Source organism: Somniosus microcephalus, chromosome 12 (genome assembly GCF_052327205.1).
Source record: "Somniosus microcephalus isolate GS21.2 chromosome 12, FLI_Smic_1.0, whole genome shotgun sequence".
In the NCBI taxonomy this organism is placed as follows: Eukaryota; Metazoa; Chordata; class Chondrichthyes; order Squaliformes; family Somniosidae; genus Somniosus; species Somniosus microcephalus.
The window spans coordinates 224109784-224181872 of NC_140998.1; the positions used below are offsets into that span (position 1 = coordinate 224109784).

Genomic DNA, 72089 nt, shown 5'->3' on the forward strand with positions numbered 1-72089 from the left:
GCGTTCCTCACACACTGACTCTCACTGGGGTACGGGTTCCACACAAACTGAATCTCACTGAGGTACGCGTTCCTCACACACTGACTCTCACTGGGGTATGGGTTCCACACACACTGACTCTCACTAGGGTACGGGTTCCACACACACTGACTCTCACTGGGGTATATATCCTACACACAGTGACTCTCACTGGGGCACGGGTTCCACACCCACTGACTCTCACTGGAGTATAGATCCTACACACACTGACTCTCACTGGGGTACGGGTTCCACACCCACTGACTCTCACTGGAGTATCGATCCTACACACACTGACTCTCACTGGGGTACGGGTTCCACACCCACTGACTCTCACTGGAGTATAGATCCTACACACACTGACTCTCACTGGGGTACGGGTTCCACACCCACTGACTCTCACTGGAGTATCGATCCTACACACACTGACTCTCACTGGGGTACGGGTTCCACACCCACTGACTCTCACTGGAGTATCGATCCTACACACACTGACTCTCACTTGGGTACGGGTCCGACACACACTGACTCTCACAGTTTCTGAGTATTTTCCTGTCATGATTGAGTGGGTCAGTATTGATGATGAATTGAAATTCTTGCGTTAAACCTGCAGTGAAATTGTTGATTTCAAAATCTTTGAAAGGGATGTCCTCACCACCTCCCACAGATCCTTTTATTTCAGTTGCTGAGCTTTTGACAGCGTGAGCTGAGTCGACACTTTTGCGGCTGTGGCATTGTAATCGAGACAGACACGCCCAGGTTATCCCAGAGTCAGTCAGTGTGGAGTAACCTTAGTGACAAGGCTGAACTCGTAGCTTCCATGACCTCACAAAGATGACATAAACTTCAGCCTACCGCTCTGGGGAACTCGCCTGGGGCAGAGAAGGAACCCCCGGACTCTCTCACCAAATACCTCCGACAATTTCCACCTGCCCTTTTCTCCATTCTTGCCTGCTCTTGCCTGGTTCCATTTTTATCTATCTAATCATAACCTGCAACAGCTTCTCTTCCCACTCCTGCATCTTTACCTTTAGTGTCCCCCAAGAATCTATCCTTGGCCCCCTGCTCTTTCTCATCTACATGTTGCCCCATGGCGACATCATCCGAAAACACAGCGTCGGCCTCCTTCTTCTTCTTCTTCTTAGGCAGTCCCTTCGGACCGAGGATGACTTGCTTCCACATTAAGAATGAGTTCTCAGGTGACTGCTGAGTCCAATGCGGGACCTACAGTCTCTGTCACAGGTGGGGCAGACGGTGGTTGAATGGGCGGGTGGGTGGGGTGCTTGGGTTGACATGCACTCGTTGCGCTGCCCGCGCTTGGCTTCCACTTGCTCCCGGCGAAGAGACTCGAGGTGTTCGGCGCCTTCCCAGATGCTTCTCCTTCATTTTGTGCGGTCTTGGGCCAGGGATTCCCAGGTGTCGGTGGGGATGTTGCACTTTTTCAAGGCGGCTTTGAGGGTGTCCTTGAAGCGTTTCCTCTGCCCACCTGGGGCTCTCTTGCCATGCCGGAGCACCGAGTAGAGCGCCTGTTTTGGGAGTCTCGTATCGGGCATGCGGACGATGTGACCCGTCCATCGGAGCTGATCGAGTGTGGTCAAAGCTTCGATGCTGGGGATGTTGGCCTGAGCAAGAACACTGACGTTGGTGCGCCTATCCTGCCAATGGATTTGCAGGATCTTGCAGAGGCAGCGTTGGTGGTACCTCTCCAGTGCTTTGAGGACCTGCTGTACACGGTCCATGTCTCTGAAGCATACAGCAGGGTGGGTATCACTGCTGCTCTGTAGACCATGAGCTTAGTGCCGGTTTTGAGACCCTGGCCTTCAAACACTCTCTTCCTCAGGCGACCGAAGGCTGCACTGGCACACTGAAGGCAGTGTTGGACTTTGTCATCGACGTCTGCCCTTGTTGACAGTAGACTCCCGAGGTATGGAAAGTGGCCCATGTTGTCCAAGGCCTTGTCATGGATTTTGATAATCGGGGGGGCAGTACTGTGTGGTGGGGGCAGGTTGGTAGAAGACCTTTGTCTTACAGATGTTTGGTGTAAGGCCCATGCTCTTGTATGCTTCGGTGAAGGTGTTGACGATGGTTTGGAGTTCGACCTCCTGTTTCTCATCTACATGTTGCCCCTTGGCGTCATTATCCAAAAACACAGCGTCAGTTTCCACATGTACACTGATGACACCCAGCACTCCCCCAATACCACCTCCCTCAACCCCTCCACGGTGTCTGAATTTCAGACTGCTTGCCCGTCATACAGTTCTGGATGAGCAATTAAATATTGGGAAGACCGAAGCCATTGTTTTTGGTCCCCGCCACAACTCTGTTCCCTAGCCACTGGCTCCATCCCTCTCCCTAACATCTGCCTGAGGCTGAACCACACTGTTTGCAACCTTGGTGTCATATTTGACCCTGAAATGAGCTTCTGACCACATATCCACAGCATAACTAAGACCGCCCACTTCCACCTCCATAACATAGCCCGTCTCCGCCCCTGCCTCAGCTCATCCACTGCTGAAACCCTCATCCCTGCCTTTGTTATCTCTAGACTTGACAATTCCAACGCACCCCTGGCTGGCCTCCCACATTCTACCCTACGTAAACTTAAGGTCATCCAAAACTCGGCTGCCCGTGTCCTAACTCGCACCAAGTCCCATTCGCCCATCACCCCTGTGCTCGCTGACCTACATTGGCTCCCAGTTAAGCAGTGCCTCGATTTCAAAATTCTCATCCTTGTTTTCAAATCCCTCCACAGCCCTCGCCCGCTCCTATCTTGGTAATCTCCTCTGGCCCCACAAACCCCCGAGATATCTGCACTCCTCTAATTCTGCCCTCTTGAGCATCACTGATTATAATCGCTCCACCATTTGTGGCCGTGCCTTCTGTTGCCTGGGCCCTAAGCTCTGGAATTCCCTGCCTAAACCTCCCCGCCTCTCTTTCCTCTTTTGAGACGCTCCTTAAAACCTACCTCTATGACCAAGCTTTTGGTCATCTGCCCTATTTTATCCTTATGTGGAGCGGTGTCAGAATCAGGGGAATTTATAATGGGGAACAAAGAAATGGCAGACCAATTAAATACATACTTTGGTTCTGCCTTCACAAAGGAGGGCACAAATAACCTCCCAGAGATGTCGGGGAACATAGGGTCTAATGAGAGGGAGGAACTGAATGAAATCAGTATTTGTAGGGAAATTGTGTTAGGGAAATTGACGGGATTGAAGGCCGATAAATCCCCAGGGCCTGATAATCTACATCCTAGGGTACTTAAGGAAGTGGCCCGAGAAATAGTAGGAAAATGCTGGAATCTATTATAAAGGATGCAATAACTGGGCACTTAGAAACTAATAGTAATATTGGGCAGAGTCAACATGGAGTTATGAAAGGGAAATCCTGTTTGACAAATCTATTGGAGTTCTTTGAGAATGTAACTAGTGGAGTAGACAAGGGGGAACCGGTAGATGTGGTGTATTTGGATTTTCAGAAGGCCTTCAATAAGGTCCCACATAAGAGGTTGGTAAACAAAATTAGGGCACATGGAATTGGGGGTAATATACTAGCATGGATTGAGAATTGGTTAACAGACAGAAAACAAAGAGTAGGGATAAACGGGTCTTTTTCAGGATGGCAGGCTGTGACTAGTGGGGTACCGCAAGGATCGGTGCTTGGGCCCCAGCTATTCACAATCTATATCAATGATTTGGATGAGGGGACTAAATGTGACATTTCCAAATTTGCAGATGATACAAAGCTAGATGGCAGTGTCAGTTGTGAAGAGGATGTGAAGAGGCTTCAAGGGGATCTCGACAGGCTCAGTGAGTGGGCGAGAACATGGCAGATGGAATATAATGTGGATAAATGTGAAGTTATCCATTTTGGTAGAAAAAACAGAAAGGCAGAGTATTTCCTAAATGGTGAAAGATTGGGGAATGCAGATGCTCAAAGGGGCCTGGGTGTCCTTGTACATGAGTCACTGAAAGTGAATGTGCAGGTGCAGCAAGCCATTAGGAAGGCAAATGGTATGCTGGCCTTCATTACCAGAGGATTTGAGTACAGGAGTAAAGAAGTCTTACTCCAATTATATAGGGCCTAGGTGAGACCACACCTGGAGTACTGTGTACAATTTTGGTCTCCTTACGTAAGGAAGGATATACTTGCCATAGAGGGAGTGCAACGAAGGTTCACGAGATTGATCCCTGGGATGGCGGGACAGTCGTATGAGAAGAGATTGAGTAAACTAGGCTGGTATTCTCTTGAATTCAGAAGAATGAGAGGGGATCTCATTGAAGCATACACAATTATTAAAGGGCTTGATAGGGTGGATGCTGGGAGAATGTTTCCCTTAGCTGGGGAGTCTAGAACCTGGAGCCACAGCCTCAGGATAAAGGGTCGGCCATTCAGGACTGAGATGAGAAGAAATTTCTTTACACAGAGGGTGGTGAATCTTTGGAATTCTCTACCCCAGAGGACTGTGGAGGCTCAGTCATTGGGTATATTCAAAAGAGAAGACTTGCTACAGTTGTACAGGGCCTTGGTGAGACCACACCTTGAGTATTGTGTGCAGTTTTGGTCGCCTTACCTGAGGAAGGACGTTCTTGCCATGGAAGGAGTGCAGCGAAGATTCACCAGGCTGATACCTGGGATGGCAGGAATGACGTATGAGGAGAGATTGTGTCGATTGGGCTTATACTCAGTGGAGTTTAGAAGATTGAGAGGGGATCTCATCGAAACCTATAAAATTCTGTCAGGCCTGGACAGACTAGATGCAGGAAGGATGTTTCTGATGGCTGGGGAGTCCAGAACCAGGATAAGGATAAGGGGTAAGCCATTTAGGACTGAAATGAGGAGGAATTTCTTCACCCAGAGAGTGGTGAACCTCTGGAATTCTCTGCCACAGAGGGCGGTGGAGGCCAATTTATTAAATATATTCAAGAATGAGTTGGATATATTTCTTAAGGCTAAAGGGATCAAGGGATATGGGGAGAAGGCAGGAACAGGGTACTGAGTTTGGATGATCAGCCATGATCTCATTGAATGGCGGAGCAGGCTCGAAGGACCAAATGGCCGACTCCTGCTCCTATTTCTTATGTGATTATGTTCTTAGGTTTAATGGGACAATGTAGAGGGAGCTTTACTTTCTATCTAACCCATGCTGTACCTAACCCATACTGTACCTGTTCTGGGAGTGTTTGATGGGGCAGTATAGCGGGAGCTTTACTCTGTATCTAACTCCGTGCTGTACCTGCCCCGGGAGTGTTTGATGGGACAGTGTAGAGGGAGCTTTACTCTGTATCTAACCCATGATGTACCTGCCCCGGGAGTGTTTGATGGGGCAGTGTAGCGGGAGCTTTACACTGTATCTAACTCCGTGCTGTACCTGCCCCGGGAGTGTTTGATGGGACAGTGCAGAGGGAGCTTTACTCTGTATCTAACCCATGATGTACCTGCCCCGGGAGTGTTTGATGGGACAGTGTAGAGGGAGCTTTACTCTGTATCTAACCCGCGCTGTACCTGCCCTGGGAGTGTTTGATGGGACAGTGTAGAGGGAGCTTTACTCTGTATCTAACCCATGCTGTACCTATCCTGGGAGTTCTTGATGGGATAGTGTCGAGGGAGCTTTACTCTGTATCTAACACACGCTGTACCTGCCCTGGGAGTGTTTGATGGGACGGTGTAGAGGGAGCTTTACTCTGTATCTAACCCCGTGCTGTCCCTGCCCTGGGAGTGTGTGATGGGATAGTGTAGAGGGAGCTTTACTCTGTATCTAACCCGTGCTGTACCTACCCTGGGAGTGTTTGATGGGGCAGTGTAGAGGGAGCATTACTCTGTATCTAACCCCATGGTGTACCTGCCCTGGGAGTGTTTGATGGGACAGTGTAGAGGGAGCTTTACTCTGTATCTAACCCGTGCTGTACCTGCCCTGGGAGTGTTTGATGGGACAGTGTAGAGGGAGCTTTACTCTGTATCTAACCCCGTGCTGTACCTGCCCTGGGAGTGTTTGATGGGACAGTGTAGAGGGAGCTTTACTCTGTATCTAACTCGCGCTGTTCCTGCTCTGGGAGTGTTTGATAGGACGGTGTAGAGGGAGCTTTACTCTGTATCTAACCCCGTGCTGTACCTGCCCTGGGAGTGTTTGATGGGACAGTGTAGAGGGAGCTTTACTCTGTATCTAACCCATGCTGTACCTGCCCTGGGATTGTTTGATGGGACAGTGTAGAGGGAGCATTACTCTGTATCTAACCCCGTGCTGTACCTGCCCTGTGAGTGTTTGATGGGACAGTGTAGAGGGAGCTTTACTCTGTATCTAACCTGTGCTGTACCTGCCCTGGGAGTGTTTGATGGGACAGTGTAGAGGGAGCTTTACTCTGTATCTAACCCGTGCTGTCCCTGCCCTGGGAGTGTTTGATGGGACAGTGTAGAGGGATCTTTACTCTGTATCTAACCCGTGCTGTACCTACCGTGGGAATGTTTGATGGGACAGTGTAGAGGGAGCTTTGCTCTGTATCTAACCCGTGCTGTACCTGCCCTGGGATTGTTTGATTGGGACAGTGTAGAGGGAGTTTTACTCTGTATCTAACCCATCTTGGAAGCTTGTGTGTGCGGCCTGTACACTCAAAGTGGACTGGGTTAATGGGGACAGGTTAAAGGGGAGTGGGTAAAGGGGACTGTGTTGCCTGTACTCTGAGTGCCTTAAATCACTATTCGGCTAATCTGGGTCAGATTACTCACCTTGCCAATTGTGTCGAGGGAATCCTCCTGGAATGTGCGGAGCCTGTGTGTGCCTGCAGGAGTTGTAGTTGATTCTGTTGTGTGGTTAAACTGCTGGGATTTCTGCTCCTGCTTGTTTGGGTTCAGAGAGCTGCAGGTTTGGGTGAGTAGGTAATCTCTGGGAAAGCCTTTCACAATATCCATCGGCCTCTAGGTTTCGAGCGGGCGATCAGCAGCTCCCAGCCAGAATCTCCCTGAACACTTCGCAATTGCCGGCTGGTTATTGATCGGACCGGTTATCGGTCGCTACCGGTCACATATTCAGACAGTTTGCCCCCAGCCATTAGTAAGGCTGATGTTTGAAGAGTGAGGATGCCCCATATACCAGACAATTGATGCTCATTATTTATGAGGGGTTCGGGGGGTTTATATATAGAATAATAACAGATACCCGGGAGTGAGTTACAGGCTGGAATCGAATCGAGGGGTTCAGGGGGTTTATATATAGAATAATGACAGATACCCAGGAGTGAGTTATAGGCTGGAATCGAATCGAGGGGTTCGGGGGGGTTTTTATATAGAATAACAGGTACCCGGGAGTGAGTTACAGGCTGGAATCTAATCGAGGGGTTCGGGGGGTTTATATATAGAATAACAGATACCCGGGAGTGAGTTACAGGCTGGAACCTAATCGAGGGGTTCGGGGGGGTTTATATATAGAATAACAGATACCCGGGAGTGAGTTACAGGCTGGAATCTAATCGAGGGGTTCGGGGGGTTTATATATAGAATAACAGATACCCGGGAGTGAGTTACAGGCTGGAATCTAATCGAGGGGTTCGGGGGGTTTATATATAGAATAACAGATACCCGGGAGTGAGTTACAGGCTGGAATCTAATCGAGGGGTTCGGGGGGTTTATATATAGAGTAACAGATACCCAGGAGTGAGTTACAGGCTGGAATCTAATCGAGGGGTTTGGGGGGTTTATATATAGAATAACAGATACCCGGGAGTGAGTTATAGGCTGGAATCTAATCGAGGGGTTCGGGGGGGGTTTATATATAGAATAACAGGTACCCGGGAGTGAGTTACAGGCTGGAATCTAATCGAGGGGTTTGGGGGGTTTATATATAGAATAACAGATACCCGGGAGTGAGTTACAGGCTGGAATCTAATCGAGGGGTTCGGGGGGTTTATATATAGAATAACAGATACCCGGGAGTGAGTTACAGGCTGGAATCTAATCGAGGTGTTCGGGGGGCTTATTTCTAGAATAACAGATACCTGGGAGTGAGTTACAGGTTGGAATCTAATCGAGGTGGTCGGGGGGTTTATATATAGAATAACAGATACCCGGGAGTGAGTTACAGGCTGGAAGCTAATCGAGGGGTTCGGGGGGGTTTATATATAGAATAACAGATACCCGGGAGTGAGTTACAGGCTGGAATCTAATCGAGGTGTTTGAGAGGTTTATATATAGAATAACAGATACCCGGGAGTGAGTTACAGGCTGGAATCTAATCGAGGGGTTCGGGGGGTTTATATATAGAATAACAGATACCCAGGAGTGAGTTACAGGCTGGAATCTAATCGAGGGGTTCGGGGGGTTTATATATAGAATAACAGATACCCGGGAGTGAGTTACAGGCTGGAATCTAATCGAGGGGTTTAGGGGGTTTATATATAGAATAACAGATACCCGGGAGTGAGTTACAGGCTGGAATCTAATCGAGGGGTTCGGGGGGTTTATATATAGAATAACAGATACCCGGGAGTGAGTTACAGGCTGGAATCTAATCGAGGGGTTCGGGGGGTTTATATATAGAATAACAGATACCCGGGAGTGAGTTACAGGCTGGAATCTAATCGATGTGTTCGGGGGGTTTATATATAGAATAACAGATACCCGGGAGTGAGTTACAGGCTGGAATCTAATCGAGGGGTTCGGGGGGTTTATATATAGAATAACAGATACCTGGGAGTGAGTTACAGGCTGGAATCTAATCGAGGTGTTCGGGGGGTTTATATATAGAATAACAGATACCCGGGAGTGAGTTACAGGCTGGAATCTAATCGAGGGGTTCGGGGGGTTTATATATAGAATAACAGATACCCGGGAGTGAGTTACAGGCTGGAATCTAATCGAGGGGTTCGGGGGGTTTATATATAGAATAACAGATACCCGGGAGTGAGTTACAGGCTGAAATCTAATCGAGGGGTTCGGGGGGTTTATATATAGAATAATTGATTCCCGGGAGTTAGTTACAGGCTGGAATCTAATCGAGGGGTTCGGGGGGGTTTATATATAGAATAACAGATACCCGGGAGTGAGTTACAGGCTGGAAGCTAATCGAGGGGTTCGGGGGGCTTATTTCTAGAATAACAGATACCTGGGAGTGAGTTACAGGTTGGAATCTAATCGATGTGTTCGGGGGGTTTATATATAGAATAACAGATACCCGGGAGTGAGTTCCAGGCTGGATCCGGTATTCAATAAGTTCATTGCTGATCTTATACCTCATCTCCACTTTCCTGCACTATCCCTACATTCCTTGATTCCCTTAACCAAAAATCTATCGATCTCAGCCTTGAATATACTCAACGACTGAGCCTCCACCGTCCTCTGGGGCAGAGAATTCCAAAGATTCACCGCCCTCTGAGTGAAGAAATTCCTCCTCATCTCAGTCCTCAATGGCCGAGCCCTTATCCTGAGACTGTGACCCCTGGTTCTAGACTCCCCAGCCAGGGGGAAACATCCTCTCTGCATCTACCCTGTCAAGCCCTGTCAGAATTTTGTATGTTTCAATGAGATCACCTCTCATTCTTCTAAACTCTATAGAATATAGGCCCAGTCTACTCAATCTCTCCTCATAGGACAGTCCCCCATCCCAGGAACCAGCCTGGTGAACCTTCGTTGCACTCCCTCTATGGCAAGTATATCCTTTCTTAGGTAAGGAGACCAAAACTGTACACAATACTCCAGGTGTGGTCTCACCAGGGGTCTATATAATTGCAATAAGACATCTTTACTCTTATACTCAAATCCTCGTGTAATAAAGGCCAACATACCATTTACTTTCTTGATTGCTTGCTGTACCTGCATGTTAACTTTCAGTGATTTGTGTACAAGGACATGAAAGGGAAATCTTGTTTAACAAATTTATTGGAGTTTCTTGAGGATGTAACCAGCAGGATAGATAAAAGGGAACCAGTGGATGTAGTACATTTGGATTTCCAAAAGGCAATCAATAAAGTGCCGTTCAATGAATGGTTGCTATGCAAGATAAGGGCTCATGGGGTTCAGGGTAATATATTAGCATGGATTGAGGATTGGTTAACGAACAGAAAACAGAGAGTAGGGATAAATGGGTCATTTTCGGGTTGGCAGGCTGTAACTAATGGGGTGCCGCAGGGATCAATGCTTGGGCCTCAGCTATTTACAATCTATATTAATGACCTAGATGAAGGGACTGAGTGCAATGTATCCAAGTTTGCTGACGATACAAAGCTAGGTGGGACAGTAAGCTGTGAGGAGGACACAAAGAGTCTGCAGAGGGATATAGATAGACTGAGTGAGTGGGCAGTAAGGTGGCAGATGGAGTATAATGTAGGGAAATGTGAGGTTATTCACTTTGGTAGGAAGAATAGAAAAACAGAATATTTTTTAAATGGTGAGAAATTATTAAACGTTGGTGTTCAGAGAGATTTGAGTGTCCTCGTGCAAGGAACACAAGAGTTAGTATGCAGGTACAGCAAGCAATAAGGAAGGCAAATGGCATGTTGGCCTTTATTGCAAGGGGGTTGGAGTATAAGTGTAAGGAAGTCTTGCTCCAATTGTACAGGGCCTTGGTGAGACCACACCTGGAGTACTGGGCACAGTTCTGGTCTCCTTATCTAAGGAAGGATATACTTGCCTTGGAGGCGGTGCAACGAAGGTTCACTAGATTGATTCCTGGGGTGAGAGGGCTGTCCTATGATGAGAGATTGTGTAGAATGGGCCGATACTCTCTGGAGTTTAGAAGAATGAGAGGTGATCTCATTGAAACGTGTAAGATTCTGAAGGGGATTGACAGGGTAGATGCTGAGAGGCTGTTTCCCCCTGGCTGGGGAGTCTAGAACCGGGGGTCACAGTCTCAGGATAAGGGCTCGGCCATTGAGGACTGAGATGAGGAGGAATTTCTTCACTCAGAGGGCGGTGAATCGTTGGAATTCTCTGCCCCAGAGGGCTGTGGAGGCTCAGTCGTTGAGTATATTCAAGGCTGAGATCGATAGATTTTTCAATTCTGGAGGAATCAAGGGATACGAGGATAGGGCGGAAAAGTGGAGTTGAGGTCGAAGATCAGCCGTGATGTCATTGAATGGCAGAGCAGGATCGAGGGGCCGAATGGCCGACTCCTGCTCCTAAGTCTTATGTTCTTATGAAATCATTATCAGGTACGAAATAAACCTTCATTTGGAAAGGCATGGGTTAAGTAAGGAGAATCAGCATGGATGTGTTAAAGGCAAATGTAATTGAGAGGGTGATTTACAGGCTGGAATCTAATTGAGAGGGTGATTTACAGGCTGGAATCTAATTGTGGTTAGTGCAGCTGCTCAGGGCTTGTGAAAATTCAAGCACAATTTGAGTTGTAGAACTGCTAGCAGTAAAGGGACTGATCTGTGACTGATCTAGGATGACATTCTCCGACAACAGGATGGACCTTGTGGGGAAAGGGGTTTGGGACCCCACTGTTCAGACACTCCCCAGGGACAAGGCAGAGGGGAACTCTGCAGAGAGCACCCAGGCAAGGGTTGAACAGTGAGAGTATTGGGTAGGCGGGCGGATGTGTCAATCAAAAGCAGGGAAGGTAGATAGAATTATTGTTGAGTGCGGCTTCCCTCCCACTAATCGCTGACGGCGCTGTAGTGATCAAAAAAACATTCACTTTGTTATGATTCTCAGTCATCGCCCAGGAAACTCTAAATATTGACCCGACACTACAGCGGGCTATAATATTTGGATGATTTGCCTCCTCACTCGTTTCCATCGCTAGTGGTAACACTTCAACCCTTACCTCAGAGAATGTTTCTGGGAATCAAGTCCAATGTAATCTGAAGAGAACAGTGGGCCGACAAGCCCATCCATTTCTGACCCGCTATCTAAACCAAACATTCGACCCAATCCCCCAACCCCGCCCACCCAACATCTCCCCATATCCCCCAACCCCACCTTCTCCCCATATCCCCCAACCCCACCTACCCACCTTCTCCACATATCCCTCAACACCACCTACCCACCTTCTCTCCATATCCCCCAACCCCGCCCACCCAACATCTCCCCATATCCCCCAACCCCACCTTCTCCACATATCCCCCAACCCCACCTACCCACCTTCTCCACATATCCCCCAACCCCACCTACCCACCTTCTCCACATATCCCCCAACCCCACCTACCCACCTTCTCTCCATATCCCCCAACCCCACCTACCCACCTTCTCCACATATCCCTCAACACCACCTACCCACCTTCTCCCCATATCCCCCAACCCCGCCCACCCAACATCTCCCCATATCCCCCAACCCCACCTTCTCCACATATCCCCCAACCCCACCTACCCACCTTCTCCACATATCCCCCAACCCCGCCCACCCAACATCTCCCCATATCCCCCAACCCCACCTTCTCCACATATCCCCCAACCCCACCTACCCACCTTCTCCCCATATCCCCCAACCCCGCCCACCCAACATCTCCCCATATCCCCCAACCCCACCTTCTCCACATATCCCCCAACCCCACCTACCCACCTTCTCCACATATCCCCCAACCCCACCTACCCACCTTCTCCACATATCCCCCAACCCCACCTACCCACCTTCTCCCCATATCCCCCAACCCCACCTACCCACCTTCTCCCCATATCCCTCAACCCCACCTACCCACCTTCTCCACATATCCCTCAACCCCACCTACCCACCTTCTCCCCATATCCCCCAACCCCATCTACCCACCTTCTCCCCATATCCCTCAACCCCACCTACCCACCTTCTCCCCATATCCCCCAACCTCACCTACCCACCTTCTCCCCATATCCCTCAACCCCACCTACCCACCTTCTCCCCATATCCCCCAACCCCACCTACCCACCTTCTCCCCATATCCCCCAACCCCACCTACCTACCTTCTCCACATATCCCTCAACCTCACCTACCCACCTTCTCCCCATATCCCCCAACCCCACCTACCCACCTTCTCCCCATATCCCCCAACCCCACCCACCGACCATCTCCCCAATCCCTCAACCCCACCCACCGACCTTCTCCCCATATCCCCCAACCCCACCTACCCACCTTCTCCCCATATCCCTCAACCCCACCTACCCACCTTCTCCACATATCCCCCAACCCCACCTACCCACCTTCTCCACATATCCCCCAACCCCACCTACCCACCTTCTCTCCATATCCCTCAACCCCACCTACCCACCTTCTCCCCATATCCCCCAACCCCACCTACCCACCTTCTCCACATATCCCCCAACCCCACCTTCTCCACATATCCCTCAACCCCACCTACCCACCTTCTCCCCATATCCCCCAACCCCACCTACCCACCTTCTCCCCATATCCCCCAACCCCACCTACCTACCTTCTGCACATATCCCTCAACCTCACCTACCCACCTTCTCCCCATATCCCCCAACCCCACCTACCCACCTTCTCCCCACATCCCCCAACCCCACCCACCGACCTTCTCCCCATATCCCCCAACCCCACCTACCCACCTTCTCCCCATATCCCTCAACCCCACCTACCCACCTTCTCCACATATCCCCCAACCCCACCTACCCACCTTCTCCCCATATCCCCCAACCCCACCTACCCACCTTCTCCACATATCCCCCAACCCCACCTACCCACCTTCTCCACATATCCCTCGACCCCACCTACCCACCTTCTCCACATATCCCCCAACCCCACCTACCCACCTTCTCCACATATCCCCCAACCCCACCTACCCACCTTCTCTCCATATCCCCCAACCCCACCTACCCACCTTCTCCCCATATCCCTCAACCCCGCCTACCCACCTTCTCCACATATCCCCCAACCCCACCTACCCACCTTCTCCCCATATCCCCCAACCCCACCCACCGACCTTCTCCCCATATCCCTCAACCCCACCTACCCACCTTCTCCCTATATCCCTCAACCCCACCCACCAACCTTCTCCCCATATCCCTCAACCCCACCCACCGACATTCCCCCCATATCCCTCAACCCCACCTACCCACCTTCTCCACATATCCCTCAACCCCACCTACCCACCTTCTCCACATATCCCTCAACCCTGCCCACCGACCTTCTCCCCATAATCCTCAACCCCACCCACCGACATTCCCCCCATATCCCTCAACCCCACCTACCCACCTTCTCCACATATCCCTCAACCCCACCTACCCACCTTCTCCACATATCCCTCAACCCCACCCACCCACCTTCTCCCCATAATCCTCAACCCCACCCACCCACCTTCTCCCCATAGCCCTCAACCCCACCCACCCACCTTCTCCACATATCCCTCAACCCCACCTACCCACCTTCTCCCCATATCCCCCAACCCCACCTACCTACCTTCTCCACATATCCCTCAACCCCACCCACCCACCTTCTCCCCATAGCCCTCAACCCCACCCACCCACCTTCTCCACATATCCCTCAACCCCACCCACCGACATTCCCCACATATCCCTCAACCCCACCTACCCACCTTCTCCCCATATCCCTCAATCCCACCCACCCACCTTCTCCCCAATCCCTCAACCCCACCCACCGACATTCCCCACATATCCCTCAACCCCACCCACCCACCTTCTCCACATATCCCTCAATCCCACCCACCCACCTTCTCCCCAATCCCTCAACCCCACCTACCCACCTTCTCCCCATATCCCTCAACCCCACCCACCCACCTTCTCCCCATAGCCCTCAGCCGCATCGACCCACCTTCAGACTGCAGGCTTCTGTTCCTCTATACTGTAGTAGCATGTAGGAGTTAGATGTCCTTACTCACTGCTTCGGTTGGAAGTCTTTAGTTGCCGAGTCCTTGATTACTGACAGGGAGTGACGTGCTGCTCCTTCCCCAGCTAGCACTACATCCATGCTCCCTCCGACCTCCCCTGTGGAGAACAGTCTGAGAGTAGGCCCGATATCCATAGCAACGCCTTCCCATTATTGGAGGCAACCAATGGGACAGAGATCAGCGGCGTGGGGATTCCAAGGCATAACGCAGGCAATGTTCTCCTCTTCACCCGCCATTACCTATCGATCCCACTGGGCATTGTGTCCGAAGAACGTTTAACCCCCTCGCACCCCGCACCCTGGTTGTACAGGAACAAGGATGTCTTGCTGCAGTTGTACAGGGCCTTGGCGAGACCGCACCTTGAGTATTGTGTGCGGTTTTGGTCGCCTTACCTGAGGAAGGACGTTCTTGCCATGGAGGGAGTGCAGCGAAGATTCACCAGGCTGATACCTGGGATGGCAGGAATGACGTATGAGGAGAGATTGGGTCGATTGGGCTTATACTCACTGGAGTTTAGAAGAATGAGAGGGGATCTCATCGAAACCTATAAAATTCTGTCAGGCCTGGACAGACTAGATGCAGGAAGGATGTTCATGGTGGCCGGGGAGTCCAGAACCAGGGGTCATAGTCTAAGGATAAGAGGTAGGCCATTTAGGACTGAAATGAGGAGGAATTTCTTCACCCAGAGAGTGGTGAACCTGTGGAATTCTCTGCCACAGTGGGCGGTGGAGACCAGTTCATTAAATATATTCAAAAAGGAGTTGGATATATTTCTTAAGGCCAAAGGGATCAAGGGGTATGGGGAGAAGGCAGGGACAGGGTACTGAATTTGGATGATCAGCCATGATCCCATTGAATGGCGGAGCAGGCTCGAGGGGCCGAATGGCCTACTCCTGCTCCTATCTTCTATGTTTCTATGTTTCTATATTTAACCTCTCACCCTATGAGGCAATGCAGCCAGACCACCAAATTCCCTACATCAGCTGCTTGTCTCATCCCCCAGCGGAGAAGCTCTGGGCACCCACAGGGCTGTGGGAGTCCCAGCAGGGAACTCCTGCAGGGCTGGAGGGAAACCTCTAAATGCAGAGACTGGGGGAAAATCAGCAGAGAACTCCCGCAGGGCTGGGGGTAGACCAGCAGAGAACTATGGGGACCCAAGGCTAAAAGGGTTAAATTATGAGGGCATGTTGCCCAGGCTAAGCTTCTATTCCCTGGAGTTTAGAAGATTAAGGGGCAATCTACTCGGGGTGTTTAAGATGATTAAAGGATTCGATCGGGTCGAGAGAGAGAGGAACTATTTCCTCTGGTGGGGGGAGTCCAGAACAAGGGGGCAGAACCTTAAAATTAGAGCCAGGCCGTTCAGGGGTGATGTCAGGAAGCACTTCTTCACACAAAGGGGGGCAGGAGACATTTCAGGAACAATCCTCCCAATAAAGCTCAATTATTTCAATTTTCTGCAATGTGTCTTAGAATCTCACCGCACAGGAGGAGGCCATTCGGCCCATCGTGCCTGTGCCGGCTCTTTGAACGAGCTCTCCAATTAGTCCCACTCCCCCCTGCTCGTTCCCCACAGCCCTGTGAATTTTTCCCCATCAATTATTTCTCCAATTCCCCTTTTGAAAGTTACTGTTGAATCTGCTTCCACCGCCCTTTCAGGCAGCGCGTTCCAGATCACAACAACTCGCTGCGGAAAAACAATTCTCCTCATCTCCCCCTTTTGCCGATTATCTTCAATCTGTGTCCGATAGCAAAATACTGCGGATGCGGGAAATCCGAAATAACAACAGAAAATGCTGGAAAAACTCAGCAGGCCAGGCAACATCCATGGAGAGAGAAACAGAGTTAACGTTTCAGTTCGAAGAACATAAGAACATAAGAAATAGGAGCAGGAGTAGGCCAATCGGCCCCTCGAGCCTGCTCCGCCATTCAATAAGATCATAGCTGATCTGATCCTAACCGCCAATCCACTATCACAGAACCATCTCCTGAATCTAACAGAATTAGACACACGAAATAGGAGCAGGATCAGGCTACACGGCCCCTGGGCCCGCTCCGCTACCCACAGGGCCATGTCCGATCCGAACCTAGACTCATGTCCAAATTCCTGCCCGCTCCCCGTAACCCTTAATTCCCTTTACTTCTAGGAAACTGTCTATTTCTGTTTTAAATTTATGTAATGATGTAGCTTCTACAGCTTTTTGGGGCAGCATATTCCATGGACCTACCACCCTCTGAGTGAAGTAGTTCCTCCTCATCTCAGTTTTGAAAGAGCAGCCCCTTATTCTAAGACTATGCCCCCTAGTTCTAGTTTCACCCATCATCGGGAACATCCTCCCCGCATCCACCCGATCCAACCCCTTCACAATCTTATATGTTTCAATAAGATCGCCTCTCATTCTTCTGAATTCCAATGAGTAGAGTCCCAACCTACTCAACCTTTCCTCATAAGTCAACCCCCTCATCTCCGGAATCAACCGAGTGAACCTTCTCTGAACCGCCTCGAAAGCAAGTATATCTTTTCTTAAATATGGAAACCAAAACTGTACGCAGTATTCCAGAAGACCTGAAATGTTAACTCTGTTAAGAACATAAGAACATAAGAAGTAGGAGCAGGAGTAGGCCATACGGCCCCTCGGGCCTGCTCCGCCATTCAATAGGATCATGGCTGATCCGAACCTAGACTCACGTCCACTTCCCTGCCCTCTCCCCGTAACTCCTAATTCCCTTATCTGCTAGGAAACTGTCTATCTCCGTTTTAAATTTATTTAATGTCGCAGCTTCCACAGCTCTCTGAGGTAGCAAATTCCATAGATTTACTACCCTCTGAGTGAAGAAGTTTCTCCTCATCTCAGTTTTGAAAGGGCAGCCCCTTATTCTAAGATTATGCCCCCTAGTTCTAGTCTCACCCATCAGTGGAAACATCCTCCCCGCATCCACCCGATCAAGCCCCCTCACAATCTTATATGTTTCGATAAGATCGCCTCTCATTCTTCTGAACTCCAATGAGTAGAGTCCCAACCTCATACGTCAACCCCCTCATCTCCGGAATCAACCGAGTGAACCTTCTCTGAACCGCCTCGAGAGCAAGTATATATTTTCTTAAATATGGAAACCAAAACTGTACGCAGTATTCCAGGTGCGGCCTCACCAGTACCCTGTATACTCTGTTTCTCTCTCCACGGATGCTGCTTGGCCTGTTCAATCTGTGTCCTGTGGTTACCGACCCTCCTGCCACTGGAAACAGTTTCTCTCTATCATGATAGCAAAATACTGCGGATGCTGGAAATCCAAAATAACAACAGAAAATGCTGGAAAAACTCAGCAGGCCAGGCAACATCCGTGGAGAGAAATTAGAGTCGACGTTTCGGGTCAAAACCCTTTATCAAGACTAAAGAAGCACAGGGAATGAAATAGATTAAGAGGCCAGGCTGGGAGAGAACAAAAGAGAATTGAAGAGACATTAAGAGGTATTCGAGATGAGACGAGATGGTGATAGGACTAGTGGAGACAGAAGACGGCTCTAGATTAGGTGTGAAATGCGCTGGCAGAATGGGAGACAGCTGCCATGTGGGAGAGAGAAAGAAAAGAGAGAGAAAGGGGGGGGGAAGGCCAAAACAAAGGTGTGGATAAAAAATATAAGTAAAAATGTAATAGGGGCCGAGGTTATGATCTGAAATTGTTGAACTCAATATTGAGTCCGGAAGGCTGTAAAGTGCGTAATCGGAAGACGAGGTGCTGTTCCTCGAGTTTACGCTGAGCTTCCGTGGAACAATGTAAGAGCCCGAGGACGGTGAGGCCCGAGTGGGAATGGGGCGGTGAATTAAAGTGACAGGTGACCGGAAGCTCGGGGTCAACCTTACGGACTGAACGGATGGTCTGGAGATGCCGGAGTTGGACTGGGGTGGACAAATGTAAGAAGTCACACAACACCAGGTTATAGCCCAACAGCTTTATTTGAAATCACAAGCTTTCGGAGCGCTGCTCCTTCGTCAGGTGAAGTGGAGAAATGCATAAAGACACAGCTTATATAGTCAGAGAATAATGTCAGATGTTTACAGGTAATCTTTCTAACTGCCATTTATCACACCTCGGCAGAGAGATAATCACAGCAATCAAAGGCGTGAATGGTGTCCAAACAGGTCAGTCAGGAAAACATTACATCAAAGAAGAATGAGGTGGGGTCACAAGGGGTCAAATATTGCAGATGCTGGGATCTGTATGAAAAACAATAAAACAGAAAAAAAACATTTTTTTTTGCTGGAAATCGCAGCAGGTCCGGCCGCATCTGTGTAGAGAGAACAAACCAATGTCGACTCGAGTCTGGATGACCCTGCGTCAGGTGGGGTTACATGTAGCGTGACATGAACCCAAGATCTCGGTTGAGGCCGTCCTCATGGGTGCGGAACTTGGCTATCAGTTTCTGCTCGACGATTTTGCATTGTCGTGTGTCTCGAAGGCCGAACGGAGGTGTTCCGCAAAGCGGTTAGCCAATCTGTGTTTGGTCTCTCAAATCTCCTCTTAGAAACATAGAAACATAGAAGATAGGAGCAGGGGTAGGCCATTCGGCCCCTCGAGCCTGCTCCACCATTCAATGAGATCATGGCTGATCATCCAAATTCAGTACCCTGTCCCTGCCTTCTCCCCATATCCCTTGATCCCTTTAGCAACTCCTTCTTGAATATATTTAATGAATTGGCCTCTACTGCCTTCTGTGGCAGAGAATTCCGCAGGTTCACCACTCTCTGGGTGAAGAAATTCCTCCTCATCTCTGTCCTAAATGGCTTACCCCTTACCCTTACCCTTAGACTGTGACCCCTGGTTCTGGATTCCCCGACCATCGGGGACACCCTTCCTGCATCTAGTCTGTCTAGTCCTGTTAGAATTTTATAAGTTTCAATGAGATCCCCTCTCACTCTTGACCTTCTGGGCTCTAAGGAGAACAATCCCAGCTTCTCCAGTCTCCCCACGTAGCTTATATTATTACATTATATATAATAATAAAGAGATGATATCCTGGAGTGGATCCTTCGATTCTGGGTCCCAAACGTGTCTCTTCGTGTCTGTGCTCAGCAGCGAGAGAGAAAGCGTAGGCAGCGAGTGAAACTGTGAACCCAGCCTAGATTAGAAATCCTATCACGTGGGGTAAACAAGGTGCTTTTAAATGTGTCGGGGGCATGGTATGTGTGAAGCAGTGAAAGTCCCTTCAAAACACCAACCGCTGGACTGGCTGCAGGCTGGGAGAGAGCAGACAGCAGCGATGGAGCGCAGAGTGAGCCAGGGAGCCCAGCCTCCGGTTCAGTGCCTGCACCGGCCGCAGCTTCCCGACAGAAGGAGTGAGGCCAGAAGGGAGCACAGGTCTGGACTGCATCCACAGAGAAAGGCGGGTGAGTACAGGGAAAGCGGGTAAGGGAAGCGGGTCTGGTCGCTGACAAGCAGGAAGCAGCGACCAAAAGCAGCAGAGACATGGCATGTCACTAACTATTATACTCCTGAATCCTGCAGGACCCGGAGCAAGGTCACATCAGTATCGCACTCAGGGCATTTCACCAGAGCAGGTCTCCCCGCACAGTCTCCTCTCCCTCACTGCTGTCACCTTCAAATTAAAGCATCATGTGTTCCACACACACTGACTCTCACTGGGGTACGGGTCCCACACACACTGACTCTCACTGGGGTACGGGTTCCACACACACTGACTCTCACTGGGGTACGGGTTCCACACACACTGACTCTCACTGGGGTACGGGTTCCACACACACGGACTCTCACTGGGGTACGGGTTCCACACACACTGACTCTCACTGGGGTAGGGGTCCCACACACACTGACTCTCACTGGGGTACGGGTACCACACACACTGACTCTCACTGGGGTACTGGTTCCACACACACTGACTCTCACTGGGGTACGGGTTCCACACACACTGACTCTCACTGGGGTACGGGTTCCACACACACTGACTCTCACTGGGGTACGGGTTCCACACACACTGACTCTCACTGGGGTACGGGTTCCACACACACTGACTCTCACTGGGGTACGGGTTCCACACACACTGACTCTCACTGGGGTACGGGGTCCACACACACTGACTCTCACTGGGGTACGGGTTCCACACACACTGACTCTCACTGGGGTACGGGGTCCACACACACTGACTCTCACTGGGGTACGGGGTCCACACACACTGACTCTCACTGGGGTACGGGTTCCACACACACTGACTCTCATTGGGGTATGGGTTCCACACACACTGACTCTCACTGGGGTACGGGTTCCACACACACTGGCTCTCACTGGGGTACGGGTTCCACACACACTGACTCTCATTGGGGTATGGGTTCCACACACACTGACTCTCACTGGGGTACGGGTTCCACACACACTGACTCTCACTGCGGTACGGGTTCCACACACACTGACTCTCACTGGGGTACAGGTTCCACACACACTGACTCTCACTGGGGTACGGGTTCCACACACACTGACTCTCACTGGGGTACAGGTTCCACACACACTGACTCTCATTGGGGTATGGGTTCCACACACACTGACTCTCACTGGGGTACGGGTTCCACACACACTGGCTCTCACTGGGGTACGGGTTCCACACACACTGACTCTCATTGGGGTATGGGTTCCACACACACTGACTCTCACTGGGGTACGGGTTCCACACACACTGACTCTCACTGGGGTACGGGTTCCACACACACTGACTCTCACTGGGGTACGGGTTCCACACACACTGACTCTCACTGGGGTACGGGTTCCACACACACTGACTCTCACTGGGGTACAGGTTCCACACACACTGACTCTCACTGGGGTACAGGTTCCACACACACTGACTCTCACTGGGGTACGGGTTCCACACACACTGACTCTCACTGGGGTACGGGTTCCACACACACTGACTGTCACTGGGGTACGGGTTCCACACACACTGACTCTCACTGGGGTACGGGTTCCACACACACTGACTCTCACTGGGGTACGGGTTCCACACACACTGACACTCACTGGGGTACGGGTTCCACACACACTGACTCTCACTGGGGTACGGGTTCCACACACACTGACTCTCACTGGGGTACGGGTTCCACACACACTGACTCTCACTGGGGTACGGGTCCCACACACACTGACTCTCACTGGGGTACAGGTTCCACACACACTGACTCTCACTGGGGTACGGGTCCCACGCACACTGACTCTCACTGGGGTACGGGTTCCACACACACTGACTCTCACTGGGGTACGGGTTCCACACACACTGACTCTCACTGGGGTACGGGTTCCCCACACACTGACGCTCACTGGGGTACGGGTTCCACACACACTGACTCTCACTGGGGTACGGGTTCCACACACACTGACTCTCACTGGGGTACGGGTTCCACAGACACTGACTCTCACTGGGGTACCGGTTCCACACACACGGACTCTCACTGGGGTACCGGTTCCACACACACTGACTCTCACTGGGGTACGGGTTCCACACACACTGACTCTCACTGGGGTACGGGTTCCACACACACTGACTCTCACTGGGGTACGGGTTCCACAGACACTGACTCTCACTGGGGTACGGGTTCCACACACACTGGCTCTCACTGGGGTACGGGTTCCACACACACTGACTCTCACTGGGGTACGGGTTCCACACACATTGACTCTCACTGTGACTAGGAGTTAATTGAGAAGTTGAAAACTGAGATTAATAGAGTTTTGTTGGTTCAGGGTATTAAGGGTTACAGAAGCAAGGCGGGTAGATGGATTTAAGATAAAAGGCCGAACAGGCTTAATAGTCCCACTGCGCTTCACGGGAGCGATTATCAAACAAATCCTAACACTGCAACACATAAGGAGTTATTAGGACAGGTGACCAAAAGCTTGGTCAGAGAGGGGGGTTTTAAGGAGCGTATTCAAGGAGGAGGGAGAGGCGGAGAGGTTTAGGGAGGGAATTCCAGAGCTTGGGGCCCAGGCAGCTGAAGGCACGGCCGCCAATGGTGGAGCGATGCAAATCGGGAGATGCGCAAGAGGCTGGAATTGGAGGAGTGCAGAGATCTGGGAGGGTTGTAGGGGCTGGAGGAGGTTACATAGATAGGGAGGGTTGTAGGGGCTGGAGGAGGTTACAGAGATAGGGAGGGTTGTAGCAGCTGGAGGAGGTTACATAGATAGGGAGGGTTGTAGGGGCTGGAGGAGGTTACAGAGATAGGGAGGGTTGTAGGGGCTGGAGGAGGTTACAGAGATAGGGAGGGTTGTAGCAGCTGGAGGAGGTTACAGAGATAGGGAGGGTTGTAGGGGCTGGAGGAGGTTACAGAGATAGGGAGGGTTGTAGCAGCTGGAGGAGGTTACAGTGATAGGAAGGGTTGTAGGGGCTGGAGGAGGTTACAGAGATAGGGAGGGTTGTAGGGGCTGGAGGAGGTTACAGAGATAGGGAGGGTTGTAGCAGCTGGAGGAGGTTACAGAGATAGGGAGGGTTGTTGGGGCTGGAGGAGGTTACAGAGATAGGGAGGGTTGTAGCAGCTGGAGGAGGTTACAGTGATAGGAAGGGTTGTAGGGGCTGGAGGAGGTTACAGAGATAGGGAGGGTTGTAGTGGGCTGGAGGAGGTTACAGAGATAAGGAGTGTTGTAGGGGCTGGAGGAGGTTACAGAGATAGGGAGTGTTGTAGGAGCTGGAGGAGGTTACAGAGATAGGGAGGGTTGTAGGGGCTGGAGGAGGTTACAGAGATAGGGAGGGTTGTAGAGGCTGGAGGAGGTTACAGAGATAGGGAGGGTTGTAGAGGCTGGAGGAGGTTACAGAGATAGGGAGAGTTGTAGGGGGCTGGAGGGGGTTACAGAGATAGGGAGGGTTGTAGGGGTTGGAGGAGGTTACAGATATAGGGAGGGTTGTAGGGGCTGGAGGAGGTTACAGAGATAGGGAGGGTTGTAGGGGGCTGGAGGAGGTTACAGAGATAGGGAGGGTTGTAGGGGCTGGAGGAGGTTACAGAGATGGGGAGGGTTGTAGGGGCTGGAGGAGGTTACAGAGATAGGGAGGGTTGTAGGGGCTGGAGGAGGTTACAGAGATAGGGAGTGTTGTAGGAGCTGGAGGAGGTTACAGAGATAGGGAGGGTTGTAGGGGCTGGAGGAGGTTACAGAGATAGGGAGGGTTGTAGGGGCTGGAGGAGGTCACAGAGATAGGGAGGGTTGTAGGGGCTGGAGGAGGTTACAGAGATAGGGAGGGTTGTAGGGGCTGGAGGAGGTTACAGAGATAGGGAGGGTTGTAGCAGCTGGAGGAGGTTACAGTGATAGGAAGGGTTGTAGGGGCTGGAGGAGGTTACAGAGATAGGGAGGGTTGTAGTGGGCTGGAGGAGGTTACAGAGATAAGGAGTGTTGTAGGGGCTGGAGGAGGTTACAGAGATAGGGAGTGTTGTAGGAGCTGGAGGAGGTTACAGAGATAGGGAGGGTTGTAGGGGCTGGAGGAGGTTACAGAGATAGGGAGGGTTGTAGGGGCTGGAGGAGGTCACAGAGATAGGGAGGGTTGTAGGGGCTGGAGGAGGTTACAGAGATAGGGAGGGTTGTAGGGGCTGGAGGAGGTTACAGAGATAGGGAGGGTTGTAGCAGCTGGAGGAGGTTACAGTGATAGGAAGGGTTGTAGGGGCTGGAGGAGGTTACAGAGATAGGGAGGGTTGTAGTGGGCTGGAGGAGGTTACAGAGATAAGGAGTGTTGTAGGGGCTGGAGGAGGTTACAGAGATAGGGAGTGTTGTAGGAGCTGGAGGAGGTTACAGAGATAGGGAGGGTTGTAGGGGCTGGAGGAGGTTACAGAGATAGGGAGGGTTGTAGAGGCTGGAGGAGGTTACAGAGATAGGGAGTGTTGTAGAGGCTGGAGGAGGTTACAGAGTTAGGGAGGGTTGTAGAGGCTGGAGGAGGTTACAGAGATAGGGAGGGGTGTAGGGGCTGGAGGGGGTTACAGAGATAGGGAGGGTTGTAGGGGTTGGAGGAGGTTACAGATATAGGGAGGGTTGTAGGGGCTGGAGGAGGTTACAGAGATAGGGAGGGTTGTAGGGGCTGGAGGAGGTTACAGAGATAGGGAGGGTTGTAGGGGTTGGAGGAGGTTACAGATATAGGGAGGGTTGTAGGGGCTGGAGGAGGTTACAGAGATAGGGAGGGTTGTAGGGGCTGGAGGAGGTTACAGAGATAGGGAGGGTTGTAGGGGCTGGAGGAGGTTACAGAGATAGGGAGGGTTGTAGGGGCTGGAGGAGGTTACAGAGATAGGGAGCGTTGTAGAGGCTGGAAGAGGTTACAGGGATAGGGAGGGGGAGCGAGGAGGCCATGGAGGGATTGGAACACAAGAATTGTGTGGTGGAAGTGCAGACTGTCTGCCGAGTACTCTGCCCTTTCCACGTAACCACTTGAAAATTTAATTGCACATTCTTTCATTAAAAGGAATTTTTTAGGAACCTTAGGCACAACGGAGAAGTATCTAATTCGCACTGTCTCTTCTCCCAGTCTCCTCCAGATTGAACGTAAACGGGACAAAGAAAGAGATTGAAAGCCGCAAACGAAAATGGACTGTCAAACAACTGCTGCAATTTCACCGGGAAAGAGAGCAGAGCTCCCAGGTAAAGGCGAGTCCGGGAATCTTTGCCGGGAGCAAACGGAAGCCAAGCACCCCTTCCACCTGCCCCTTCAACCACCGTCTGCCCCACCTGTGACAGAGACTGTAGGTCCCGCATTGGACTCATCAGTCACCTGAGAACTCATTTTTAATGTTGAAGCAAGTCATCCTCGGTTCTGAGGGACTGCCTAAGAAGAAGTGCAGAGGGAGCTTTACTCTGTATCTAACCCCGTGCTGTACCTGCCCTGGGAGTGTTTGATGGGACAGTGTAGAGGGAGCTTTACTCTGTATCTAACCCCGTGCTGTACCTGCCCTGGGAGTGTTTGATGGGACAGTGTAGAGGGAGCTTTACTCTGTATCTAACCCCGTGCTGTACCTGCCCCGGGAGTGTTTGATGGGACAGTGTAGAGGGAGCTTTACTCTGTATCTAACCCGTGCTGTACCTGCCCTGGGAGTGTTTGCTGGGACAGTGCAGAGGGAGCTTTACTCTGTATCTAACCCGTGCTGTACCTGCCCTGGGAGTGTTTGCTGGGACAGTGTAGAGGGAGCTTTACTCTGTATCGAACCCGTGCTGTACCTGCCCCGGGAGTGTTTGATGGGACAGTGTAGAGGGAGCTTTACTCTGTATCTAACCCGTGCTGTACCTGCCCTGGGAGTGTTTGATGGGACAGTGTAGAGGGAGCTTTACTCTGTATCTAACCCGTGCTGTACCTGCCCTGGGAGTGTTTGATGGGACAGTGTAGAGGGAGCTTTACTCTGTATCTAACCCCGTGCTGTACCTGCCCTGGGAGTGTTTGATGGGACAGTGTAGAGGGAGCTTTACTCTGTATCTAACCCGTGCTGTACCTGCCCTGGGAGTGTTTGATGGGACAGTGTAGACGGAGCTTTACTCTGTATCTAACCCGTGCTGTACCTGCCCTGGGAGTGTTTGATGGGACAGTGTAGAGGGAGCTTTACTCTGTATCTAACCCGTGCTGTACCTGCCCTGGGAGTGTTTGATGGGACAGTGTAGAGGGAGCTTTACTCTGTATCTAACCCGTACTGTACCTGCCCTGGGAGTGTTTGATGGGACAGTGTAGAGGGAGCTTTACTCTGTATCTAACCCCGTGCTGTCCCTGCCCTGGGAGTGTTTGTTGGGACAGTGTAGAGGGAGCTTTACACTGTATCTAACCCGTGCTATACCTGCCCTGGGAGTGTTTGATGGGACAGTGTAGAGGGAGCTTTACTCTGTATCTAACCCCGTGCTGTACCTGCCCTGGGAGTGTTTGATGGGACAGTGTAGAGGGAGCTTTACTCTGTATCTAACCCGTGCTGTACCTGCCCTGGGAGTGTTTGATGGGACAGTGTAGAGGGAGCTTTACTCTGTATCTAACCCGTGCTGTACCTGCCCTGGGAGTGTTTGATGGGGGCAGTGTAGAGGGAGCTTTACTCTGTATCTAACCCGTGCTGTACCTGCCCTGGGAGTGTTTGATGGGGACAGTGTAGATGGAGCTTTACTCTGTATCTAACCTGTGCTGTACCTGCCCTGGGAGTGTTTGGTGGGACAGTGTAGAGGGAGCTTTACTCTGTATCTAACCTGTGCTGTACCTGCCCTGGGAGTGTTTGATGGGACAGTGTAGAGGGAGCTTTACTCTGTATCTAACCCCGTGCTGTACCTGCCCCGGGAGTGTTTGATGGGACAGTGCAGAGGGAGCTTTACTCTGTATCTAACCCGTGCTGTATCTGCCCCGGGAGTGTTTGATGGGACAGTGTAGAGGGAGCTTTACTCTGTATCTAACCTGTGCTGTACCTGCCCTGGGAGTGTTTGATGGGACAGTGTAGAGGGAGCTTTACTCTGTATCTAACCCCGTGCTGTACCTGCCCTGGGAGTGTTTGATGGGACTGTGTAGAGGGAGCTTTACTCTGTATCTAACCTGTGCTGTACCTGCCCTGGGAGTGTTTGATGGGACAGTGTAGAGGGAGCTTTACTCTGTATCTAACCTGTGCTGTACCTGCCCTGGGAGTGTTTGATGGGACAGTGCAGAGGGAGCTTTGCTCTGTATCAATCCCGTGCTGTACCTGCCCTGGGAGTGTTTGATGGGACAGTGTAGAGGATGCTTTACTCTGTATCTAACCTGTGCTGTACCTGCCCTGGGAGTGTTTGATGGGACAGTGTAGACGGAGCTTTACTCTGTATCTAACCCCGTGCTGTACCTGCCCTGGGAGTGTTTGGTGGGACAATGTAGAGGGAGCTTTACTCTGTATCTAACCCGTGCTGTACCTGCCCTGGGAATGTTTGATGGGACAGTGTAGATGGAGCTTTACTCTGTATTTAACCCGTGCTGTACCTGCCCTGGGAGTGTTTGATGGGACAGTGTAGAGGGAGCTTTACTCTGTATCTAACCTGTGCTGTACCTGCCCTGGGAGTGTTTGGTGGGACAATGTAGATGGAGCTTTACTCTGTATCTAACCCGTGCTGTACCTGCCCTGGGAGTGTTTGATGGGACAGTGTAGAGGGAGCTTTGCTCTGTATCTAACCCGTGCTGTACCTGCCCTGGGAGTGTTTGATGGGACAGTGTAGAGGAAGCTTTACTCTGTATCAATCCCGTGCTGTACCTGCCCTGGGAGTGTTTGATGGGACAGTGTAGAGGGAGCTTTACTCTGTATCTAACCCCGTGCTTTACCTGCCCTGGGAGTGTTTGATGGGACAGTGTAGAGGGAGCTTTACTCTGTATCTAACCCGTGCTGTACCTGCCCCGGGAGTGTTTGATGGGACAGTGTAGAGGGAGCTTTACTCTGTATCTAACCCGTGCTGTACCTGCCCCGGGAGTGTTTGATGGGACAGTGTAGAGGGAGCTTTACTCTGTATCTAACCTGTGCTGTACCTGCCCTGGGAGTGTTTGATGGGACAGTGTAGAGGGAGCTTTACTCTGTATCTAACCTGTGCTGTACCTGCCCTGGGAGTGTTTGATGGGACAGTGTGGAGGGAGCTTTACTCTGTATCTAACCCCGTGCTGTACCTGCCCTGGGAGTGTTTGATGGGGACAGTGTAGAGGGAGCTTTACTCTGTATCTAACCCGTGCTGTACCTGCCCTGGGAGTGTTTGATGGGGACAGTGTAGATGGAGCTTTACTCTGTATCTAACCTGTGCTGTACCTGCCCTGGGAGTGTTTGGTGGGACAGTGTAGAGGGAGCTTTACTCTGTATCTAACCCGTGCTTTACCTGCCCTGTGAGTGTTTGACAGTAGAGTGTAGAGGGAGCATTACTCTGTATCTATTCCCAAGTTATTAGCTGCTCATGATTGAATTTAATTGCTAATTGTGAACATATCTCTGATTACTTTTCCTTTTCTAAGGACTCATTGATTGCTGAAGACATTGCTGCTTTGGACGAGTTGGAGATAGTGAACGACGTGATCGTGAATGAGCTGAGGTCAGGCACCTTCCCTCGGCTCTCTGGCGCAGTGACTGCTCCAGTCACACCATGGACCCCATCGGACACACACGCCTGCCGGCCCTCTCCAGCCCCAGGAGCCCAGGTACAGTACACGCTCCTCAATCATAGAGCAACACATGAGAGTAACGGGCAGCGAATCAACAGGTGTCCCATTGAGCCTGCACCCTATTGAAGCATTGAGACCTGACCCTTCCTCAGAAAGGACATCCCAGAATGTCTACCCTGCTTTCTCCAGGATAACAGCGACCACACTTCCAAAGTACTTCCATAGGGTAGACGTAGAGAAGATGTTTCCACTTGTGGGGGAAACCAGAACTCGGAGCCATCAATATAAGAGAGTCACTGATAAATCCAATAGCGAATTCAGGAGAAACTTCTTTCCCCAGAGAGTGGGGAGAATGGAGAACTCGCTACCACAGGGAGTGGTTGAGAAGAGCAGAGATACATTTAAGGGGAAGCTGGATAAACACACGAGGGAGAAAGGAATAGAAGGATATGGTGATGGGGTGAGATGAAGAGGGGTGGGAGGAGGCTGGTGTTGATGGGGTGAGATGAAGAGGGGTGGGAGGAGGCTGGTGTTGACAGGGTGAGATGAAGAGGGGAGGGAGGAGGCTGGTGTTGACGGGGTGAGATGAAGAGGGGTGGGAGGAGGCTGGTGTTGACAGGGTGAGATGAAGAGGGGAGGGAGGAGGCTGGTGTTGACGGGGTGAGATGAAGAGGGGTGGGAGGAGGCTGGTGTTGATGGGGTGAGATGAAGAGGGGTGGGAGGAGGCTGGTGTTGACGGGGTGAGATGAAGAGGGGTGGGAGGAGGCTGGTGTTGACGGGGTGAGATGAAGAGGGTGGGAGGAGTCTGGTGTTGATGGGGTGAGATGAAGAGGGGTGGGAGGAGGCTGGTGTTGACGGGGTGAGATGAAGAGGGGTGGGAGGAGGCTGGTGTTGACGGGGTGAGATGAAGAGGGGTGGGAGGAGGCTGGTGTTGACGGGGTGAGATGAAGAAGGGTGGGAGGAGGCTGGTGTGGAGCACAAACACCGGCACGGACTGGTTGGGCCGAATGGCCTGTTTCTGGGCTGCGGACTCGCTCTAATTCTGTGTAACTCATTGGCTGTGAGGAACTTTGGGATGTCCTGAGGTTGTGAAAGGCACTCTAGAAATGCAAGTCTCTTTCTTTATTGTACGCAGGGCTCCCAGCTCCTGGTGAATCAACACATCTCCGTTCTCCACAACGCCATGACAGTCACCGCACAAAGAGTCTTGGACAAGTGCCTCCCGGACCCCAGGGTGACGGCCGCTGACCTCTCGCACCCCCACAACCCACCGATTGACCGGCAGCCAGTGTGCCCTCCCAATGACTCTCACTTCCTGCAACAGCTTCAGCAGGTCAAACTCAACCTGGAGCAAATGAGTCACCAGCAGATCCTCACCACCGACTCCAACAAACGAACGTGAGTCTCTCCACCCTCCTTAACTCAGCCTCCTCGTATTGTCCACCACCCCTTCAACCCACCCTCCCAGAGCCCCCGATCCACCTCTCTCTAACCCAGGGGTCACTGGACAGTGATCAGGAGCAGGAACCCGGGCTGATTTCCCCTCTCTCTAATCCAGGGGTCAGTGATCAGGAGCAGGAACCCTGGCTGATTTCCCCTCTCTCTAACCCAGGGGTCACTGGGCAGTGATCAGGAGCAGGAACCCTGGCTGATTTCCCCTCTCTCTAACCCAGGGGTCACTGGCCAGTGATCAGGAGCAGGAACCCTGGCTGATTTCCCCTCTCTCTAACCCAGGGGTCACTGGAAAGTGATCAGGAGCAGGAACCCTGGCTGATTTCCCCTCTCTCTAACCCAGGGGTCACTGGACAGTGATCAGGAGCAGGAACCCTGGCTGATTTCCCCTCTCTCTAACCCAGGGGTCACTGGACAGTGATCAGGAGCAGGAACCCTGGCTGACTTCCCCTCTCTCTAACCCAAGGGTCACTGAGCAGTGATCAGGAGCAGGAACCCTGGCTGATTTCCCCTCTCTCTAACCCAGGGGACACTGGACAGTGATCAGGAGCAGGAACCTTGGCTGATTTCCCCTCTCTCTAACCCAGGGGACACTGGACAGTGATCAGGAGCAGGAACCCTGGCTGATTTCCCCTCTCTCTAATCCAGTGGTCACTGGAAAGTGATCAGGAGCAGGAACCCTGGCTGATTTCCCTTCTCTCTAACCCAGGGGTCACTGGACAGTGATCAGGAGCAGGAACCCTGGCTGATTTCCCCTCTCTCTAACCCAGGGGTCACTGGACAGTGATCAGGAGCAGGAACCCTGGCTGATTTCCCCTCTCTCTAACCCAGGGGTCACTGGGCAGTGATCAGGAGCAGGAACCCTGGCTGATTTCCCCTCTCTCTAACCCAAGGGTCACTGGGCAGTGATCAGGAGCAGGAACCCTGGCTGATTTCTCCACTGTCTAACCCAGGGGTCACTGGGCAGTGATCAGGAGCAGGAACCCAGGCTGATTTCCTCCTCTCTCTAACCCAGGGGTCACTAGACAATGATCAGGAGCAGGAACCCTGGCTGATTTCCCCTCTCTCTAACCCAGGGGTCACTGGACAGTGATCAGGAGCAGGAACCCTGGCTGATTTCCCCTCTCTCTAACCCAAGGGTCATTGGGCAGTGATCAGGAGCAGGAACCCAGGCTGATTTCCTCCTCTTTCTAACCCAGGGGTCACTAGACAATGATCAGGAGCAGGAACCCTGGCTGATTTCCTCCTCTCTCTAACCCCCAATAACTCAGATGTCCGCTAATAACAGGGACTGGGCGATGGATTCTAGAGACTTCCTACTCCTAGAGGAGGGTGTTCAGTGCCGACGGTGTCAACACCATGACTGGTGGGACTAATTGGCGAGCTCTTTGAACCCGCTGGCACAGGCTCATAAGAATATGAGAATTAGGAGCAGGAGTCGGCCATTCGGCCCCTCGAGCCTGCTCCGCCATTCAATAAGATCATGGCTGATCATCGACCTCAACTCCACTTTCCCGCCTGATCCCCATATCCCTTGATTCCTCTAGAATCCAAAAATCTATCGATCTCAGCCTTGAATATACCCAACGACTGAGCCTCCACAGCCCCCTGGGGCAGAGAATTCCACAGGTTCACTGTTAAGTCTGTGAATTATTTAGTTAATTAAGACACAGACTAATGAGTAACAATAAAAACAGGTCTTTACTGGTTGGAGGTAGGGACTATACTGAATACAAGATTACTGCACAGTGCTTATATACCGGTGTGTTCACCCCCGGTATTACGTCTACAGCAGCCTGAGAAAGTAGTACATCTCTTAAGGTGGAACAGGCTTAAGCTCTCTTAAGGTGGAACAGGTTACATACACAACATTCACCACACTCTGAGTGAAGAAATTCCTCCTCATCTCAATCCTCAATGGCCGACCCCGTATCCTGAGACTGTGACCCCTGGTTCTAGACTCTCCCGCCAGGGGGAAACAACCTCTCCGCATCTACCCTGTCAAGCCCTCTGAGAAGATTATCAAACACAAGTTGACATCGAGCCACATAAGGAGGTATTAGGACAGGCGATCAAAAGCAGGGCCTAAGCAGAAAGATTTAACATAGAAACATAGAAGATAGGAGCAGGAGTAGGCCATTCGGCCCCTCGAGTCTGCTCCGCCATTCAATGCGATCATGGCTGATCATCCAAATTCAGTACCCTGTCCCTGCTTTCTCCCCATATCCCTTGATCCCTTTAGCCTTAAGAAATATATCCAACTCCTTCTTGAATATATTTAATGAATTGGCCTCTACTGCCTTCTGTGGTAGAGAATTCCACAGGTTCACCACTCTCTGGGTGAAGAAATTCCTCCTCATTTCTGTCCTAAATGGCCTACCCCTTATCCTTAGACTGTGACCCCTGGTTCTGGACTCCCTGACCATCGGGAACATCCTCCCTGCACCTAGTCTAAGAGGTAACTTGAAGGAGGAAAAAGAGAGACAGAGAATCACCCACGAAAACTGCCCCTAGCTGGTCCCAGGCAGCTGTGAGAGAGCAATGTAATTGCTTGTAAAATGACTGCAAGGGACTGCATCCAGCTCTATTACAGGCTAGTTCTGTAAAGATGAAATTGCTACGTAACTGGTTTCTCAAGTGAGAACAATTCAAAACGCTGTGATTAAAAGCTGGTAATCTAATCAAGGGGGTCAGCTATTTCATAAACAGCTCAATTACATTATAACTATTGGTGGAACTGGACATTATATCTACCCTGTCAAACCCTCTAAGATTTAAACACGTTTGGTCGAATGACCTCTTTCTGTGCAGTGTGATTCTATGATTTGGGGAAATGGCCTCTGGGATGCCTTGGCGTGTCGAAACCTGAATGTAGGGTGCGGGCCGTGTTGCAGAGAGGTGTGGGAGACCAATGGAGGATCCCAGGACTGTGTGTAATGTCCTTATTCCCCTTTCCTCCCACAGACTCCTGCACCGAGCGGTCCTGATGAGCAACCGCACTGTGGTGTACGCACTGGCTCAGAAGATGGCAGAACTGCGCAAACTAGACGACCAAGATGTCAGCGGGAAGGTAGGTGCAGCGAGAGACAGTGTGTGTGGGACCCGTACCCCAGTGAGAGTCAGTGTGTGTGGGACCCGTACCCCAGTGAGAGTCAGTGTGTATGGAACCCGTACCCCAGTGAGAGTCAGTGTGTGTGGAACCCGTACCCCAGTGAGAGTCCGTGTGTGTGGAATCCGTACCCCAGTGAGAGTCAGTGTGTGTGGAACCCGTACCCCAGTGAGCGTCAGTGTGTGTGGGACCCGTACCCCAGTGAGAGTCAGTGTGTGTGGGACCCGTACCCCAGTGAGAGTCAGTGTGTGTGGAACCCGCACCCCAGTGAGAGTCAGTGTGTGTGGAACCCGCACCCCAGTGAGAGTCAGTGTGTGTGGAACCCGTACCCCAGTGAGAGTCAGTGTGTGTGGAACCTGTACCCCAGTGAGAGTCAGTGTGTGTGGAACCCGTACCCCAGTGAGAGTCAGTGTGTGTGGAACTCGTACCCCAGTGAGAGTCAGTGTGTGTGGAACTCGTACCCCAGTGAGAGTCAGTGTGTGTGGAACCCGTACCCCAGTGAGAGTCAGTGTGTGTGGAACCCGTACCCCAGTGAGAGTCAGTGTGTGTGGGACCCGTACCCCAGTGAGAGTCAGTGTGTGTGGAACCCTTACCCCAGTGAGAGTCAGTGTGTGTGGAACCGGGACCCCAGTGAGAGTCAGTGTGTGTGGAACCCGTACCCCAGTGAGAGTCAGTGTGTGTGGAACCCTTACCCCAGTGAGAGTCAGTGTGTGTGGAACCCGTACCCCAGTGAGAGTCTGTGTGTGTGGAACCCGTACCCCAGTGAGAGTCAGTGTGTGTGGAACCCTTACCCCAGTGAGAGTCAGTGTGTGTGGAACCGGGACCCCAGTGAGAGTCAGTGTGTGTGGAACCCGTACCCCAGTGAGAGTCAGTGTGTGTGGAACCCTTACCCCAGTGAGAGTCAGTGTGTGTGGAACCCTTACCCCAGTGAGAGTCAGTGTGTGTGGAACCCGTACCCCAGTGAGAGTCAGTGTGTGTGGAACCCGTACCCCAGTGAGAGTCAGTGTGTGTGGAACCCGTACCCCAGTGAGAATCAGTGTGTGTGGAACCCGTACCCCAGTGAGAGTCAGTGTGTGTGGAACCCGTACCTCAGTGAGAGTCAGTGTGTGTGGAACCCGTACCCCAGTGAGTGTCAGTGTGTGTGGGACCCGTACCCCAGTGAGAGTCAGTGTGTGTGGAACCCGTACCCCAGTGAGAGTCAGTGTGTGTGGAACCCGTACCCCAGTGAGAGTCAGTGTGTGTGGAACCCGTACCCCAGTGAGAGTCAGTGTGTGTGGAACCCTTACCCCAGTGAGAGTCAGTGTGTGTGGAACTCGTACCCCAGTGAGAGTCAGTGTGTGTGGAACCCGTACCCCAGTGAGAGTCAGTGTGTGTGGAACCCATACCCCAGTGAGAGTCAGTGTGTGGAACCCGTACCCCAGTGAGAGTCAGTGTGTGTGGAACCAGTACCCCAGTGAGAGTCAGTGTGTGTGGAACCCGTACCCCAGTGAGAGTCAGTGTGTGTGGAACCCGCACCCCAGTGAGAGTCAGTGTGTGTGGAACCCGTACCCCAGTGAGAGTCAGTGTGTGTGGGACCCGTACCCCAGTGAGAGTCAGTGTGTGTGGAACCCGTACCCCAGTGAGAGTCAGTGTGTGTGGAACCCGTACCCCAGTGAGAGTCAGTGTGTGTGGAACCCGTACCCCAGTGAGAGTCAGTGTGTGTGGAACCCGTACCCCAGTGAGAGTCAGTGTGTGTGGAACCCGTACCCCAGTGAGAGTCAGTGTGTGTGGAACCCGTACCCCAGTGAGAGTCAGTGTGTGTGGAACCCGCACCCCAGTGAGAGTCAGTGTGTGTGGAACCCGCACCCCAGTGAGAGTCAGTGTGTGTGGAACCCATACCCCAGTGAGAGTCAGTGTGTGTGGAACCCGTACCCCAGTGAGAGTCAGTGAGTGTGGAACCCGTACCCCAGTGAGTGTCAGTGTGAGTGGGTGAGGAGGGGATTGGAGGTTGATGATGTGTTTGTGAAATGTCTGTTTTTCCCACAGAGCGCTCTACACCTGGCTGCAGAGGGAGACAAGCCGCTGATGGTTCATGATCTGCTCAGCTTGGGGGCGAGTGTCTGTATCCAGGATGGCTTTGGGAAAACACCACTGCACACCTGTGCAGAGAATAGCCTCATCTCCGTACTGCAGGTAAAGATCCCGCACAACCGCTAGTCACAGCACAGGTATAGATCACCCTGCCCACAACCAGCCAATCACAGCACAGATGTAGATCACCCTGCCCACAACCAGCCAATCACAGCACAGGCGTAGATCACCCTGCCCACAACCAGCTAATCACAGCACAGGTGTAGATCACCCTGCCCACAACCAGCCAATCACAGCACAGGCGTAGATCACCCTCCCCACAACCAGCCAATCACAGCACAGGTGCAAATCACCCTTCTCACAACCAGCCAATCACAGCACAGGTGTAGATAACCCTCCCCACAACCAGCCAATCACAGCACAGGTACAGACCGCACACAACCAGCCAATCACAGCACATGTATAGATCACTCTCCCCACAACCAGCCAATCACAGCACAAGTATAGACCCCATACAACCAGCCAATCACAGCACTGGTATAGACCCAAAGCAACCAGCCAATCACAGCACAGATCTAAACCGCACACCACCAGCCAATCACAGCACAGTTATAAACCGCACACAACCAGCCAATCACAGCACAGGTATAAACCGCACACAACCAGCCAATCACAGCACAGGTATAGATCCCATACAACCAGCCAATCACTGCACAGGTACAAACCGCACACAACCAGCCAATCACTGCACAGGTACAAACCGCACACAACCAGCCAATCACAGCATGGGTATAGACCTGAAACAAGCAGCCAATCAGAGCACAGTAAAGACACATGCCAACGCAGACACTAGTGCTTCCTCCTCGCTAACGCAGGGGCACTGAGGGCAATTAAAGGGCCCCCAGACCGTGGCTGAGATCCGGTAACTCAGCACAGGGCGGGCGTGGCGACCAGGCCTAACCTGCTCCGTGGGGACTGGATCCTGGGCAGTGTATCAACTCACTGAGCCAGAACGGGCCTAACCTGCTCCGTGGGGACTGGATCCTGGGCAGTGTATCAACTCACTGAGCCAGAACGGGCCTAACCTGCTCCGTGGGGACTGGATCCTGGGCAGTGTATCAACTCACTGAGCCAGACCAGGCCTAACCTGCTTCGTGGGGACTGGATCCTGGGCAGTGTATCAACTCACTGAGCCAGAACGGGCCTAACCTGCTTCGTGGGGACTGGATCCTGGGCAGTGTATCAACTCACTGAGCCAGAACGGGCCTAACCTGCTCCGTGGGGACTGGATCCTGGGCAGTGTATCAACTCACTGAGCCAGAACAGGCCTAACCTGCTCCGTGGGGACTGGATCCTGGGCAGTGTATCAACTCACTGAGCCAGACCAGGCCTAACCTGCTCCGTGGGGACTGGATCCTGGGCAATGTATCAACTCACTGAGCCAGACCAGGCCTAACCTGCTCCGTGGGGACTGGATCCTGGGCACTGTATCAACTCACTGAGCCAGAACAGGCCTAACCTGCTCCGTGGGGACTGGATCCTGGGCAGTGTATCAACTCACTGAGCCAGACCGGCCTAACCTGCTCCGTGGGGACTGGATCCTGGGCAGTGTATCAACTCACTGAGCCAGAACGGGCCTAACCTGCTCCGTGGGGACTGGATCCTGGGCAGTGTATCAACTCACTGAGCCAGAACGGGCCTAACTGCTCCGTGGGGACTGGATCCTGGGCAGTGTATCAACTCACTGAGCCAGAACGGGCCTAACCTGCTCCGTGGGGACTGGATCCTGGGCAGTGTATCAACTCACTGAGCCAGACCAGGCCTAACCTGCTCCGTGGGGACTGGATCCTGGGCAGTGTATCAACTCACTGAGCCAGAACGGGCCTAACCTGCTCCGTGGGGACTGGATCCTGGGCAGTGTATCAACTCACTGAGCCAGAACGGGCCTAACCTGCTCCGTGGGGACTGGATCCTGGGCAGTGTATCAACTCACTGAGCCAGAACGGGCCTAACCTGCTCCGTGGGGACTGGATCCTGGGCAGTGTATCAACTCACTGAGCCAGACCGGGCCTAACCTGCTCCGTGGGGACTGGATCCTGGGCAGTGTATCAACTCACTGAGCCAGAACGGGCCTAACCTGCTCCGTGGGGACTGGATCCTGGGCAGTGTATCAACTCACTGAGCCAGAACGGGCCAAACCTGCTCCGTGGGGACTGGATCCTGGGCAGTGTATCAACTCACTGAGCCAGAACGGGCCTAACCTGCTCCGTGGGGACTGGATCCTGGGCAGTGTATCAACTCACTGAGCCAGACCGGGCCTAACCTGCTCCGTGGGGACTGGATCCTGGGCAGTGTATCAACTCACTGAGCCAGACCAGGCCTAACCTGCTCCGTGGGGACTGGATCCTGGGCAGAAGGGCCAATTCCTGCATCAATAACAAGGCGGTGAGACTGAGGAAGTTTTATATTTTTAATTTCAGGCAATCCAGTCGGCGGGACTGGAAGGAGCGATGGTGGCTGTGAACACAGAGGATGTAAATGGTGAGTAGACATCCCAACCTCACACACAGTTACCACAGAGAGGGAATTGGCTCAGTTACACAGAGCACCTGGATTAGACCCTTGCTGTCCCCATTCCGCCCTCCCATCCCGAGAGTACTGACTCTCACTGGGGTACGGGTTCCACACACACTGACTCTCTCTGGGGTACAGGTTCCACACACACTGACTCTCACTGGGGTACGGGTTCCACACACACTGACTCTCACTCGGGTACGGGTTCCACACACACTGACTCTCACTGGGGTGCGGGTCCCACACACACACTGACTCTCACTGGGGTACGGGTTCCACACACACTGACTCTCACTCGGGTACGGGTTCCACACACACTGACTCTCACTGGGGTACGGGTTCCACACACACTGACTCTCACTGGGGTACGGGTTCCACACACACTGACGCTCACTGGGGTACGGGTTCCACACACACTGACTCTCACTGGGCTACGGGCTCCACACACACTGACTCTCACTGGGGTACGGGTTCCACACACTGACTCTCACTGGGGTACGGGTCCCACACACACTGACTCTCACTGGGGTACGGGTTCCACACACACTGACTCTCACTGGGGTACGGGTTCCACACACTGACTCTCACTGGGGTATGGTCCCACACACACTGACTCTCACTGGGGTACGGGTTCCACACACACTGACTCTCACTGGGGTACGGGTTCCACACACACTGACTCTCACTGGGGTACGGGTTCCACACACACTGACTCTCACTGGGGTACGGGTTCCACACACACTGACTCTCACTGGGGTACGGGTTCCACACACACTGACTCTCACTGGGGTACGGGTTCCACACACTGACTCTCACTGGGGTACGGGTTCCACACACTGACTCTCACTGGGGTACGGGTTCCACACACACTGACTCTCACTGGGGTACGGGTTCCACACACACTGACTCTCACTGGGGTACGGGTTCCACACACACTGACTCTCACTGGGGTACCGGTTCCACACACACTGACTCTCACTGGGGTACGGGTTCCACACACACTGACTCTCACTGGGGTACGGGTTCCACACACTGACTCTCACTGGGGTATGGTCCCACACACACTGACTCTCACTGGGGTACGGGTCCCACACACACTGACTCTCACTGGGGTACGGGTTCCACACACACTGACTCTCACTGGGGTACGGGTTCCACACACTGACTCTCACTGGGGTATGGTTCCACACACACTGACTCTCACTGGGGTATGGTCCCACACACACTGACTCTCACTGGGGTATGGTTCCACACACACTGACTCTCACTGGGGTACGGGTTCCACACACACTGACTCTCACTGGGGTACGGGTCCCACACACAGTGACTCTCACTGGGGTACGGGTTCCACACACACTGACTCTCACTGGGGTACGGGTTCCACACACACTGACTCTCACTGGGGTACAGGTTCCACACACACTGACTCTCACTGGGGTACGGGTCCCACACACACTGACTCTCACTGGGGTACGGGTTCCACACACACTGACTCTCACCGGGGTACGGGTTCCACACGCACTGACTCTCACTGGGGTGCGGCTTCCACACGCACTGACTCTCACTGGGGTACGGGTTCCAGAGACACTGGCTCTCACTGGGGTACGGGTTCCACACACACTGACTCTCACTGGGGTACGGGTTCCACACACACTGACTCTCACTGGGGTACGGGTTCCACACACACTGACTCTCACTGGGGTACGGGTTCCACACACACTGACTCTCACTGGGGTACGGGTTCCAGACACACTGACTCTCACTGGGGTACGGTTCCACACACACTGACTCTCACTGGGCTACGGGTTCCACACACACTGACTCACACTGGGGTACGGGTCCCACATACACACTGACTCTCACTGGGGTATGGGTTCCACACACACTGACTCTCACCGGGGTACGGGTTCCACACGCACTGACTCTCACTGGGGTGCGGCTTCCACACGCACTGACTCTCACTGGCGTACGGTTTCCACACACACTGACTCTCACTGGGCTACAGGTTCCACACACACTGACTCTCACTGGGGTACGGGTCCCACACACACTGACTCTCACTGGGGTACGGGTCCCACGCACACTGACTCTCACTGGGGTACAGGTTCCACAGACACTGACTCTCACTGGGGTACGGGTCCCACACACACTGACTCTCACTGGGGTACGGGTTCCACACACACTGACTCTCACTGGGGTACGGGTCCCACGCACACTGACTCTCACTGGGGTACAGGTTCCACAGACACTGACTCTCACTGGGGTACGGGTCCCACACACACTGACTCTCACTGGGGTACGGGTTCCACACACACTGACTCTCACTGGGGTACGGGTTCCACACACACTGACTCTCACTGGGGTACGGGTCCCACACACACTGACTCTCACTGGGGTACGGGTCCCACACACACTGACTCTCACTGGGGTACAGGTTCCACACACACTGACTCTCACTGGGGTACGGATTCCACACACACTGACTCTCACTGGGGTACGGGTTCCACACACACTGACTCTCACTGGGGCACGGGTTCCACACACTGACTCTCACTGGGGCACCGGTTCCACACACACTGACTCTCACTGGGGTACAGGTTCCACAGACACTGACTCTCACTGGGGTACGGGTTCCACACACACTGACTCTCACTGGGGTACAGGTTCCACAGACACTGACTCTCACTGTGGTACGGGTTCCACACACACTGACTCTCACTGGGGTACGGGTTCCACACACACTGACTCTCACTGGGGTACAGGTTCCACAGACACTGACTCTCACTGGGGTATAGGTTCCACAGACACTGACTCTCACTGTGGTACGGGTTCCACACACACTGACTCTCACTGGGGTACGGGTTCCACACACACTGACTCTCACTGGGGTACAGGTTCCACACACACTGACTCTCACTGGGGTATAGGTTCCACACACACTGACTCTCACTGGGGTATGGGTCCCACACACACTGACTCTCACTGGGGTACTGGTTCCACACACACTGACTCTCACTGGGGTACGGGTCCCACACACAATTCACAATTCACAATTCAAATCGCTTTATTGGCATGATAAGTTACATCTTATGTTGCCAAAGCATCAAAATACATTTATGGTTTAGCACATAAACGCAGTTCTATTCATACAGTGTATAAACAGGTATATCCCTGAGTGTATAAATATACATTCGCATTGTTTATATATATTCTTTTCTTAGTTTACTGGTTGTCCCTCTGTTCATGGCAAGCTGTAACATAGTGTGCCGCCAGTGTTATACAGTTTCTCTCCTCTCCCAGTAGGAATGGGAGTTTTTGGTTGTCACTCAGATTTCTGAAATCAGGGCATATTTGTGAGAATTTTTGGTAGAAATTCTCCCTGATGCCCTGATATTTTCCACAAGCTGTGAGGAAGTGCATCTCTGTCTCCACCACTCCCTGACTGCAGTGAGAGCATATCCTGTCCTCTCTTGGCAGCCTGGTCTGCCTGTGTCTGCCTTTTTCGATCGCTAGGCTATGTTCGCTAAGTCTGTACCTTGTCAAGGTTCTTCTCAGTTTGTTATCCTTTACCATGGTCAGGTAATCAGCTATGTTGTATTGTCTGTTTAGGGCCAAGTAGCAATTGAGTTTGCTTTGGGTTTTTGTTGTTTCTGCCCAGTATGTCAGATATTTTTCCTTTTGCTTAGCGACGATTGTGTTGGGTCGAATTCTTTGTGTTACCCTGTCACTGTCCTGGGGCTGGTTATTGTTAGTATTGTTAGTAGTTACTTCACTGAGTCCCAGGACTAGTTGACTGAGGGTATTCTTCTTTATGGTCAGCTCTTGGCATTTCAGGGCGTCGTAGTGATAGCATTGGGGATTGCTCATTTGTAGGTGATTCCAAAATTTGGTGGCTCTTTTTTGGATAGTGATTATTAATGGATATTGGCCTAGTTCCGCCCTGCATGCATTGTTTACTGTTTTCCTTTGAGTCCGGAAGATACTTTTACAGAATTCTGCATGTAGGATCTCAATTGGGTGTTTGTCCCATTTTGCAAATTCTTGTTGAGTTAGTGGTCCCCATACTTCACTGCCATAGAGTGCAATTGGTTCAATTACTGATTTGAAAATTTTGAGCCAAATGCTAATTGGGATTTCTATTTGGATTGATTTTTTGATGGCATAGAAAGCCCTTCTTGCTTTCTCTTTCAGTTCATTCACAGCCAGTTTGAAGTTTCCCGTAGAACTGATTTTTAAGCCCAAGTATGTGTAGTTAGTGGTTTGTTCAATTTTGGTTGTTCCTACTGTGAAATTTATTTTGGGTCCCTGATGTTTGGATCTTTGCTGGGGTACGACTCTCACTGGGGTACGGGTTCCACACACACTGACTCTCACTGGGGTACGGGTCCCACACACACTGACTCTCACTGGGGTACGGGTTCCACACACACTGACTCTCACTGGGGTACAGGTTCCACACACACTGACTCTCACTGGGGTACGGGTTCCACACACACTGACTCTCACTGGGGTACGGGTTCCACACACACTGACTCTCACTGGGGTATAGGTTCCACAGACACTGACTCTCACTGGGGTACGGGTCCCACACACACTGACTCTCACTGGGGTACAGGTTCCACACACACTGACTCTCACTGGGGTACAGGTCCCACACACACTGACTCTCACTGGGGTATAGGTTCCACAGACACTGACTCTCACTGGGGTACAGGTTCCACAGACACTGACTCTCACTGGGGTATAGGTTCCACACACACTGACTCTCACTGGGGTACGGGTTCCACACACACTGACTCTCACTGGGGTACAGGTTCCACAGACACTGACTCTCACTGGGGTATAGGTTCCACACACACTGACTCTCACTGGGGTACGGGTCCCACACACACTGACTCTCACTGGGGTACAGGTTCCACACACACTGACTCTCACTGGAGTACGGGTTCCACACACACTGACTCTCACTGGAGTGCATAGGAAAGGTTTTGGCCCATTGGGATTGTGTACAGTGGGAGTGAATGGGAAGGAATTTGGGTACATTGGGATTGTGTACACTGGGATTGAATTGGAAGGGGTTTGGGTCCATTGGGATTCTGTACAGTGGGAGTGAACGGGAAGTGTTTTGGGTCCATTAGGATTGTCTACAGTGGGAATGAATGGGAAGGGGTTTGGGTCCATTGGGATTGTGTACAGTGGGAATGAATGGGAAGGGGTTTGGGTCCATTGGGATTGTGTACAGTGGGAGTGAACGGGAAGGGGTTTGGGTCCTTTGGGATTGTGTACAGTGGGAGTGAATGGGTACGGGTTTGGGCCCATTGGGATTGTGTACAGTGGGAGTGAATGAGAAGGGGTTTTACAAAAGTCAGCCTGCATTAAGAAGATATGTTGAACATCTGTATGACTAAGTGAAACACTTTGTATCTTGCTGCTCCACTCTAGGGCTGACACCCATGCACTATGCGGTGGAGCATCTGACCTACGTTGACCTGATCCCCAAGGCATGGGTTTGGAAGGAACGGGCCTATGATATGATCAGCAGCCTCATTCACTTGGGCACCTCTGCCTGTCTGGAAGTGAGGCGGCAGTCATCCAATCCACGATCTAACGTTCTGAGGGTTGGGTGGAATAGTAACGTGTGACATGGAAGGAGGCGCTCCGTGTGTGGCGGTTAGGAAACCAGGATCAACAGCAGAGATGTTGAGGACAGACTAATATTGATTGATAATCTTCGGAGATCATCAAGAGTGATAAATAGAATCTTCCAGGAGGAGAATAAATGGGTGGGTAGTGTCCGTGATAGGGGAGAGTGTACATGGGCTGTGGGAGGAGACTAAATGGGTGGCTAGAGTCCGTGATAGGGGAGAGTGTACATGGGCTGTGGGAGGAGATTGAATGGGTGGGTAGAGTCCGTGATAGGGGAGAGTGTACATGGGCTGTGGGAGGAGATTAAATGGGTGGATAGAGTCCGTGATAGGGGAGAGTGTACATGGGCTGTGGGAGGAGATTGAATGGGTGGGTAGAGTCCGTGATAGGGGAGAGTGTACATGGGCTGTAGGTGGGAGTGAACGGGAAGGGGTTTGGGTCCATTGGGATTGTGTACAGTGGGAGTGAATGGGAAGGGTTTTGGGTCTATTGGGATTGTCTACAGTGGAGATTAAATGGATGGGTAGTGTCCATGATAAGTTAGAGTGTACATGGGCTGTGGGAGGAGATTAAATGGGTGGGTAGAGTCCGTGATAGGGGAGAGTGTACATGGGCTGTGGGAGGAGATTGAATGGGTGGATGGAGTCCATGATAGGGGAGAGTGTACATGGGCTGTAGGTGGGAGTGAACAGGAAGGGGTTTGTGTCCATTGGGATTGTGTACAGTGGGAGTGAATGGGAAGGGTTTTGGGTCTATTGGGATTGTCTGCAGTGGAGATTAAATGGATGGGTAGTGTAATGATATCAGCAAATAGTGATGTTATTTGCCTGTTTGATTATCATGCCTTACCAGCATAATTGCATGTATTGATTGCTTGTGCCTGACCAGCAGAGGGCATGTGACAGAGACAAGCAAGGCAGTTAAGTTTGGTTTCAGTTTTGTTCTAGATGCATCACAAGCATCGTGTCTCCTGTAAAGCTGTAGAAAGAGTTGAACAGACTTTAGATTAAAACTCATTCCCTTTCATAAATGTCTCGTCATTGAACTCACAAAGAAATCAATACATGGTGTCAGAAGTGACTGAAAGAGATGAAGAGAAAAAATCTGAAGTTAAATCAGCTCTCCACAGATTAGCAAGCCAAAAGAGAACATCGTTACTTACCATTAGAGAATAGCTAACGAAGTGAAAAATGGAAGGTTTACTCCCACCGGCGAAGCTTCAGTTAACAGGTAATGTGGCTGAAAATTGGAGGAGATTCAAACAACATGTGGGGTTGTATTTAGCGGCAATCAGAGCTGACGAGAAAAGTAATAAAAGGAAATCGTCACTGTTCTTACATGTCGTGGGTGATGAAGCGCTGGAGGTGTATAATAACTTCACATTCGCTGCTAATGGAGACAAAATGAAGCTAGATAAAATAATGGAACAGTTTGAGGCCTACTGCATACCTAAATGTAACGTGACGTTTGAGAGGCACAGATTTTTCACATGTGTACAGAAAACGGGTGAGACTATTGATCAGTATGTGACTGAACTGAGAAACAGAAACAAATTGTGTGAATTTGGGGGACTGACAGACTCGCTGATAAAAGACAGACTGGTGTGTGGTATTCCGGATAATGGTCTAAGGGAAAGACTGCTAAGAGAGCAAGATCTAGACCTGGGAAAAGCCATAGCACTGTGTAGGGCTACAGAGACTGTGAAGTTGCAGGCAAAGGAGCTGTTCAGTGACAATAGCTGCAACGTGGATGCAGTGAGAAAGAATGGATACAAACCGTTTAACAAAACGAGCGCCAATGTGAAAAAAGAGGCGTGGCCAGCGAATGAAAATGAAAGGGACAATCGAAAGTCATGTAGTCGATGCGGTACACAGCATCCACCAAAAAAGTGTCCAGCATATGGTAAAAAATGCAATAGTTGCAACAAAAACAACCATTATGCCCGTTGCTGCAAGAACCAAGTGCAACAAAGCAAGGTCCATACAGTAGATGAAAGCGAGATAGAGGAGTTCTATGTAGATGTTGTGTTTGAAAACAAAAAAGAAGAAAGAGACTGGATGTTGACACTAAAAGTGAATGACATACACATTCCATTTAAATTGGATACTGGAGCACAAGTTAATGTGATATCAGAGACTGATTTTAAGAAAATTAGACCCAGACCAAAGATACATGGAATCAAAGTGAAAGTGACAGGATACTCAGGTACTGAAATACCAGTGAAAGGAAGGTGCATTGTCAAAGTAACACACAAGGACAGAGAGCACACGCTAGCATTAATCGTGGTGCCAAAGGATGTGCAAGCCATACTAGGTTTAAAAGCCTGTGAGAGACTGAACCTGGTAAAGAGAGTCCTCGTTGTGGAAAGCAAAGGAGAGACAGTCTATGATGAACTGAATGTTGCGTACACACTGGGTAAGCTGATGTATACAGCAGACACGTTGTCAGAGCTGTTGACCCAGGAGAGCCCGCAAACACAGTGAAAAGACTGATGTACAAGGCAAAAGACAGTGGAACTGACTTCTACCAGAGCATGCTTGTATACCGCACAACGCCGCTCGAGTGTGGTATGTCACCAGCCCAACTCCTGATGGGACGTCAGCTAAAGTCAAACCTATCCATCCCGGAGAACCTCCTGAAAACAAAAGAGGGGGAGAAAGTGAGGAAGTTCAAAGAACAACAGAAAGAAAAGCAAAAGTACTACTATGACAGAGGAACACAAAACTTACCTGAACTCCACACTGGTGACCAAGTAAGGTTGAAAGACAAAACAAACACATGGACTCAGAAGGGAACTGTCCTGAGTGAAGTTCAACCAAGATCATACACCATTCAGACAGATGAGGGTGCTGTTCTGAGAAGAAATGGTCGAGATCTTCTCATGGGACCAGTCACAGCAGGTCAAGAGACTGATACTGTTGAACAACCTGATCACACAGCTGAGAACCAATCATCTGAGGCAACAACTCAGATTCAAAGACAATCAATCAGAAAATCCTCAAGACATGTGAAGCCTCCTGAGAGACTCATTGAGCAAATTTAAGGACTATTGTTATAGAAGGAAGTAATGTTATCTTATTCTTTCTTCAAGTTCTAGTGTATTGACATATTTCATGTGAACACACAAAACAAGGTTAAAAAACCTTGATCATGATAATGATAATGTAAGTTCATTAAGTGTTACAGTTAAAATGCAGATTAATACAAAGAAAACATGTTGTTAGTTAAAAGTAAAATACTTTTGTTTTAAGAAAGGGAGATGTAATGATATCAGCAAATAGTGATGTTATTTGCCTGTTTGATTATCATGCCTTACCAGCATAATTGCATGTATTGATTGCTTGTGCCTGACCAGCAGAGGGCATGTGACAGAGACAAGCAAGGCAGTTAAGTTTGGTTTCAGTTTCATTCTAGATGCATCACAAGCATCGTGTCTCCTGTAAAGCTGCAGAAAGAGTTGAACAGACTTTAGATTAAAACTCATTCTCTTTCATAAATGTCTCATCATTGAACTCACAAAGAAATCAATGCAGGTAGTGTCCATGATAAGTTAGAGTGTACATGGGCTGTGGGAGGAGATTGAATGGGTGGGTAGAGTCCATGATAGGGGAGAGTGTACATGAGCTGTGGGAGGAGATTGAATGGGTGGGTAGAGTCCATGATAGGGAGAGTGTACATGAGCTGTGGGAGGAGATTGAATGGGTGGGTAGAGTCCATGATAGGGGAGAGTGTACATGAGCTGTGGGGTGAGATTAAATGGGCGGGTAGAGTCCATGATAGGGGAGAGTGTTCTTGGCTGTGGGATGAGATTAAATGGGTGGGTAAAGACCGTGATAGGGGAGAGTGGACACGGGCTGTGGGAGGAGATTTAATGGGTGGGTAGAGGCCGTGATAGGGGAGAGTGTCCATGGGCTGTTCAAGATCGAATGACCTTTATTCCCCGACTGTTGCTGGTTTTGCTGAATATTCATAGCCAGCACATCACATTGGTGAAAATGGTGTGCATCTCGTCAATGAGGCCAAAGGTCAGGGGTCGCCCGGACAGTTCACATTGACTGAGGGTCAGGAGGCAATGGAAGTGTTGCCTTGACTAAATGGCACTTGTATGGATACGTAGGAAGTGAGTGTGTCATCGGGAGTGAAGCTCCAGCCATCAGATACCAAGACGTCAAGTCACTGGCCAATCACAATCTGACGTCACTCTGGGACTCACGGAGTACCAGAAGGTGCCAGGGATATATATCGAAGAAGGTTGGGACTTTTCCTACTCCCACTGACTGTCCTGCTCACCATTCAGAAGATCGTCAAGTTGCCAGGATTGGCTCCAAGATCGGTGGTTAGCGGGTTTAATAATCGGGTGAAAATCTTTCACATCGTGCTCTCTCTCTCATCATCTCCACCACTCAGGGCTTCACAGAGAATTAACTTTTACCAGGAGTCTGTGAGGTAGTGCGTGCATATACGTGTGCATAAGTGCGCACCTGGGAATCCCTGGCCCAAGACCGCACAAAGTGGAGGAGAAGCATCCGGGAAGCCGCCGAACACCTCGAGTCTCTTCGCTGGGAGCAAGCGGAAGCCAAGCGCAAACGGCGGAAGGAGCGCACGTCAACCCAAGCACCCCACCCACCATCTGCCCCACCTGTGACAGAGACTGTAGGTCCCGCATTGGACTCAGCAGTCACCTGAGAACTCATTTTTAATGTGGAAGCAAGTCATCCTCGGTTCCGAGGGGCCGCCTAAGTAGAAGGGTCTGTGTTTGTATGCACATACGTGTGTGTGTGTGTGTGTGTGCCTTTGTGCACTCACTGCCCAGTGACTCCTGTAGGTGTGGGGGATCATTCCCATTCTTTGCTTCTTTCCATGTGCTAATCCGGGGGCTCCTGATCTGGGGCAATGGGTCTGGGAACCAGACACGCCACAGCCAGTGGGAGCAGGAAGCTGTCCGGGGATCAAACTCACCGGCTGCCCTCTGGTGTGCCTCACACCCCTGGGGTTCGCTGCTGTGTGGAGACGCGATCGCTCCCAGACACCACGCTCTGTCACTCTGGCAGCCTTTCGCCCTTAGGCACGGGGAATGGGTCAGAGAGTTAAGCGAGGAAACATAGAAACATAGAAGAAGGAGTAGGCCATTCGGCCCCTCCAGCCTGCTCCGCCATTCAATAAGGTCATGGCTGATCATCCAAATTCAGTACCCTGTCCCTGCCTTCTCTCCATATCCCTTGATTCCTTTAGCCTTAAGAAATATATCCAACTCCTTCTGTAAGAATTCGCAATAGTTTACAGTTCTGAAGATTCATTTTTTTGATTAAAGGATCCCTGAGCGATGTGCTTTTAAATTTCCAGGAATAAAATGGCAGTCACCACATGGCCGAGACAAAGAGGCTTGGAATGCAGCTTTCTGTGTCTGGAAGTAAGGTTCAATGAAGACAAAGGACAATGCTTTGTTTACAAAGCAACTGAATGCTATTAGCATTTGTTTGTATATCGAGTGGATACAAAGGAAACTGCAGAAGAGACTTTTGCACCTTGAATGGGAATCGTTCAAGATTTGAATGGGTTTTAAATCACCCAGCGCTGGACAATAGAGCAGTTGTATCTCCCTTTTGTTATTGGACCCTTTTGGGTGGGGAATTTTGCACACAGCCCTTGCAAGGCAGAACGGCAGGGGGGGCTCACCAGGTATAAAGATAGATGCTGAAGCTATCTCGCTCTCTTGACTTCCTGGGACGATAGGTGAGCTCTCTCTCTCTCTCTTCGCTGGACCACAGGTGAGCAGAGTTTCTGACTCCTCAACAAGGCAGCCTAGCAGGAGTTAAGGGGTGGTGATTTAAGGGAATTGCTAAGATTGTTTAAATAACATTGTAGCCATTGCATCCCTTGTTTTCACCGTCTGCAACCCCCCTGCTGTATAGTTTTACAATTTTACTGTGTTCGTGTGGGATAGTTTGATATTTTGATTATAGTTTCTTTTAGTTAATAAAACTTGATTTTTTTCTCTCATCCAAACTACTTGTCTGTTTTAATATCAATAATTATAAGCCCTGCAGTCAGAACTGGAAGGTGGGGTAGCGATTTGAAACCGCTGTTTTAAAATTGGTTTTATTTTAAAATTGGTCTGAGTGCAGGCATAGGCTGCAGACCAGGAAAATTACTTTAAACCAGTTTAAAGAAACCCCAAATCCTTACACTTCTTGAATATATTTAATGAATTGGCCTCTACTGTTCCTCGCCACAGTCCTGGGCGATACACGCAGAGGGACCTTGGTCCACTGACCTCCTCATTCGATGCTGTTTAAGGGATAATTCTGTGCTGTTATTCTGGAGCATTCAGCTCTCAAATCAGCCTTGGAACAGCGTTAATTTATTAATCTTGTTATTTAATAATTTATGCTTGTGTGGTTTTTTTTGCTTCTGTAGAGAAAGGGTTAATCAGAATATCCTGAAGTCTGTGAATGTTATACTGTGATTGATTCTCTTTATATTTTCTCCGCTCATAAGAACATAAGACGTAGGAGCAGGAGTCGGCCATTCAGCCCCTCGAGCCTGCTCCGCCATTCAATAAGATCAGGGCTGATCTAATCTTGGCCTCAACTCCACTTCCCTGCCCGCACCCCATAACCCTTCACTCCCTTATCGTTCAAAAATCTGTCTATCTCCACCTTAAATATATTCAATGACCCAACCTCCACAGCTCTCTGGGGAAGAGAATTCCAAAGATTCACGACCCTCTGAGAGAAGAAACTCCTCCTCACTTCTGATTTAAAAGGGTGCCCCCTTATTCTGAAATTATGCCCCCAGTTCTAGATTCCCCCACGAGGGAAAACATCCTCTCTGCATCTACCCTGTCGAGCCCCCTCAGAATCTTATGCTTCAATAAGATCACCTCTCATTCTTCTAAACTCCAATGAGTATCAGCCTAACCTGCTCAACCTTTCTTCATAAGACAACCCCTTCATCTCCGGAATCAACCTCGTGAACCTTCTCTGAACTGCCTCCAATACAAGTATATCCTTTCTTTGTGAAGGAATAAGCTATATAACCCATTCAGAAAAATACACCATTCTATGAAAGAATTCTGGTCTTATTAAAACATGACAAACTGGGTCTGGAAATCTAGAAACCTAACTATGAAAAAGCTGGGATAGCATTCTGGCTATTAGGATAAGATAAGTTGTTGACACTGAATCAATAACCTTATTGAAACAGAAGGTTAAAGTCTCCTGACAGTCTGAACCTTTGGGAACAAGACAATAGTTCACCCTGTACAAGGTGTTCTAATTTACACTTCGTAAAGAAGCACAAACATCTGCCTTTGTAAAAATGACATCAAGTAAAACGCAGCTGCTGTTACACCATTTTTTATGATAAACTTAGAACACCTAGAGGAGAGACATGATTCTGTAGTGCTACCAGCTGAGGTGACTGTAAAGATTGCAGGGGTCAGCAGAAAAATGACTAGAGATAATTAGCTTACATCAGCAGAAAACCTTAAAGGAAATACCACTGGGAAAGGGTATAAATATTGAACTCTCAAATGGGATAGTAGACTCGCTTTAAAGGGGCAAGGTGATTCAGAGGCAGCTCTGTAAGTCTCCAACTCTTTGTACCTCGGGTTTCAAAGGTATTTGATTTTGGTGGCTATCCTGTAGAAAATTAAGAACTGTAAAACTGTAGCGAAGTTAAGATTTGACAGTGGGTTCTCTGATAATAGAATTGTAAGCTTTCTCTTTTTGGAACTGTAAATGTTGCGATTGACTCACCAACTGTAAATTATATGTCGGTTCTTTAAACCTATATATTTTTAGTATTGTCTCACATAAGACTTCTGTATCAAACTTGCGAACTCAATCTCTGTACACTCTTTGGTGAGGGGTTGCAGAATTCTGGGGGAATTTTCCGGACCCTCATAATATCCGAAACGTTACAGTCTAGCTAAACTTATTAAAAGTGCTATCTCGAGGGCGGTAACATTTTCAGGTTGTTCCTTTCCTTTAGGGGGAGATGGTCCGGACCTTTAGACCCAATTAAGCATCTTTAGGATTCGGCTACCTCAAACTTTAGTTGAAAGTGAACGTCTGAGGAATATGCCTGATCTGGGGTAGCCCTAAAGCGGCTAAGACTAGTAATTATCCCTTCACCTTAAATAAGGAGACCAAAATTGTACGCAGTACTCCAGGTGTGGTCTCACCAATGCCCTGTACAGTTGTAAGAGGACTTCCTCATCTGCTCTGTGCCCATTGTTACCTCCAGACTCGACTATTCCAAAGCTCTCCTGGCCTCCCACCTAAACTTCAGCTCATCTGAAACTCGGCTGCTCAGTGTCCTAACTCGCACCAAGTCCCGTCTGCCCATCACCCCCCTGTCGCTCGCTGACCTACATTGGCTCCCAGTCCAGCAATGCCTCGATTTTTAAAATGCTCATCCTTGTTTTCAAATCCATTATTAAGAAAGTGGTAACCGGGCACTTAGAAAATCATGTGATTAGGCAGAGTCAACATGGTTTTATGAAAGGGAAATCGTGTTTGACAAATTTGTTAGAGGTTTTTGAGGATGTAACTGGCAGGGTAGATAAAGGGGAACCAGTAGATGTATTATATTTGGATTTCCAAAAGGCATTCAACAGGGTGCCACATAAAAGGTTCTTAAGCAAGATAAGGGCACATGAAATAACAACAGAAAATGCTGGAAAAACTCAGCAGGCCAGGCAACATCCGTGGAGAGAAAATAGAGTCAAGGTTTCGAATCAAACCCTTTGTCAAGACTGGAAAGGCACAGGAAATGAAATGGACTGAAGGCTAGGCTGGGAGAGAACAAAAGAGAATTGAAGAGACATTAAGAGGTATTCGAGATGAGACGAGATGGTGATAGGACTAGTGGAGACAGAAGACGGCTCTAGATTAGGTGTGAAATGTGCTGGCAGAATGGGAGACAGCTGCCATGTGGGAGAGAGAGAAGAAAAAAAGTGGGGGAGGAAAGGGCCAAAACAAAGGTGGGGATAAAAAATAAGTAAAAATGTAACGGGGGTCGAGGTTAAGATCTGAAATTGTTGAACTCGATATTGAGTCCGGAAGGCTGTAAAGTGCCTAATCGGAAGATGAGGTGCTGTTCTTCGAGTTTACGCTGAGCTTCCGTGGAACAATGCAAGGGCACATGAGGTTGGGGGTAATATATTACCATGGATAAAGGATTAGTTAATGGACAGAAAACAGAGTAGGGATAAACGGGTCATTTCCAGATGGCAGGCTGTAACTAGTGGGGGTGCCGCAAGGATCAGTGCTTGGGCCTCAGCTATTTACAATCTATATTAATGACTTAGATGAAGGGACCGAGTGCAATGAATCCAAGTTTGCTGATGATACAAAGCTAGGTGGGACAGTAAGCTGTGAGGAGAACTCAGAGGCCCAGAAATTCAGGTCGGGGGCTTCCCGCGGGTGCAAGCCCCCGACCTGCACTTACCTAGCGTGCCGGCCGTTGAGGCCTGGGCCTGCGTGCATTTCCGGTCTGTGGCCCGCTCCAGCTCCCGGCGCGCTGTGCTTGCGTGGTCCAGCGACGTAGTTAGTGCGATACGTCGGCTGGGATCACGTGAGCACTGGGCAACCAATCGGAGGAGGGAAAGCTCCATTCATGAGTTTGACAGAAAGAACTGTCAAACTCATGAAAACTCCAGGCGCCCAAAACAGTACTTAACCTTAAAATAAATTTGGAAAAAAATCACACTATTTAAATCAACTATAAATAAATAAATAATTTCCCAGGGCTGTCATCCTACTGAACTCCACAAATAAACTCTAAAGCCTGCACATCTGCCGATGCACTTTATTATGGTTATGTTTATGTTAATGTATTACAAGCCAAATGTATGTTGAATGTTTAAATGTCTTAATCTAAATGTACACTCTCGGGAGCCGCAAGCCTACATTTCGTTGTACTGCACTTGTGCACTAACAATGACAATAAAGTTGATATGATTATGATTATGATTATGAAATAACTATTTTAAACAATAATTTAAATTTTTGAAAAAAATAATTTTATAAAAAATCGGAGCTAAAAATACACTTACCTTTAAAGTATTTAAAAATAATAAACCTGTGGAAAAAATGTTCTAATTTTAATTAATTGACCACTTACCTTTTAAAATGAAGTCCTTACGTCTGGTTTTTTAATGTGAAAAAGTAGAGGCCTTCACACACGGGCAAACCTGTAAAAAAAGAGGAAGTTCAACGCGCAGGCGCAGACTCCCGCGCGCAGGCGCAGACTCCCGCGCGCACGCGTTCGACCTCTGAACCCCTTCGTTCAGAGGATCGGAAATGCCGGTTTCTCGCGCATGCGTAGTGCATGCAAGAAACCGGCACTTCCATCGGGTCGACGCGTGGGTACTCCGTCCGTACTCACGCGTTGGGACCCGAATTTCTGGGCCAATGAGTCTGCAAAGACAGTCTAAATGAGTGGAGAAGAAGGAGGTAGGTGGAGTATAACGTGGGGAAATGTGAGGTTATTCACTTTGGTAGGAAGAATAGAAAAACAGAATATTTTTTAAATGGAGAAAAACTATTAAATGCTGGTGTTCAGAGAGATTTAGGCGTCCTAGTACAGGAAACACAAAGAGTTAGCATGCAGGTAGAGCAAGGAATTAGGGAGGTGAGTGGCCTTTATTGCAAGGGGATTGGAGTATAAGAGTAAGGAAGTCTTGCTACAATTGTACAGGGCCTTGGTGAGACCACAACTGGAGTACTGTGCACAGTTCTGGTCTCTGTATCTGAGGTAAGATATACTTGCCTTAGAGGCAGTGCAACGAAGGTTCACTAGATTGATCCCTGGGGTGAGAGGGCTGTCCTATGAGGAGAGATTGAGTAGATTGGGCTTATACTGTCTGGAGTTTAGAAGAATGAGAGGTGATCTCATTGAAACATATAAGATTCTGAGGGGGATTGATAGGGTAGATGCTGAGAGGTTGTTTCCCCTGGGCTGGGGAGTCTAGAACCAGGGGTCACAGTCTCAGGATAAGGGGTCAGCCACGGACCCCTCCTCTACTCTCTCTTCACCCACGACTGTGTGGCTGTTCATGGTTCCAACACCATCGTCAAGTTTGCGGGTGACACCACGGTAGTCGGCCAGATCACTAACAACGATGAGTCAGCCTACAGGGAGGAGGTGCAGCATCTCGTGAAGTGGTGCGCCGATAACAACCTGGCCCTTAACATCAAGAAAACCAAAGAAATCATTGTGGACTTCAGGAAGTCTAAAGGCGGAAGTCACACCCCCATCCACATCCATGGGGCTGTGGTGGAAAGGGTGGACAGCTTTAAGTTCCTCGGAGTCCACATCACGGAAGACCTCTCCTGGTCCCTCAATACCTCCTCTCTGGTGAAGAAGGCCCAGCAGCGCCTATATTTCCTAAGGAGGCTGAAGGGATGTAACCTGTCACCCCTGACCCTCTCTAACTTTTACCACTGCACAATAGAGAGCATCCTGACGAACTGTATCACAGTATGGTATGGCAGCTGTAGCTACTATGACCGGAAAGCCCTGCAGCGGGTAGTCAAAACTGCCCAACGCATTACCGGCACCCGGCTACCGACCATAGAGCACATATACCAGAAACGCTGTTTACGGAGGTCACGGACCATCAGCAAAGACCCAACCCACCCCAGCCACAGTCTGTTCGCCCTCCTGCCATCTGGGAGACGCTACAGATGCATTCGCACCCGTACGACCAGATTTAGGAACAGCTTCTTTCCCAGGGCTGTCATCCTACTGAACTCCACAAATAAACTCTAAAGCCTGCACATCTGCCAATGCACTTTATTATGGTTATGTTTATGTTAATGTATTACAAGCCAAATGTATGTTGAATGTTTAAATGTCTTAATCTAAATGTACACTCTCGGGAGCCGCAAGCCTACATTTCGTTGTACTGCACTTGTGCACTAACAATGACAATAAAAGTTGATTATGAATATGAATATGATTATGATTGAGGGCTGAGATGAGGAGGAATTTCTTCACTCAGAGGGTGGTGAATCATTGGAATTCTCTGCCCCAGAGGGCTGTGGATGCTGAGTCGTTGAGTATATTCAAGGCCGAGATCGAGAGATTTTTGGACTCTCGGGGAATCGAGGGATATGGGGATGGGGCGGGAAAGTGGAGTTGAGGTCGAAGATCAGCCATGATCTCATTGAATGGCGGAGCAGACTCGAGGGGCCAGACGGCCTACTCCTGCTCCTAATAATTATGTTCTTATGTAATCCCTCCATGGCCTCCTCGCCCCATCTCTATCTCTGTAATCTCCTCCTGCACTACAAATCTCCCAGATCTCTGCGCTCCTCCAATTCCGGCCTCTTGCACGTCCCCCGATTTCCATCGCTCCACCATTGGCGGCCGTGCCTTCAGCCCCCTGGGCCCCGAGCTCTGGAATTCCCTCCCTAAACCTCTCCGCCTCTCTCTCCTCCTTTAAGACGCTCCTTAAAACCGACCTCTTTGAGTAGGCTTTTGGTCATCTGTCCTAATATCTCCTGATGTGGCTCGATGTCAAATTTTTGTTTGATAATCGCTCCTGTGAAATGCCCTGGGACGTTTTACTATGTTAAAGGCACCGTATAAATGTTATTGTTATTGTAGTGATGCTAATCTTTTACCAGTTGAGTGCGATACTATTTGTCAAATTAGATGCAGTGCTCTCCGGTCTGTTGGATTAAGACTGACCTCAAAACAATGGTCAGTTTAGGCGACAAACCTAATTTAAAAATATTGCACTGCGGAGAACTTTAATTTGTTAACAGCACGATCTGCAGACGGGAACAGGTGTGTGAACATATCATCCTGTTCAGAAGCAGTAGGTTGGGATGGAATGTTATGGACTTATAATAAAAATGTGACTTACATAGAAAACTGAAACTTTCGATAACATAACACAGTAGTCGTGTTTCTGTGGAACAAAATCTCACTACAACTAGAGTAACTGATAAGGGATGAGCTTGTTGAAATTCACCTTATGCGGCGCTGTGTTGGATAATGCAGGATTTGGATTGTAGCATGGGGTGAGGAAAAGGTAAAAAGGTGGGAGCTGGAACAGAGGCTTGGGATTGGCAGGTCCGCAGTTTACACCGAGCTCGGAACTATAACAGGTTTGAGCACGGCTAAACTCGCAAGGTTTGGCAAGCTCTGCTATCACTCTATCTTTCATTGTTGAAAACTGAATAAAACTGTGCGATATACCTATCAATTCAGTTCATGAAAAGCGACGAGTTAAGTTAATAACTATAGGTTTTTATTGGCTAAATAACAGAGCCCACCCTCGTGGGTGGTCGGATCCAACAAGGAGGAATACCAGCCAGTCGACCACCTTTATACCTGGGCAAGCAGGCGGAGCCATGAGGCGGAGTCAGCTGTGGTCAGCCCAGGTATAACAGCGTGACAAGAGGTGACCTTGTGTGGTGATACAACAGTGTAAACAGTGATAACCATAGTGTAACGATATAAACAGTGATAACCATAGTGTAACGATAGTGAACGATAAAAGTGGTTTACCACATTCACCCCTTGTTTAAATTTGAGTCCGGCGGGGTGAAGTGTACTACCAGTTCGGGTATGTCAGTCTGTCCGGAGGCCTCGTAAGCCTTTCTGATCGGCGCAGCGGCGGCGGCGGTGATGCAGTATCCGATGTTAATGCTGGTGTCTGCGTGGTCGGCGAAGGATTGTGGGGTTCCGGCATGCCGTCTACCTGGGCTGGATCTGGGGGGGTGGTGGGGGGTAACGGTGGTGTCTCAGGGGTGCCCGAGGGTGCGAGGTCTCGTAAGGAGGCTGTGTCCTCCCGCCCGTCTGGGTATGCCACATAGGCGTACTGGGGGTTGGCGTGCAGGAGGTCCACCCTCTCGACCAGGGGGTCCATTTTATGGGCCCTCACGTGCTTTCGCAGCAAGACGGGCCCCGGAGAAGTCAGCCATGTTGGTAGCGAGTTTCCCGTAGTCGACTTCCTGGGGAAAACAAACATTCGTTCATGGGGGGTGGCGTTAATGGCCGTGCAAAGCAGTGACCGGATGGAATGCAGCGCTGCCGGGAGGACTTCCTGCCAGCGAGAGGTTGGGAGGCCCTTAGACTTTAAGGCTAAGAGAACGGCCTTCCAGACAGTCGCGTTCTCTCTTTCCACCTGGCCGTTCCCTCGGGGGTTGTAGCTGGTGGTCCTACTTGCTGCAATACCTCTCGCTAGTAGGAACTGGCGAAGTTCCTCGCTCATGAAGGATGAGCCCCGGTCGCTATGTATATAGTTCGGGAACCCGAACAAGGCGAAGAAGGTCGTTCAGGCATTTGATGACCGTGGTACTGGTCATGTCTGGGCAGGGGAAGGCAAAGGGGAAACGGGAGTGCTCATCAATAATGTTGAGGAAGTACACATTACGGTCAGATGACGGTAGAGGCCCCTTAAAATCGATGCTCAAGCGCTCGAAGGGGCGGGTGGCCTTGATCAGGCTTGCTCTGTCTGGCCTAAAGAAATGCGGTTTGCATTCGGCACAGGTTTGGCAGTTCCTGGTCATGGTCCTGACCTCCTCGATGGAGTAGGGCAGGTTGCGGGCCTTAATGAAGTGGTAAAGTCTGGTGACCCCGGGGTGGCAGAGGTCGTTGTGGCGGGTCTGTAGTCTATCAATTTGCGCGTTGGCGCATGTACTTCGTGATAGAGCACCTGGGGGTTCGTTCAGTTTACCAGGCCGGTACAAGATATCATAATCATAGGTGGAGAGCTCGATTCTCCACCTCAAGATCTTGTCGTTCTTGATTTTGCCCCTTAGCTTGTTATTAAACATAAAAGCGACCGAACGCTGGTCGGTGAGGAGGGTAAATCGTTTGCCTGCCAGGTAATGCCTCCAGCGTCGTACCGCTTCCACAATCGCCTGGGCCTCCTTCTCGACCGAAGAGTGTCGGATCTCAGGGCCCTGGAGGGTCCTTGAGAAGAAGGCGACAGGTCTCCCCGCCTGGTTAAGGGTTGCAGCTAGGGCGAAGTCGGGTGCATCGCTCTCCACTTGGAAAGGGATAGACTCATCCACCGCGTGCATTGTGGCCTTAGCAATGTCTCCCTTTATGAGGGAGAAGGATGCGCATGCTTCTGCCGTCAGGGGGAAGGAGGTGGACTTCATGGGGGGTCTGGCTTTGTCCGCATAATTGGGCACCCATTGGGCATAGTAGGCGAATAGCCCCAGGGTTCTCTTCAGCGCCTTTGGACAGTGGAGGAGGGGAAGCTCCATGAGGGGGCGCATTCTTTCGGGGTTGGGGCCGATGACTCCGTTCTCTACTACGCAGCCGAGGATGGCAAGACGCGAGGTGTTGCAAAAGAGCAGCCAAACAAACAGCTGGCGCTGTACCGCCTGCTCTTGGTAACGACGGGTTTACAGTCGCGGGTGAGGTTAGCGAACAGGGAGGGGGGCGGGACCTTGAGGGTGGATAGGCCGCAGGTGGTACGCGGTGGGCGGTTTAAAAGCTGCTGGTTGTCGACTGTGAGTGGGGGGAGGGGTCCACCGTATGCCAAAGTGACACTTTGAAGGTGGGATTGGAAGTCCAGCACTAGTAGGATGGCAGCGCAGAGCTGGGGCAGGACGAGAAGTTTAAAATTTTTATACTCCGTGCCCCTAACCGACAGGGTCACAACACAGTAGCCGCTGATGTCTGTAGAATGGGACCTCGACGCCATCGAGATCCGGTTGCGCGTTGGCCGGACAGTGAGGGAGTAGTGGCTCACCGTGTTTGGGTGGATGAAACTCTCCGTGCTTCCGCTGTCGAACAGGCAGGTCGTGGCGTGGCCGTTTACTTTGATGTCCATCATGGACTTGGACAGGTGATGCGGGCGAGCTTGGTCAAGTGTGACGGAGGCTAGTGTATGGCTGAGCGAGCTGCTGTAGTCTGCGGGTGAGGCGGTGGTCGGGTCTGGAGACAAGGTGGCGGTCGAGTGTGGTGAACAAAATGGCGGTGCCCACGATGTTGAATAAAATGGCGGAGAAGATGGCCGCCCCCACAACTCACATGAGGCACTGCCGGCGTCGGTGGCCTTGATCAAAGATGGCCGCCCCACGACTCACACGAGGGGATACTGGCATCTGTGGCCTTGATGAAAGATGGCCGCCCCCACAACTTGCATGAGGCACTGCTGGGGCTGTTGTAGATGGCCGTTTGGCTGAGGCTGTACGTCTGACTGGTCGTTTGGCTGCTCCGTTGAAGACATTTCAAAATTTAGCCAATAAAATTGATATACCTATCAATTCAGTTCATGAAAAGCGACGAGTTAAGTTAATAACTATAGGTTTTTATTGGCTAAATAACAGAGCCCACCCTCGTGGGTGGTCGGATCCAACAAGGAGGAATACCAGCCAGTCGACCACCTTTATACCTGGGCGAGCAGGCGGAGCCATGAGGCGGAGTCAGCTGTGGTCAGCCCAGGTATAACAGCGTGACAAGAGGTGACCTTGTGTGGTGATACAACAGTGTAAACAGTGATAACCATAGTGTAACGATAAAAGTGGTTTACCACACTGTGACAATGTACATTCCATGTTCTAAACCCTGTTGATTTTAGGAATAAATTATAAATGTCTCTCTCTCTCTTTCTGTGTCATAGAAACATAGAAACATAGAAGATAGGAGCAGGAGTCGGCCATTCGGCCCCTCGAGCCTGCTCCGCCATTCAATGTGATCATCCAAATTCAGTACCCTGTCCCTGCTTTCTCCCTTGATCCCTTTAGCCTTAAGAAATATATCTAACTCCTTCTTGAATATATTTAATGAATTGGCCTCAACTGCCTTCTGTGGTAGAGAATTCCACAGGTTCACCACTCTCTGGGTGAAGAAATTCCTCCTCATCTCTGTCCTAAATGGCTTACCCCTTATCCTCAGACTGTGACCCCTGGTTCTGGACTCCCCCGCCATCGGGAACATCCTTCCTGCATCTAGTCTGTCCAGTCCTGTCTAGTCTCTCTCTCTCTCTCTCTCTCTGGAAATGGAGAGTTGTGAGGCTGGCCAGAAACACACTAAACATTCAGGATTATATTGGAGAGGTGGATAAAGGGAAACTGGAGGGAGGGGTGTGTGAACGGAGCGGGTAAATGTGATTGGGACTATTTTCTTGCGGGGAAGGGTAAAGGTCAACAGGGACTGGACGGGCCGAGTGGCCTGTTGTAGCGAGCTCTACATTCCCTCTACTTACAGCTATTTGATCTTCGAACACCCCAAGGGGGATTGAGACGCTGCCTGAGGCGGCGCATCGAATCTGGGCGCACGCTGTGAGGCTCTGTCCTGCCCTGGGGCGAGACATAAACCCACTGCGCCACAGTGCGAGACCTTTAATTTAACCATTTATGCATTGAGACAGAGTAATCAACTTGGAGCCCTCTTTCCCTGAGAGAATCTGCCTGTTTAATCGAAGAATAGCTAAACACGCAACTCACAATTTAATCACTAGAGGGCGGAGGAACAAAGGAACAGGAGGAGGCCCGTTCAGCCCCTCGAGCCTGTTACACAGGAACAGGAGGAGACCCATTCAGCCCCTCGAGCCTGTTACACAGGAACAGGTTTAGGCCCATTCAGCCCCTCGAGCCTGTTACACCGGAGCAGGAGGAGGCCATTCAGCCCCTCGAGCCTGTTACACAGGAACAGGAGGAGGCCATTCAGCCCCTCGAGCCTGCTACACAGGAGCAGGAGGAGGCCCATTCAGTCCCTCCAGCCTGTTACACAGGAACAGGAGGACACGCATTCAGCCCCTCGAGCCTGTTACACAGGAACAGGAGGAGTCCCATTCAGCCCCTCGAGCGTGTTACACAGGAACAGGAGGATGCCCATTCAGCCCCTTGAGCCTGTTACACAGGAAGAGGAGGAGGCCCATTCAGCCCCTCGAGCCTGTTACACAGGAACAGGAGGAGGTCCATTCAGCCCCTCGAGCCTGTTACACAGGAATAGGAGTAGGCCCATTCAGCCCCTCAAGCCTGTTACACAGGAACAGGAGGAGGCCATTCAGCCCCTCGAGCCTCCTACACAGGAACAGGAGGAGGCCCATACAGTCCCTCCAACCTGTTACACAGGAAGAGGAGGAGGCCCATTCAGCCCCTCGAGCCTGTTACACAGGACCAGGAGGAGGCCATTCAGCCCCTTGAGCCTGTTACACAGGAACAGGAGGAGGCCCATTCAGTCCCTCGAGCCTGTTACACAGGAACAGGAGGAGGCCCATTCAGACCCCTCGAGCCTGTTACACAGGAACAGGACGAAGCCCATTCAGCCCCCTCGAGCCTGTTACACAGGAACAGGAGGAGGCCCATACAGTCCCTCCAACCTGTTACACAGGAAGAGGAGGAGGCCCAATCAGCCCCTCGAGCCTGTTACACAGGACCAGGAGGAGGCCATTCAGCCCCTTGAGCCTGTTACACAGGAACAGGAGGAGGCCCATTCAGCCCCTCGAGCCTGTTACACAGGAACAGGAGGAGGCCATTCTGCCCCTCGAGCATGTTACACAGGAACAGGAGGAGGCCCATTCAGCCACTCGAGCCTGTTACACAGGAACAGGAGGAGGCCCATTCAGTTCCTCGAGCCTGTTACACAAGAACAGGAGGAGGCCCATTCAGACCCCTGGAGCCTGTTACACAGGAACAGGAGGAGGCCCATTCAGCCCCTTCGAGCCTGTTACACAGGAACAGGAGGTGGCCCATTCAGCCCCTCGAGCATGTTACACAGGACCAGGAGGAGGCCATTCAGCCCCTAGAGCCTGTTACACAGGGGCAGGAGGAGGCCCATTCAGCCCCTCGAGCCTGTTACACAGGAACAGGAGGAGGCCCATGCAGTTCCTCGAGCCTGTTACACAGGAACAGAAGGAGGCCCATTCAGCCCCTCGAGCCTGTTACACAGGAAAAAGAGGAGGCCCATTCATTCCCTCGAGCCTGTTACACAGGAACAGAAGGAGGCCCATTCAGCCCCTCGAGCCTGTTACACAGGAAGAGGAGGAGGCCCATTCAGCCCCTCAAGCCTGTTACACAGGACCAGGAGGAGGCCATTCAGCCCCTTGAGCATCCTACACAGGAACAGGAGGAGGCCCATACAGTCCCTCCAACCTGTTACACAGGAAGAGGAGGAGGCCCATTCAGCCCCTCGAGCCTGTTACACAGGGCCAGGAGGAGGCCCATTCAGTTCCTCGAGCCTGTTACACAGGAACAGGAGGGGGCCCATTCAGACCCCTCGAGCCTGTTACACAGGAACAGGAGGAGGCCATTCAGCCCCCTCGAGCCTGTTACACAGGAACAGGAGGAGGCCCATTCAGCCCCTCGAGCATGTTACACAGGACCAGGAGAAGGCCATTCAGCCCCTAGAGCCTGTTACACAGAGGCAGGAGGAGGCCCATTCAGTCCCTCGAGCCTGTTACACAGGAACAGGAGGAGGCCCATGCAGTCCCTCGAGCCTGTTACACAGGAACAGAAGGAGGCCCATTCAGCCCCTCGAGCCTGTTACACAGGAAAAAGAGGAGGCCCATTCATTCCCTCGAGCCTGTTACACAGGAACAGAAGGAGGCCGAATCAGCATCCCTAGGCTGTTACACGGGAACAGGAGGAGGCCATTCAGCCCCTCGAGCCTGCTACACAGGAACAGGAGGAGGCCATTCAGCTCCTCGAGCCTGTTATACAGGTACAGGAGGAGGCCCATTCAGCCCCTCGAGCCTGTTACACCGGAACAGGAGGAACCAAATCAGTCCCTCGAGCCTGGTACACAGGAACAGGAGGAGGCCATTCAGCCCCTCGAGCCTGTTATACAGGTACAGGAGGAGGCCCATTCAGCCCCTCGAGCCTGTTACACCGGAACAGGAGGAGGCCATTCAGCCCCTCAAGCCTGCTACACAGGAACAGGAGGAGGCCCATTCAGCCCCTCGAGCCTGCTACACAGGGACAGGAGGATGCCATTCAGCCCCTCGAGCCTGTTACATTACGATCAGGAGGAGGCCCATTCAGCCAGTCGAGCCAGTTACACAGGACCAGGAGGAGGCCCATTCAGTCCCTCGAGCCTGTTACACAGGAACAGCAGGAGGCCCATTCAGTCCCTCTAGCCTGTTACACAGGAGCAGGAGGAGCCCATTAAGCCCCTCGAGCCTGTTAAACAGGAACAGGAGGGGGCCCATTCAGTCCCTCTAGGCTGTTACACAGGAATAGGAGAAGGCAATTCAGTCCCTCGAGCCTGTTACACAGAAAGAGGATGAGGCCATTCAGCCCTTCGATTCTGTTAGATTTGGAACAGGAGGAGGCCCATTCAGCCCCTCGAGCCTGTTAAACAGGGAACAGTAGGAGACCATTCAGCCCCTCAAAACTGTTACACAGGAACAGAAAGAGGCCATTCAGCCCCTCGAGCCTGCTACACAGGGAACAGTAGGAGACCATTCAGCCCCTCAAAACTGTTACACAGGAACAGAAAGAGGCCATTCAGCCCCTCGAGCCTGCTACACAGGAACAGGAGGAGGCCCATTCAGCCCCTCGAGCCTGTTACACAGGAACAGGACGAGCCCATTCAGCCCCTCGAGCCTGTTACACAGGAACAGGAGGAAGCCATTCAGCCCATGAGCCTGTTACACAGGGAACAGTAGGAGGCCATTCAGCCCCTCGAAACGGTTACACAGGAACAGAAAGAGGCCATTCAGCCCCTCGAGCCTGTTACACAGGAACAGGAGGCAGCCCATTCAACCCCTCAAGCTTATTACACAGGAACAGGAGGAGGCCCATTTAGCCCCTCGAGCCTGATACACAGGAACAGGAGGAGGCCATTCAGCCCCTCGAGCCTGTTACACAGGAACAGGGGGAGGCCAATCAGCCCCTCGAGCCTGCTACACAGGAACAAGAGGAGGCCATTCAGCCCCTCGAGCCCATAACACAGGAACAGGGGGAGGCCAATCAGCCCCGCGAGCCTGTTACACAGGAACAGGAGGAGGCCATTCAGCCCCTCGAACCTGTTACATTAGGAACAGGAGGAGACCCATTCAGTCCCTCTAGCCTGTTACACAGGAACAGGAGGAGGCCCATTCAGCCCCTCGAGCCTGTTACACAGAAACAGAAGGAGGCCCATTCAGTCCCTCTAGCCTGTTACACAGAAACAGAAGGAGGCCCATTCAGCCCCCCTAGCCTGTTACACGGGAACAGGAGGAGGCCATTCAGCCCCTCGAGCCTGCTGCACAGGAACAGGAGGAGGCCCATTCAGCACCTCGAGCCTGGTACTTGGAAGAGGAGGAGACCGTTCAGCCCCTCTAGCCTGTTACACAGGAACAGGAGGAGGCCATTCAGCCCCGCGAGCCTGTTACACAGGAACAGGAGGAGGCCATTCAGCCCCTCGAACCTGTTGCATTAGGAACAGGAGGAGACCCATTCAGTCCCTCTAGCCTGTTACACAGGAACAGGAGGAGGCCCATTCAGCCCCTCGAGCCTGTTACACAGGAACAGGAGGAGGCCATTCAGCCCCTCGAGCCTGTTACATTAGGAACAGGAGGAGACCCATTCAGTCCCTCTAGCCTGTTACACAGGAACAGGAGGAGGCCCATTCAGCCCCCCTAGCCTGTTACACAGAAACAGAAGGAGGCCCATTCAGTCCCTCTAGCCTGTTACACAGAAACAGAAGGAGGCCCATTCAGCCCCCCTAGCCTGTTACACGGGAACAGGAGGAGGCCATTCAGCCCCTCGAGCCTGCTGCACAGGAACAGGAGGAGGCCCATTCAGCACCTCGAGCCTGGTACTTGGAAGAGGAGGAGACCGTTCAGCCCCTCTAGCCTGTTACACAGGAACAGGAGGAGGCCATTCAGCCCCTTGAGCCTGTTACTTGGAACAGGAGGAGGCCATTCAGCCCCTCGATCCTGCTACACAGGAAGAGGAGGAGGCCCATTCAGCCCCTCGAGTCCGTTATACAGGAACTGGAGGAGGCCCATTTAGCCACTCGAGCCTTTTACACAGGAACAGGAGGAGGCCCATTCACAGGAACATGAGGAGCCCATTCAGCCCCTCGAGCCTGTTACACAGGAACAGGAAGAGGCCCATTCAGCCCCCTCGAGCCTGTTAGGAACAGGAGGAGGCCATTCAGCCCCTCGAGCCTGTTACACAGGAACAGGAGGAGGCCCATTCTGCCCCTCGACCCTGTTACACAGGATCAGGAGGAGGCCCATTCAGCCCCTTGAGCCTGTTACACAGGAACAGAAGGAGGCCAGTATGATTTGGACAGGTTAGGTGATTGGGCAGAAGCATGGCAGATGCAATATAATGTGGATAATTGCGAGGTTATCCACTTTGGTTGCAAAAAGAGGAAGGCAGATTATTATCTGAATGGCAATAGATTGGGAGAAGGGGAAGTGCACGAGACCTGGGTGTTCTTGTGCACCAGTCGCTGAAGGTAAGCATGCAGGTGCAGCAGGCGGTTAAGAAGGCAAATGGTAAGTTGGCCTTCGTAGCGAGAGGGTTCGAGTACAGGAACAAGGATGTCTTGCTGCAGTTGTACAGGGCCTTGGTGAGACCACATCTTGAATACTGTGTGTAGTTTAAGTCGCCTTATCTGAGGAAGGATGTTCTTGCCATGGAAGGAGTTCAGCGAAGATTCACCAGGCTAATACCTGGGATGGCAGGAATGACGTATGAGGAGAGATTGGGTCGATTGGGCTTGTACTCGCTGGAGTTTAGAAGAATGAGAGGGGATCTCATCGAAACCTATAAAATTCTGACAGGACTAGACAGACTAGATGCAGGAAGGATGTTCCCAATGATCGGGGAGTCCAGAACCAGGGGTCACAATCTAAGGATAAGGGGTAAGCCATTTAGGACAGAGATGAGGAGGAATTTCTTCACCCAGAGAGTGGTGAACCTGTGGAATTCTCTACCACAGAGGGTGGTGGAGGCCAATTCATTAACTATATTCAAGAAGGAGTTAGATATATTTCTTAAGGCTAAAGGGATCAAGAGATCTGGGGAGAAGGCAGGGACAGGGTACTGAATTTGGATGATCAGCCATGATCTCATTGAATGGTGGAGCAGGCTCGAGGGGCCGAATGGCCTACTCCTGCTCCTATCTCCTATCTTCTATGTTAGACCCATTCAGCCCCTCGAGCCTGTTACCCAGGAACAGGAGGAGACCCATTCAGCCCCTCGAGCCTGTTACCCAGGAACAGGAGGAGGCCCATTCAGCCCCTCGAGCCTGTTACCCAGGAACAGGAGGAGGCCCATTCAGCCCCTCTAGCCTGTTACACAGGAACAAAAGGAGGCCAATTAGTCCCTCAAGCCTTTTACATCTGGGGGTCCTGGTGCACGAAACTCAAAAAGTTAGTATGCAGGTGCAGCAAGTGATCAAGAAGGCCAATGGAATGTTGGCTTTTATTGCTAGGGGGTTGGAATATAAAAACAGGGATGTATTGCTGCAGTTGTACAAGGTATTGGTGAGACCGCACCTGGAATACTGCGTACAGTTTTGGTGTCCATACTTAAGAAAAGACATACTTGCTCTCGAGTCAGTACAAAGAAGGTTCACTCGGTTAATCCCGGGGATGAGGGGATGGTCATATGAGGAGAGGTTGAGTAGATTGGGACTCTACTCATTGGAGTTCAGAAGAATGAGAGGCGATCTTATTGAAACATATAAGATTGTGAAGGGGTTGGATCGGGTGGATGCGGTGAGGATGTTCCCAATGATGGGTGAAACTAGAACTAGGGGGCATAATCTTAGAATAAGGGGCTGCTCTTTCAAAACTGAGATGAGGAGAAACTTCTTCACTCAGAGGGTGGTAGGTTTGTGGAATTTGCTGCCCCAGAAAGCTGTGGAAGCTACATCATTAAATAAATTTAAAACAGAAATAGATAGTTTCCTAGAAGTGAAGGGAATTAAGGGTTACGGGGAGCGGGCAGGAAATTGGACATGAGTCTAGGTTCGGAATGGTCATGGCCCTGTGGGTAGTGGAGTGGGCCCAGGGGCCGTGTAGCCTGGTTCTGCTCCTACTGTGTTCTAATTCTGTTAGATTTCAGGAGATGGTTTTACTCCTGTTCCTGGCTGGGGTGGAGATCGCCTTTACAGAAGGTAAGTACTGTAGAAAATATAGGGACAGAGTGATCTCCTGGAAGAATTTCGATCGCCTAGATGGGTCGGAGAGGAATTTCCCAGATTTTTTTCTCCCAAATTGGCCATTGGGTCTTTTATCTGGTTTTTCGCCTCTCCCGGGAGATCACATGGGTTCGGGTGGATGGAGAGTGATAGAAGATTTGAGGTTAGGATCAGATCAGCCATGATCTTATTGAATGGTGGAGCAGGCTCGAGGGGCCGATTGGCCTACTCCTGCTCCTATTTCTTATGTTCTTATGTTCTTATGAACAGGAGGAGGCCATTCATCACTTGAGCCTGTTACACAGGAACAGGAGGAGGGACATTAAGCCCCCTCGAGTCCGTTACACAGGAACAGGAGGAGGCCCATTCAGCTCCTCGAGCCTGTTACACAGGAACAGGAAGAGGCCCATTCAGCCCCTCGAGCCTGTTACACAGGAACAGGAAGAGGCCCATTCAGCCCCTCGAGCCTGTTACACAGGAACAGGAGGAGGCCCATTCAGCCCCTCGAGCCTGTTACACAGGAACAGGAGGAGACCCATTCAGCCCCTCGAGCCTGTTACCCAGGAACAGGAGGAGATCCATTCAGCTGCGCGAACCTGTTACACAGGAACAGGAGGAGGGACATTCAGCCCCTCGAGTCCGTTACACAGGAACAGGAGGAGGCCTATTCAGCCCCTCGAGCCAGTTGCACAGGAACAGGAGGAGGGACATTCAGCCCCTCGAGACTGTTACACAGGAACAGGAGGAGGCCCATTCAGCCCCTCGAGTCTGTTACACAGGAACAGGAGGAGGGACATTCAGCCCCTCGAGCCTGTTACACAGGAACAGGAGGAGGGACATTCAGCCCCTCAAGACTGTTACACAGGAACAGGAGGAGGCCCATTCAGCCCCTCAAGCCTGCTACACAGGAACAGGAGGAGGCCCATTCAGCCTCTCGAGCATATGATTAGGAAACTGCACTCGATTCTATGCATAAGGCTTGTGTCATGGACAAACCTTCGAGTCGTTGACTGCATGATAGCTTCTGTGTATAAGGTGTGTGTCACTGACCAAGCCTCCGCAGTGAAGGCTGACTTCCTCTCGCTTCACTGAGCCACCCCGCAAGCTGATCAGAGGCAGGAAGCCCAGCCCACGCAGTGCGTGGCATGGGGCCAGGACATGCGATTTCATGCATTCCACGGAAAGGTTGTCAGTCTTGTTCTGCTGCCCAGGGGAAGGACTTTGTGTGCTTATCTACAGGCAGCGTTAAAAATAAATCGTAACGTCACTCCATCAAAATGCATCAGAGCACCACGCAGTGACAGCACAGAACCACGCAATGACATCACACAGCCACGCAATGACATCACAGCACCACGCAATGACAGCACAGAACCACGCAATGACATCACACAGCCACGCAATGACATCACAGCACCACGCAATGACAGCACAGAACCACGCAATGACATCACACCGTGACATCACAGAACCACGCAATGACATCACGCAGTGACATCACAGAACCACGCAGTGACATCACAGAACCACGCAATGACATCACAGCACCACGCAATGACTTCACAGCATCACGCAATGACATCACACAGTGACATCACAGAACCATGCAATGACATCACACAGTGATATCACAGAACCACGCAATGACATCACAGCACCACGCAATGACATCACAGCACCATGCAATGACATCACAGCATCACGCAATGACATCAGAGCACCACGCAGTGACATCAGTGCACCACGCAGTGACATCACAGCAAAACGCAATAACATCACAGCAAAACACAATGACATTACAGCACCTCGCAATGACATCACAGAACCACACAATGACATCACAGCTCAGCTGAATGACATCACAGCACCACTCAATGACCTCTCAGCACCACGCAATGACATCATAGCGCCACGCAATGACATCACAGCTTGATGAATGACATCACAGCACCACTCAATGACATCACAGCACCACGCAATGATATCATAGCACCACTCAATGACATCATAGCACCACTCAATGATATCATAGCTCCACGCAATGACATCACAGCACCACTCAATGACATCACAGCCCCACTCAATGACATCACAGCACCACGCAGTGACATCATAGCACCACTCAATGATATCATAGCTCCACGCAGTTACATCACAGCACCACTCAATTACATCACAGCACCACTCAATTACATCACAGCACCACTCAATTACATCACAGCACCACTCAATTACATCACAGCACCACTCAATTACATCACAGCACCACTCAATTACATCACAGCACCACTCAATGATATCTCAGCCCCACACATTGACATCATAGCACCACTCAATGATATCATAGCTCCACGCAATGACATCATAGCACCACTCAATGATATCATAGCTCCACGCAATGACATCACAGCATCACTCAATGACATCACAGCCCCACGCAATGACATCACAGCATCACTCAATGACATCATGGCAGTAAACACCAGACTGTTCCTTAGGAATGAGTTGCGATTGGAGGTTTGAAAATTGATCCGGTTCCTTGTTGGGATACCCAACCGAACGTTCTTGCATTATGCACTCCAGCGACTCTGTGTATGAGGAATTGTTTCCTGAGTTCTCTCCCCTCTCTCTCTGACAATTCTACATTGATGATCCCTCGTTAGTGACTCCCTGATCAGAGGGAACAGTCTCTCCCTGTTCATTTTGTCAACACCTATAACAAAACCTGCATTAAATCTCCTCTTCACCTCCTCTGCCCCAATAGGAATAGTCCCAGTATCTCAACTCTCTCCACATCACTATAGTCTCTCATCGCTGGCATCATGCTGGTGAATCTATGCTCTATGCTCTTCATGGCTTTAGTATCCTTTCTATAACAGGGGCCCAAAACTGTACACAGTCTCTAACTGAGGTCTAACCAGTATTTGTACAAATTTACCACTTTACTCTTGCACTTTCTAACCCTATCGATACCCACATCATAGAATCCTCGAATCACACCACACAGAAGGAGGCCATTCGGCCCATCGTGCCTGTGCCGGCTCTTTGAACGAGCTCTCCAATTAGTCCCACTCCCCCCTGCTCTTTCCCCACAGCCCTGTGAATTTCTCCCCTTCAAGTATTTAATCAATTCCCCTTTTGAAAGTTACTATTGAATCTGCTTCCACCGCCCTTTCAGGCAGCGCGTTCCAGATCACCACAACTCGCTGTGGAAAAACAATTCTCCTCATCTCTCCCTCTGGTTCTTTTACCGATTATCTTCAATCTGTGTCCTCTGGTTACCGACCCTCCTGCCACTGGAACCAGTTTCTCAGATGCATGGCAGATGCAATATAATGTGGATAAATGTGAGGTTATCCACTTTGGTGGCAAAAACAGGAAGGCAGATTATTATCTGAATGGCAATAGATTGGGAGAAGGGGAAGTGCAACGAGACCTGGGTGTCCTTGTGCACCAGTCGCTGAAGGTAAGCATGCAGGTGCAGCAGGTGGTTAAGAAGGCAAATGGTATGTTGGCCTTCGTAGCGAGAGGGTTTGAGTACAGGAACAAGGATGTCTTGCTGCAGTTGTACAGGGCCTTGGTGAGACCACACCTTGAGTATTGTGTGCAGTTTTGGTCGCCTTATCTGAGGAAGGATGTTCTTGCCATGGAGGGAGTGCAGCAAAGATTCACCAGACTGATACCTGGGATGGCAGGAATGACGTATGAGGAGAGATTGGGTCGATTAGGCTTATACTCGCTGGAGTTTAGAAGAATGAGAGGGGATCTCATCGAAACTTATAAAATTCTGACAGGACCGGACAGACTAGATGCAGGAAGGATGTTCCCGATGGTCGGGGAGTCCAGAACCAGGGGTCACAGTCTAAAGATAAGGGGTAGGCCATTTAGGACAGAAATGAGGAGGAATTTCTTCACCCAGAGAGTGGTGAACCTGTGGAATTCTCTACCACAGAAGGCGGTGGAGGCCAATTCATCAAATATATTCAAGAAGGAGTTAGATATATTTCTTAAGGCTAAAGGGATCAAGGGATATGGGGAGAAAGCAGGGACCTGGTACTGAATTTGGATGATCAGCCATGATCGCATTGAATGGCGGAGCAGGCTCGAGGGGCCGAATGGCCGACTCCTGCTCCTATCTTCTATGTTTCTATGTTTCTCCTTACCTACTGTTATCAAAACCCTTCTATAATTTGCAGGGCTGTGGGGGAAGAGCAGTAGGCACTGGGTCTAATGGGAGAGCTCTTTCAGAGAGCCAGCAGAGGTACGATGGGAACGAATGGCCTCCTCCTGTCCTGTA

The 72089-nt window shown here is 50.9% G+C and overlaps 1 protein-coding gene across 1 annotated transcript; it reads left to right on the top strand.

Annotated features, from left to right (window-relative positions):
• The first annotated feature begins 17684 nt into the window (after nt 1–17684).
• On the top strand, nt 17685–43719 carry LOC147110191 (uncharacterized). Its single transcript, XM_086002490.1, has 8 exons — nt 17685–20170; nt 25282–25394; nt 28726–28908; nt 30008–30270; nt 33289–33394; nt 35459–35605; nt 37984–38044; nt 43520–43719. Exons 1-8 carry the CDS (start codon nt 19948–19950, stop codon nt 43717–43719), a joined length of 1296 nt encoding a protein of 431 aa, XP_085858616.1. The 5' UTR covers nt 17685–19947.
• The last annotated feature ends 28370 nt before the right edge of the window (nt 43720–72089 follow it).

Coding starts and splice junctions, on each gene's coding strand:
- LOC147110191 (XM_086002490.1), top strand. CDS start 19,948: ATGTGTCGGGGGCATGGTATGTGTGAAGCAGTGAAAGTCCCTTCAAAA. Junction 25,395..28,725: donor AAAGAGAGCAGAGCTCCCAG/GTAAAGGCGAGT, acceptor TCCTTTTCTAAG/GACTCATTGATTGCTGAAGA. Junction 38,045..43,519: donor GAACACAGAGGATGTAAATG/GTGAGTAGACAT, acceptor GCTCCACTCTAG/GGCTGACACCCATGCACTAT.